The sequence below is a fragment of the Oncorhynchus nerka genome, linkage group LG20 (genome assembly GCF_034236695.1).
Source record: "Oncorhynchus nerka isolate Pitt River linkage group LG20, Oner_Uvic_2.0, whole genome shotgun sequence".
Taxonomy (NCBI): Eukaryota; Metazoa; Chordata; class Actinopteri; order Salmoniformes; family Salmonidae; genus Oncorhynchus; species Oncorhynchus nerka.
In genome coordinates, this window is record NC_088415.1 from 39,221,542 (window position 1) to 39,293,630 (window position 72,089).

General features: G+C 44.6%; 2 protein-coding genes across 3 annotated transcripts; one reads left to right on the plus strand and one right to left on the minus strand.

The window, feature by feature from the left end:
• The first annotated feature begins 4,429 nt into the window (after nucleotides 1-4,429).
• LOC115101685 (iroquois-class homeodomain protein IRX-1-like) lies at nucleotides 4,430-5,833 on the plus strand. The gene is made up of 2 exons (XM_029621151.2): nucleotides 4,430-4,652; nucleotides 4,853-5,833. Exons 1-2 carry the CDS (start codon nucleotides 4,437-4,439, stop codon nucleotides 5,636-5,638), a joined length of 1,002 nt encoding a protein of 333 aa, XP_029477011.1. The 5' UTR covers nucleotides 4,430-4,436; the 3' UTR covers nucleotides 5,639-5,833.
• Nucleotides 5,834-7,761: 1,928 nt separating this feature from the next.
• LOC115102483 (tumor necrosis factor receptor superfamily member 5-like) lies at nucleotides 7,762-31,771 on the minus strand. 2 transcript variants are annotated; one of them, XM_029622486.2, is made up of 9 exons: nucleotides 31,486-31,771; nucleotides 16,687-16,765; nucleotides 16,429-16,554; nucleotides 15,522-15,668; nucleotides 15,235-15,328; nucleotides 15,051-15,109; nucleotides 9,323-9,415; nucleotides 9,206-9,237; nucleotides 7,762-9,104 (listed from the first exon to the last, which is right to left on the minus strand). In XM_029622486.2, the coding sequence occupies exons 1-9, from the start codon at nucleotides 31,564-31,566 to the stop codon at nucleotides 8,820-8,822; spliced, it is 996 nt and encodes a 331-aa protein (XP_029478346.1). In that variant the 5' UTR covers nucleotides 31,567-31,771; the 3' UTR covers nucleotides 7,762-8,819. The 2 variants fall into 2 exon arrangements, with proteins under 2 accessions (XP_029478346.1, XP_029478347.1); XM_029622487.2 differs by lacking the exon at nucleotides 9,323-9,415 and having other exon boundaries at nucleotides 31,486-31,770.
• Between the last annotated feature and the right edge of the window lie 40,318 nt (nucleotides 31,772-72,089).

The window sequence follows — 72,089 nt, forward strand, 5'->3', positions numbered from 1 at the left end:
TGCTCATTTCCATGAGGGCACTGCCTCCCACCAGCGCCTGCTTTCATTGTTATAAGGGTTGAAACACAGAGAACCAGTGCCCCCGGCTTCCTTGTAGCCTTTGTTTTACAAATGGGCAGAAATGTAGATGTCACGTCACAGATGCCCCACAAGCTCATTAGATGCTGGCTGTGAACTTAAGTTTGTTACATTTTAGGAGTTGCTTTCTTCCCTACCTGCATTCATAACTCTTTAACAAAACAAGCATATGTACATGGCACCACGAGTAGCAGTGGAATTATTTGCCACAGTGTGCATTAGCAATACGTTTAATCCCTCTCTTATTGTGGAAGGTTATTTTCCAGTAATAATAATTGGAAACCTTGCAGCATGTTGAAAAAAAGTACTCCCATGTCACGTTCCGCTGTAGCTACTGTAATATAGTAGTAGATACTATATGTCTGTCTGTGGGAGTTCACTTAACCAATTTTTCTATAATATGTCATTCAGTGTCTACAGTGCTATTTCTGACTTCAATTAATGAATTATGTACTCTCCTGGGCAGCAGGGCATGTTGACTTGCAGATGTGTGTTGGGGGCCACCTGGACCAACATACCATGCTGAGTCCCCCTGTCACTGGGGAGGTGAGGCAGGGCGTTGCCAGTTAACAGCTAACGAGCTGCTCTGGCACAGCAAGCCTGCCGGGGAACTACACTTGCTGGGCAGGCTGGGGGTCCTAGGGGCCCAGTGAGGCCCCACAGGGGTGGTGGTGGTGGAGCGGGCCAGTGTCCTCCAACGTCCAACGCAGCAGGTCGCTCTGGATAAGAGCGTCTGCTAAATGACTTAAATGTAAATGTAAATGCAGAGGGCCCAACCAGCTCCACCAGCAGTCATTCAGTCCCCCAGCTGTTGGCCTGTCCGTCACAGCCTAACGAACACGGCCTGTCCCTCACCCAGCAGAGGGCCGTCAATCAGAGCATACCCAGGGGGGAGCAGAGGGGCGGGACACCAGCCTACCGCCGAGACATTAACAAAGACATACTTACATTTGCAAGCGGTTTCAGCGACACTTCTCTATAAAAAGAATGATAGAGTGTAGCTGATAAGAGTAATGACAAAGGACAAAGAGGTAGGAGGGATGAGGGTCTGGAGGGAGGGGAGGGGTTGATAGCTGAGGAGTGGGTGGGAGAGCTTGATAAAATGTACACTTTTCTTACATTTCTCCATTTGGGGTTGTGTCCCTCTAAATCACATGACCTGGGAAGAATGGGATTTGTTATATGAGGATTTTTCCATGTCATGAGTTTACATTCACTTAATTTCCTGGAAATGGAACGGAATGTTAAGGGAATGAGCAGGTTGATACATTGACTTGTTTCACTGAGTCAGATTTAAAGAGGTAGTGTATCTTGCCTCCTATGTTTATGTTACATTAGTAGTGATTAGTTCTGTATTTGGGTCAATTATATTCAAATAAGCATTTTAGAAATGCATTCCATTCCCTCTTTATGCCAAATATCCAGATTTACTCTCTGCTTACCACTTTCCCTCTCTGTTAGGAAAAGTACAGGTATCTGGTTGTGTTTTTTTTTTAACGAACGAGGACTAGGTGTTGAATACTCTGTAGATTCCCTTTAAGCTTTTGTTGTGTTGTTCGCACCTTCTCGTGAGCTATTCTATTGACATGCCTTACTTAGGCCTTTTGTTGTGTCAGCTCAGCGGCAGGTGATGACCAGTAATTGAAGTCACACCTAAGCCCATTGTTGTTAGTAGCTCATTAAGGACTCACGCTGTTGTCATGACCCTGGATCTTCTCATCAATCAGAGGCCCACTGTTAGACTATAGGGGGGGGCACAGATATAGAATACAGTATGAGAATGGGAAATTAAAAGCATAATTGAGAGTTCCACTAGAGAAAGGGGGCTTGAAATGTTGTCCTGCATGGCTCTTCTCCTGGACTTAATCAGAGACCCACGGTTAATTGGCACAGTTATATAGGATACTGTATGTACGAAAGTGGGAAATGAAAGGCATCATTGAGGCTTCCAGTCGATTCCATCTATGATGGACTAAAGTGGGCCTGCTTGTCTTGTCTAAAAGGGAGTTTTCCCGGAGGAAACTTTTCCATTCACCTTAAGACCAGCCAAGTCGTGCATGTGCTGGCCATATAACACTCACAAGACACTATCATTCATTTTATCTTGTATACTGAATCTCACAGGGAACTGAGGACAGTCCTCCTCCATTTGGCCACTCTTCTGGGCAAACGAGGGACATCCTGAGAGCAAACAGTACATATGCAACCTGTCAGAACAAGACCAACACCTGCATTGTCGCCGACATGCGAAAGAGGAAAAGAATTGAAAGGACAGTCTACAAAGTCTACAAGTCAGACAAAAGCAATTGCCCTGAGCTGTTTGTGTTTGAAGACATACTGATGGCATTATTTAAGCCTTTGACTCATTGCTCTCCAGTCAACTCATTGTACCAGTTGAACAAATTTGCTCTAGGCCTGAGGGACCTCGCCCAAATACCCCCTCTCCCCTGTATTTCTTCCCATTGTTTATCCCTTTCCATCTACCTAATGCCACACACACACACACACACACACACACACACACACACACACACACACACACACACACACACACACACACACACACACACACACACACACACACACACACACACACAGACAGACAGACAGAAACAAACCATCTGTGGAATAGGCCTTTTGAATAACCTCAATGTTCAGCATAATGTGAACATTTAAATCAAGATGATTTACTTCATGAATTCTGCTAATAACAGGTGAATAGCAGATGCTAGTCTTCTGTTATAAATGTATCTTACTTCAATAACATTATTTTTTTAAACAAATAGATAATACTATAATAATAAGCTATGCGTTGTTATATGTGTATATATATATATATATGTTTTTTTTTTTACACCTTTATGCAAACATGGCTAAATGTTATTCTCTGACATGTTGATACTTATATTTAACAATTCACCCTTTTAGAAATGAACCAGAAATACCTATAGTGCGCACACATTCTGTAAAAACGTATCCTTTAACTGATGTCCTTTTGGAGAACATGAAAGGACAGAGTGGAATAAGAACCCTTCTTCTTCTCGTATCTTCTCGTATCTTTAACAACCATTCGACCTTCCCACATCACCATTTGTTATCTCATAATTATCATATACATTAGTCAACACCTGTTTCACTTAACCACTTTTAATTAGCCCCGTTGAAACGACATGCTGAAGCCACAACAAAACTCTCCGACATGCAAAGGGAAGTCTGTTATGGTTCAATCACAATAAATTAACAAAAACAGTTCTGAGGCAGGTAAACCCATTGACCAATTGGCACCCAAAGATTAAGCCTACATTTGTTAATTAGGAATAGTAAATCAAGTAAATTGGTATCTAACTAAATATGTGAGATGTTTTCCGATTTTATATTAATTTACTAGTTTAAGATAGACTTGTGGAATATCTGCATTAAAGCCTACATATGTTTCGTTTCAGATGTTGAGGGACATTTAGTATAGGCTACACAAATCCATAGCTTAATTCAAGTTACAAATATTAGATGAAACCTCAGACAAATCCAAATAACAATATATTAAAGGCATTACAGTTTCAGTCAATGGTCATGGAAAGAAACCTGAAAATCTGTTAACATCATTAGACTAATTCAGTTGGCTGGGCAACTAATTAAATTCACAGCTATATGTTCATAAGTCAATTTCCAACAGAGGTCTGATCGTCAGACAAGATAGGCTACAGGTTTGCCAAGATAGGTCTGCCTGGTGTTAATCTTATTCAAGTAATTGTATTTATTTATTTTATTATCAAATTTGATGGGAAACTTGAGTTTGAGTTTAAAAGAGTTTCATTCTTTTTTGGAAAATGTGTTTATTCTTTTCCTGTAAAACACTTAATTTTTTGGGATTTTTTAAAATGTTGGGGTAAGTAAAGGTGAAATGATTACGATTTGTTGGGCGTTAAATAAAAGGTGGAATTTTGGCTAATTTCAGGTGACCCATAAATTAATAGTTTGGAATTGTTCCATTATTAAGGTTCCCGATCATGTTGTGACAAAAAAATAGTAAGTCAATTATTAGAAATAGTTAGCTAGATCTCTATATCCTACGCATCAGAATAAAATTGTGAATTTCAAATTAGGTTTAATTATTCGTCTCTCACCATAGAAATGCTTGGTTCGAGATAAGTATCACGTAGGCTATTTAGCGCCTTTAAGAAACTGTTAAAAGGAACAGCGGAGTTCTCCTTTGATGGGATTTGGTCCGAGTGAAAGCGAGTCTTTTCAACCCGTCAGTCGCCGCGGCTAAGGAACGCCCATGACTGCACAGGGGTATATTAAAAGTTCGCGAGGGTGCACATACTGTCATTCAAAATCTGATAGTCAGGGACGTAAGGATGCCTGCGTCACAAATTGGATTTGGCAACTTCTTCGTTGAAAGAAACATCAACATGCTCCCTGGATATCAGATACCGGGTTTGGGATGTCAACCCAGGGTACGACAGCAACAAGCCCCTCATCTTGCTGCGATGACTGGGGTCCCTTTGACATATTCAGGACTACAGGGATACAACTTTATCCCCTATCCACACTACGGACACATTGCGCACATGGTAAGTTACTTGAGAATAGCCTATGCCTCTAATGGATAATTCATTACATTTTGTAATCTGAATACAACAGATACAACGTATAACTGCTTGATGCTTGCCTTTCTCGCCAATAATATGAAATGCGTAATTACGCACTTGACAAATCAGTGTGGTCGGTTATGCAGAAGTTTAAGCGTTGCAACTCTCCCTTGTGTTTTCAGAACAACTCCTTCGACCTGAAGACTGTCTCTCCGTATTATGAAGCGCTTCTCGTCCGAGGAGGGCCGTTCTACCCGCAATACCGACCAGGCGCAACTGATGACCCAAGCAGAGTCGCCAAGGTGGCTACCCGGGAAAGCACCAGCGCGCTCAAGGCCTGGTTGAACGAGCATCTCAAGAACCCATATCCTACAAAGGGCGAGAAGATCATGCTTGCCATCGTAACCAAGATGAGCCTCACGCAGGTGTCAACTTGGTTTGCCAACGCCAGGCGACGGCTGAAGAAGGAGAATAGGGTGAGCTGGGCGTTCAAGGGGCAATCTGACGAGGATGAGGGCGAAAGCGAAGAGGAGAAGAGTGATGTCACTCTGCAGAAAAGCGCTTTGGTTGATGAAGACGAAATAGATCTTCAAACCGTCGATGACAAGGTGGAGGATATTGGACATAGAGTGGACAACTCAACGCCAGAGTTGGTGGATGCACGCCTGGAGAAACAATCAAGCGATGACCATAGAGACAGCACGCGTGCTCACGGGGAAAATTATGTCGAAAAGAGTTACACCAAACGCACATCATCCCCATCTCGTCTAGGATGTAAGGACAACGCTGAGTGTCAAAAGCCCAAAATATGGTCTTTGGCAGAAACCGCGACCTCGGAAACGGTGAAAAAGCCCCACCAGGACAATGCGTGTCATCCCAGGAGCACTGAAATGGGCCAATTCTGGTCAGAATGGGCATCAAGGAATGGACTGTATATTCCCAGATATACTGCTCACGATATTCTTTAACGAAGCATTTACAGTTTTAAATTACCAAAAAACACATGTTTACATCTTTTGCACTTTAAAATGCCAAACTCCAGAGATTGGAACAGGCTTATTTTTTTTTATGTGGGAGCCTACACGCTTACTATGGAAAATGCTGGGCAGGCCTATATGTTGTTTGGCTTCTTGTAAGACCGAAGACTCTTACAGAGTTATGTTTTGTGTACATACGTGTAGATGTATTTGCATGAATAATCTGTACATTCTAATTTCATTTGTCTTATCATTAACATTTATTTTGGTAAAATAAAATCCCTCAAAATATGAAATGGAATTGTCATGTGTTGATCATTCACCAGTTCTTACTGTTTTTTTGGGGCAAGGTCTGGCAAGGCCACAATCAGATGTTTAATGTTTTATATTTAGCTTTCCAAACTTATTCTGGTAGTTTATTACGATTTTTATCCCAAAATATTGCTTAATACCTGACTGTAAAGATTTAACAGATCTGCTTGATATGCAAATTAAATATTTGTTATCTAAACCTCAATCAATGCAGGATAAATATTGTTGAATAACAACAAGGATGAAAATTAATCATGGCCCATGGTGACTTGTTCACTGACTGACATCATTCTTTAATCAGTTAAAATTATTTCAATTAATTAATAAAGTAATTGGTTATCTCATTGTTGGGCCATGCAGGGTGATAGTCACACTAACAATTTGATGGAACATAGCCCAAACAAGGAAACTGCATGGGGGTCGTTATCCAAATTCAGACAAGAGTTGAATAATACCGTTTCAAACCGGAACACAGTAGAACTGCAGATGAGCAGAAACAGATTGATCCTACAATGCAACTTGAAGAGTCCAAAAGGGGGAGCAGGCCTGCTAACCAAAACCAGTTCAGTTTTCTGCATCTCCAAACCTCCACATGGAGAGAGAGAGATTTTGTGTGTGTGTGTGTGTGTGTGTGTGTGTGTGTGTGTGTGTGTGTGTGTGTGTGTGTGTGTGTGTGTGTGTGTGTGTGTGTGTGTGTGTGTGTGTGTGTGTGTGTGTGTGTGTGTGTGTGTGTGTGTGTGTGTGTGTGTGTGTGTGTGTGTGTGGGAGAGAAATGGACATAATCAGACAACAGGAGATCATACCTACAGGATCTGATGGGTGAGAGTCAGTTAAGAGGGAGATGAGTGGGGGGTGAAAAACTAGAAAAACTTCCTTGCCAATCACCCAGGTTTCCATGCATGTAAACTGCACTTATCCGGGGATAATGAGAAAACACCTAAGAGGAAAGAAGCCTGAAATGCTCCCTGACACCCAGATTTCGAACGCTTAGCAGGACAGGAAAATGGTCCAATTCACGCACTTATCAAGAGAACATTCCTGGTCATCCCTACTGCCTCTGACTCACTAAACACAAATGCTTTGTTTGAAAATGATGTGAGCCCCTGGCTATCCATAAATTTAAAAAACAAGAAAATGGTGCCTTCTGGTTTGCTTAATATACGGAATTTGTAATGATCTATATTTTTACTTATTTTTGTACTTTTTACCCCTTTTTCGTGATATCCAATTGGTAGTTACAGTCTTGTCCCATCGCTGCAACTCCTGTACAGACTCAGGAGAAGCGAAGTTTGAGAGCCATGCGTCCTCCGAAACACGACCCTGCCAAGCTGCACTGAGCGCAACGGGCCAATTGTGTGCTGCCTCATGGGTCACCCGGTCTTAGACTGCTGCACGACTTGGGAGGCTCTATATTTTTGCAATTACATTTACTTTTGTTATTTAAGTATATTTAAAACCCAAACACTTTTAGACTTTTAACTCAAGTAGTATTTTAATTGGTAACCCTCACTTTTACTTGAGTCATATTCTATTACGGTATCTTTACTTTTATTCAAGTATGACAATTGGGTATTTTTTCCACCACTGAGAGCCACCAGAGGGTGAAGTCCACCCCCTGATGCTCTAATCTCACGGTTCTAGTGAAGCACTACCCCCCCCTTGTGGAAAACCTGAGTACCTGCTACTGACCCAAAAATGTAAAAGTACTGTAAAAGAAAAGGCCAGGCACTGTGTGCTCCAACAATATTATAATCTATACTTTATAAATGTAACTAAAATTGAGACACACAAAAAATAGTCTCTTGATTTTAAATTTTTAATAAAAAACAAAACAGACATTTCAAATTTGAATGGGCATTGTACTTATGAACAACTCAGTAGCATTTATTTTTGATAGTTTAATGCAAAGGAGAGTAATTAAAACAGAACGACATAATAAAAAAGCCATTCTCTAGTGTGCTTATGAACATCTTCTATAACAGAATACAGCAACCAATACTTTTTACAACAATTTACAATATACAGAACATTCAACCATATCAATCATTGTTGCCCATGTGAGGAAGTAAGGATAGCAAGCATTTTATCTAGGTAGCCTATGAAAATAAAAAACTAAAAGCATACTATATGACAAAGCCATAGAACGTTTTGCCAACATGAAAGAGAGGAGGATGGCATTGGCGTTTAACTAATCTACAATTAGGGTGAGTGAACTTTCTTTTTTTCCCACTTGCGCACACACACGCACACAGCCAGAATTATATTTAGCAACATTGATTGGACTAAAATATTTTTGGTATTTTTAAGTTTGTTTTCAGTGTATTAAACTAAGCATATATAGCCTTGATTGATGATGTTTTAAATGTTTTAAGTTGAAATGGTGCTGGAATAGCGGGGACAGTGTTCGTGTTGTCTTTGTAGTGACTTGAGGTAATTCTGTGGTTCTAATTCAGTAGCTCATTAGTAACTGTCAAAAACATAAAACTTTATTGACCATGCTCTAGGTAACACAACTGTTTGTTACATACAATATGCTTTGTGGACTTCAACGGGTCAGATGTTGCTCTTCGGTCTTGTGATGAAACAAAAACGTATGTGTCGCGGAATTTATTCCACCACTGTGTGACTGTTGTCTTCTTGTTGTCACTGTCTTATTGTATATCACGGTGGTGTATGAACTAATGGGTATAGAGCAAACAACGCAACTATCACAACATAGGTTGTAGTATGACCTTTTGTCCTGGCTTGGCTTCCCCAGTGATTTTACCCACACACCGCTACTGTATTAATTAATGCACAACCTGGCTGTTGTTTGTCATGTTAAGCAATAGGTGAAGCCAGGTGGTCATGTGATCTATAGCTATTCATAAAATACACTTTGTGTATCAGAAACAGAAACATGGTGAGATTTACCCTCCTCCTGCACCACCAATTGTCCATTTTCAGACATGTCTTTAGCTTCAACCTCCTCTGGTATTTGAGGACCTGGCAATGATGGGTATGGTGTTGATGGTGGCTCTCCCAATTTGATTATAGGTTGAAGTTGTTCCCTCCCCTCTTCAGGTCCTGCGTTTCCCTCTTCTGCTTTTCCGTCTGCTGTAGCCCTCTTAGTTCCCCTCTTAAGATTCAAATCCATACAGGATTCCTACGGTGAATGACACAATGCATCTGTGAGTTAGCATCTAAATATAACAGAATAGCAGCATTACTGTCACGGCTGGTACTAAAGGTATATAGAGAACGTACATTTGCTTTCTTGCAGGCCTCTCCGAGTTGACCTAGAACAAAATAAAAATATGATTACTCAAAGATTCCAACGTAAAGATATCACTCAAATAACATAATACAATTAGTGTTAAATACCTCTAAATTTGCACAGGACAACACCCAAAACCACTGCAGCTACAAAGGCCATTACAATTGTGATTATTGTTCCATAGGAATTGGGTACTGGCACTGTAAAGTAAATCAAAACAACATTACAAACAATTCAACCAACTATTGTTAACCAACCAACCATAGCCTACAGCCTATGTGTCCCTTAGACTAGTGTCGACAGAGGTACTACACAGGCTACTGTTAGCGTCCCTACTACAGGCTACTGTTACTTGCCCTACTACAGGCTACTGTTGGCCACCCTACTACAGGCTACTGTTGGCCACCCTACTACAGGCTACTGTTGGCCGCCCTACTACAGGCTACTGTTACTTGCCCTACTACAGGCTACTGTTACTTGCCCTACTACAGGCTACTGTTACTTGCCCTACTACAGGCTACTGTTACTTGCCCTACTACGGGCTACTGTTTCTTGCCCTACTACAGGCTACTGTTACCTGCCCTACTACAGGCTACTGCTACCTGCCCTACTACAGGCTACTGTTACTTGCCCTACTACAGGCTACTGTTACCTGCCCTACTACAGGCTACTGTTGGCCACCCTACTACAGGCTACTGTTACTTGCCCTACTACAGGCTACTGTTACCTGCCCTACTACAGGCTACTGTTGGCCGCCCTACTACAGGCTACTGTTGGCCGCCCTACTACAGGCTACTGTTGGCCGCCCTACTACAGGCTACTGTTGGCCACCCTACTACAGGCTACTGTTGGCCGCCCTACAGGCTACTGTTGGCCGCCCTACAGGCTACTGTTACTTGCCCTACTACAGGCTACTGTTGGCCGCCCTACTACAGGCTACTGTTGGCCGCCCTACTACAGGCTACTGTTACCTGCCCTACTACAGGCTACTGTTACCTGCCCTACTACAGGCTACTGTTGGCCGCCCTACAGGCTACTGTTACTTGCCCTACTACAGGCTACTGTTACTTGCCCTACTACAGGCTACTGTTACTTGCCCTACTACAGGCTACTGTTACTTGCCCTACTACAGGCTACTGTTGGCCGCCCTACTACAGGCTACTGTTGGCCGCCCTACTACAGGCTACTGTTGGCCACCCTACTACAGGCTACTGTTACTTGCCCTACTACAGGCTACTGTTACTTGCCCTACTACAGGCTACTGTTGGCCACCCTACAGGCTACTGTTACTTGCCCTACTACAGGCTACTGTTGGCCGCCCTACTACAGGCTACTGTTGGCCACCCTACTACAGGCTACTGTTACTTGCCCTACTACAGGCTACTGTTACTTGCCCTACTACAGGCTACTGTTGGCCACCCTACAGGCTACTGTTACTTGCCCTACTACAGGCTACTGTTGGCCGCCCTACTACAGGCTACTGTTGGCCACCCTACTACAGGCTACTGTTGGCCGCCCTACTACAGGCTACTGTTGGCCGCCCTACAGGCTACTGTTACTTGCCCTACTACAGGCTACTGTTACTTGCCCTACTACAGGCTACTGTTACTTGCCCTACTACAGGCTACTGTTACTTGCCCTACTACAGGCTACTGTTGGCCGCCCTACTACAGGCTACTGTTGGCCGCCCTACTACAGGCTACTGTTACTTGCCCTACTACAGGCTACTGTTACCTGCCCTACTACAGGCTACTGTTGGCCACCCTACTACAGGCTACTGTTACTTGCCCTACTACAGGCTACTGTTACCTGCCCTACTACAGGCTACTGTTGGCCGCCCTACTACAGGCTACTGTTGGCCGCCCTACTACAGGCTACTGTTGGCCACCCTACTACAGGCTACTGTTGGCCGCCCTACAGGCTACTGTTGGCCGCCCTACAGGCTACTGTTACTTGCCCTACTACAGGCTACTGTTGGCCGCCCTACTACAGGCTACTGTTGGCCGCCCTACTACAGGCTAGTGTTACCTGCCCTACTACAGGCTACTGTTACCTGCCCTACTACAGGCTACTGTTGGCCGCCCTACAGGCTACTGTTACTTGCCCTACTACAGGCTACTGTTACTTGCCCTACTACAGGCTACTGTTACTTGCCCTACTACAGGCTACTGTTACTTGCCCTACTACAGGCTACTGTTGGCCGCCCTACTACAGGCTACTGTTGGCCGCCCTACTACAGGCTACTGTTGGCCACCCTACTACAGGCTACTGTTACTTGCCCTACTACAGGCTACTGTTACTTGCCCTACTACAGGCTACTGTTGGCCACCCTACAGGCTACTGTTACTTGCCCTACTACAGGCTACTGTTGGCCGCCCTACTACAGGCTACTGTTGGCCGCCCTACTACAGGCTACTGTTGGCCGCCCTACTACAGGCTACTGTTACCTGCCCTACTACAGGCTACTGTTACCTGCCCCACTACAGGCTACTGTTACTTGCCCCACTACAGGCTACTGTTGGCCGCCCTACTACAGGCTACTGTTACTTGCCCTACTACAGGCTACTGTTACTTGCCCTACTACAGGCTACTGTTACTTGCCCTACTACAGGCTACTGTTACTTGCCCTACTACAGGCTACTGTTGGCCGCCCTACTACAGGCTACTGTTGGCCGCCCTACTACAGGCTACTGTTGGCCACCCTACAGGCTACTGTTACTTGCCCTACTACAGGCTACTGTTACTTGCCCTACTACAGGCTACTGTTGGCCGCCCTACTACAGGCTACTGTTACCTGCCCTACTACAGGCTACTGTTGGCCGCCCTACAGGCTACTGTTACTTGCCCTACTACAGGCTACTGTTGGCCGCCCTACTACAGGCTACTGTTGGCCGCCCTACTACAGGCTACTGTTACCTGCCCTACTACAGGCTACTGTTGGCCGCCCTACAGGCTACTGTTACTTGCCCTACTACAGGCTACTGTTACTTGCCCTACTACAGGCTACTGTTACTTGCCCTACTACAGGCTACTGTTGGCCGCCCTACTACAGGCTACTGTTGGCCGCCCCACTACAGGCTACTGTTGGCCACCCTACTACAGGCTACTGATACTTGCCCTACTACAGGCTACTGTTACTTGCCCTACTACAGGCTACTGTTGGCCGCCCTACTACAGGCTACTGTTGGCAGCCCTACTACAGGCTACTGTTACCTGCCCTACTACAGGCTACTGTTGGCCGCCCTACAGGCTACTGTTACTTGCCCTACTACAGGCTACTGTTACTTGCCCTACTACAGGCTACTGTTGGCCGCCCTACTACAGGCTACTGTTGGCCGCCCTACTACAGGCTACTGTTGGCCACCCTACTACAGGCTACTGTTACTTGCCCTACTACAGGCTACTGTTACTTGCCCTACTACAGGCTACTGTTGGCCACCTTACAGGCTACTGTTACTTGCCCTACTACAGGCTACTGTTGGCCGCCCTACTACAGGCTACTGTTGGCCGCCCTACTACAGGCTACTGTTACCTGCCCTACTACAGGCTACTGTTGGCCGCCCTACAGGCTACTGTTACTTGCCCTACTACAGGCTACTGTTACTTGTCCTACTACAGGCTACTGTTACTTGCCCTACTACAGGCTACTGTTGGCCGCCCTACTACAGGCTACTGTTGGCCGCCCTACTACAGGCTACTGTTACTTGCCCTACTACAGGCTACTGTTACTTGCCCTACTACAGGCTACTGTTACTTGCCCTACTACAGGCTACTGTTACTTGCCCTACTACAGGCTACTGTTGGCCGCCCTACTACAGGCTACTGTTGGCCACCCTACTACAGGCTACTGTTACTTGCCCTACTACAGGCTACTGTTACTTGCCCTACTACAGGCTACTGTTGGCCACCCTACAGGCTACTGTTACTTGCCCTACTACAGGCTACTGTTGGCCGCCCTACTACAGGCTACTGTTGGGCTACTGTTACCCCTACTACAGGCTACTGTTAGGCTACTGTTACTTGCCCTACTACAGGCTACTGTTACTTGCCCTACTACAGGCTACTGTTGGCCGCCCTACTACAGGCTACTGTTGGCCGCCCCACTACAGGCTACTGTTGGCCACCCTACTACAGGCTACTGTTACTTGCCCTACTACAGGCTACTGTTACTTGCCCTACTACAGGCTACTGTTGGCCGCCCTACTACAGGCTACTGTTGGCAGCCCTACTACAGGCTACTGTTACCTGCCCTACTACAGGCTACTGTTGGCCGCCCTACAGGCTACTGTTACTTGCCCTACTACAGGCTACTGTTACTTGCCCTACTACAGGCTACTGTTACTTGCCCTACTACAGGCTACTGTTGGCCGCCCTACTACAGGCTACTGTTGGCCGCCCTACTACAGGCTACTGTTGGCTACTGTTACCCTACTACAGGCTACTGTTACTTGCCCTACTACAGGCTACTGTTACTTGCCCTACTACAGGCTACTGTTGGCCACCTTACAGGCTACTGTTACTTGCCCTACTACAGGCTACTGTTGGCCGCCCTACTACAGGCTACTGTTGGCCGCCCTACTACAGGCTACTGTTACCTGCCCTACTACAGGCTACTGTTGGCCGCCCTACAGGCTACTGTTACTTGCCCTACTACAGGCTACTGTTACTTGTCCTACTACAGGCTACTGTTACTTGCCCTACTACAGGCTACTGTTGGCCGCCCTACTACAGGCTACTGTTGGCCGCCCTACTACAGGCTACTGTTACTTGCCCTACTACAGGCTACTGTTACTTGCCCTACTACAGGCTACTGTTACTTGCCCTACTACAGGCTACTGTTACTTGCCCTACTACAGGCTACTGTTGGCCGCCCTACTACAGGCTACTGTTGGCCACCCTACTACAGGCTACTGTTACTTGCCCTACTACAGGCTACTGTTACTTGCCCTACTACAGGCTACTGTTGGCCACCCTACAGGCTACTGTTACTTGCCCTACTACAGGCTACTGTTGGCCGCCCTACTACAGGCTACTGTTGGCCGCCCTACAGGCTACTGTTACTTGCCCTACTACAGGCTACTGTTACTTGTCCTACTACAGGCTACTGTTACTTGCCCTACTACAGGCTACTGTTGGCCGCCCTACTACAGGCTACTGTTGGCCGCCCTACTACAGGCTACTGTTACTTGCCCTACTACAGGCTACTGTTGGCCGCCCTACTACAGGCTACTGTTGGTCGCCCTACTACAGGCTACTGTTACTTGCCCTACTACAGGCTACTGTTACTTGCCCTACTACAGGCTACTGTTGGCCGCCCTACAGGCTACTGTTACTTGCCCTACTACAGGCTACTGTTACTTGCCCTACTACAGGCTACTGTTGGCCGCCCTACTACAGGCTACTGTTACCTGCACTACTACAGGCTACTGTTGGCCGCCCTACTACAGGCTACTGTTACTTGCCCTACTACAGGCTACTGTTACTTGCCCTACTACAGGCTACTGTTGGCCGCCCTACTACAGGCTAGTATTAGACTCCCTACAACAGGCTACTGTTGGCCGCCCTACTACAGGCTACTGTAATACTGAGAAAACACTCCCACACAGCCCCACCACAACTTTCGGTTTAAGCTGTCTGATTTTGAAACCAGGATAAACAGGCCACTCCTACTATGTAGCCCAATTCAAGTGAATGAGTTACTGTGAGAAAGTGATGGTCAACTGACAATAAAGGAATATATTTTATAGTTCCCCAATTCAGTATGGTAGAATGGAAACGTTGTGATATGTGTAAATGTGTGTTGCATTCAATTAGTAGACCCTGTATAGTACTTACCACAGACCGTGTCTGAGGTGGCTGTCCCTTCGGCTTCAGTTTTGAATTCAGACGTACAACTGAAAACATCATTTGGGATCAAACAAACCAACATTATTATGTGTATGATGGCTGCGGTTTCATTTACAGTTCGATAACATACACATCACATTTGTTTTAATAGTACAAGGATCGAACTACTCACACCGTCCACAGCTTGCACTTGCTCTCGGCAGAGCTGTCACTGGAGAACATGTTTAAAGGACAGGCCTTACACACCGTGTCATGTATGGGGTTACCTGAGAAAATATACAGTATACGGTTCGAGTGACCACATTCTCAAAAAGAACAGTTTAGCCTAACTCTTGCAGTTTAATAGAATACAACAGAATAGAAACAGAAACCTAAAAGCCATGTTTGGACACGTAGTAGGGCACACTAGCGTAGAACCCAATCGTTGCTGATAGCATGAGGAAAGTGAGTGTTTTCTACCTTTGGATTTGACCTCTTCTCCAGGTCTGCATTTAGTATGTGGAACACATGTCAGGCACTCTTCACTGGAACAGTGGTATCCAGGCTTACATTTGCATGGGCTGAGGCTTGTCGTGTTCCTATTGGTACTGTGCTCAAAGTTTTTATCTGTGGCAGGAAGGAGATACAAGTGTTGTGTTATTACAAACAGATAAGCCAGATAAACAGTAGGCCCTACGTGAATCTGAAATGGCATGCTATTCCATAGTGCACCATTTTGACCAGGGCCTGCAGTAATGCAATAATAGGGAAAAGGGTGTCATTTCAGACAGGGGTGTCATGCACCCCAATAATCTGCTGGGGCAGAAAGTATGCGAGGATGGCAGGGGGGTGGTCCGGAGGGGGGGGGGGGGGTCAAACACCTGAAACAGCTTTTTCCCTGCAATCTTAGAACCATAATCATTAATTCTATGAAATACATAGGTCTCTTTTTCTGCATATCTAAGCATACCTCTTCAGCTGTCTGTATCTTCCTGACTGGAGGTTCTTTTTAAAATACATTAAATATGCTTCTTTGCAGCTCTGGGTAAAAATATTTAAAGGTCTGAGTCTTATTCAGTACATGCTTGCTTTTCTAAAGTCTACCGACCTTGCCAGCAGGCATGCCAGCTGATAAGCTATTGTAACTTGAATGATAGTCTGAAATGTCTTCTTGGTAGCTAGTTATGAGTTTGCGGGATTGGGAACCTATCTGGGCTAGCTAAAGGCAACTTCATCAAATTGCTAAGTGGATAGTAGCATTACAGAGAAACAAAGTTTTTTTTTTTTACAGTACAAATCTTGCCCCTGTGCCCCCTATGGGCATGACACATCTGATTTCGGACACATACTTTGTCTTCAAACACATAAAGAGCATCAAAAGTCTTACTTGGGTCGCAGTATGGTTGCAGTTTACAGAGGTTCTTGTCTGTGAATGCATGCTGGTATTCACCCTCTTGGCATGGCATACAATGTGGATCTAAACAACCGCTATGGCTGGATAACATCTTGGTGCCTGTTAAGATAATATAGTTTTGCGGATTATGAATATTGAGTGTAGATCCTAACAAGGGTTTATTGACTCAGTTTCACTCAAAAGGCTGACAAGAGTACAGATATGTCAAATAATGAATGTTCTCTTCCTTACCTGGCCCACACATACTGCAACACACCCCATTCTTCGTGTACTGTGTTTCTGGATCACATGAGTAAACCACGGTCAAAACCTGTCAACAAAAAGGTAGAAAAAAAATTGTCCCTACAATGATCTATTCTCTCACCTCAACTGTCACAAGATCAACCACTACAACAGGGGCGGAAAGTACCTAAATTCACGCTCTAGTCTAATAGGCTTGTGGCAAGCCAGATACATTTTTGAGATACTCCTACCAGGGGTAGAACAAAACACAATCATATTTTTCACATCTCTAAATGTCTCCCATTTATGAAATGGACTGGTTGTGAATTTTTTTTTTTACTGCAAAAGTGTTTAAATTGATAGATATTGTGACACACCCTAAAGTCAAAATGTGCAGAATAATGCCTGGCTGGAGGGGGGTGGGGAAGGGGTTACATGTAACCCAATATTGTAAGCTCTGAAATTGCTCAAATGTGGACACACACACACCAGGATCTCTTAATGCATCTTGGAAATATAGACCTGTAAACACAGAGATACAATAGGTGGAAATATCAACAAAAAGCAGCATTCCACAAGAGAGGATGGCTTTCACTTCAGCAGGGATAAATTCATTAGCTTCTTTGTGGAAAAGCTCACGAAAGCAAATTACGTATTCCTCCAAAGCAAAGTTGTTCTGAGGATCAAGGGAGACTCTCAAATAGTTTACTACTAGATCTCTTGACACATTGATGAAAATAATCATGGCCTCAACCTTCAAGCTGCATACGGGACCCTATTCCAACTAAACTACTGAAAGAGCTGCTTCCTGTGCTTGGCCCTCAAATGTTTAACATAATAAACGTCTCGCTATCCACCGGATGTGTACCAAACTCACAAAAAATTGGTATATTTGACCTCCTGGTGATGTCATTTGGAAACATAATGTTAACTTTCACTGCTATGCAGATGACACACAGCTGTACATTTTGATGAAACATGGTGAAGCCCAAAAATTGCCCTCCCTGGAAGCCTGTTTCAGACATAAGGAAGTGGATGGCGGCAAATGTTGTACTTTTAAACTCAGACAAAACAAAGATGCTTGTTCTAGGTCTCAAGAAACAAAAAGATCTTCTGTTGAATCTGAGAATTAATCTTGATGGTTGTACAGTCATCTCAAATAAAACTGTGAAGGTCCTCTGCGTAACTCTGGACCCTGATCGCTCTTTTGACGAACATATCAAGACTGTTTCAAGGACAGCTTTTTTCCATCTTCGTAACATTGCAAAAATCAGAAACTTTGTCCAAAAACTGATGCAAAGAAATTCACCCATGCTTTTTTCCGGCTACCCGGATAAAGCAGTAAATAAACTTCAGTTAGTCAAGATTCTAGCAGCCGTGTTTAGCACTATCATACTATTCCAGTGCTAGCCTCTCTACACTGGCTTCCTGTTAAGGCAAGGGATGATTTCAAGGTTTTACTGCTACCCTTCAAAGCATTACATGGGCTTGCTCCTCCCGATTTTTCCCGATTTGGTCCTGCCATACATACCTATACGTACGCTACGGTCACAAGACGCAGGCCTCCTTACTGTCCCTAGAATGTTTAAGCAAACAGCCAGAGACAGGGCTTTCTCCTATAGAGCTCCATTTTTATGGAATGTCTGCCTATCCATGTGAGAGACGCAGACTCGGTCTCAACCTTTAAGTCTTTATTGAAGACTCATCTCTTCAGTAGGTCCTATGATTGAGTGTAGACTGGCCCAGGAGTGTGAAGGTGAACGGAAAGGCACTGGAGCAACGAACCGCACTTGCTGTCTCTGCCTGGCCGGTTCCCCTCTCTCCACTAGGATTCTCTGCCTCTAACCCTATTACAGGAGCTGAGTCAATGGCTTACTGGTGCTCTTCCATGCTGTCCCTTGGAGGGGTGCGTCACTTGAGTGGGTTGAGTCACTGACATGATCCTCCTGTCGGGGTTGGCGCCCCAACTTGGGTTGTGCAGTGGGGGAGATCTTTGTGGGCTATACTTGTCTCAGGATGGTAAGTTGGTGGTTGAAAAATATCCCTCTAGTGGTGTGGGGGCTGTGCTTTGGCAAAGTGGGTGGGGTTATATCCTGCCTGTTTGGACCTGTCCAGGGGTATCGTCAGACGGGGCCACAGAGTCTCCCGACCCTTCCGGTCTCAGCCTCCAGTATTTAAGCTGCAGTAGTTTATGTCTCGGGGGCTAGGGTCAGTCTGTTACATCTGGAGTATTTCTCCTGTCATATCCGGTGTCCTGTGTGAATTTAAGTACGCTCTCTCTAATTCTCTCTCTCTCTGAGGACCTGAGCCCTTGGACCATGCCTCAGGACTACCTGGCCAGATGACTCCTTGCTGTCCCCAGTCCACCTGGTCATGCTGCTGCTCCAGTTTCAACTGTTCTGCCTACGGCTATGGAACCCTGACTTGTTCACCAGACGTGCTACCTGTCCCAGACCTGCTGTTTTCAACTCTCTATAGTCAGCAGGTGTGGTAGAGATACTCTGAATGATTGGCTATGAAAAGCCAAATGACATTTACTCCTGAGGTGCTGACCTGTTGCACCCTCTACAACCACTGTGATTATTATTATTATTTGACCCTGCTGGTCATCTATGAACATGGCCATGTTCTGTTATATTCTCCACCCGGCACAGCCAGAAAAAGACTGGCCACCCCTCATAGCCTGGTTCCTCTCTAGGTTTCTACCTAGGTTCTGGCCTTTCTAGGGAGTTTTTCCTAGCCACTGTGCTTCTACACCTGCATTGCTTGCTGTTTGGGGTTTTAGGCTGGGTTTCTGTACAGCACTTTGTGACATCAGCTGATGTAAGAAGGGCTTTATAAATACATTTGATTGATTGATTGACCTATGAATATAACATAAATATTATGACGAATGGCATTTTTGGGAACTGATTAATAGACAACTTTCCGAGTAAAATTTGCTCTCATTCAGTGCTGTATGGTCCTGCCTGACAAAAACACATATAGTTACTCTTGCAATAGTCAGGGGGCCACCACAGATTATCTTCGGGGCCATCCTTGATTTTGCCGCAAATTCAATATGGCGTCTAAAATCAAATATGACTGCCATTAGATGGAGCTCAAATCCCCTGTAAATTAGAGAACAATCGAACAGGATTTTTTAGGGAGGCCAATGGACAATATTTTAGGCCGATGTTCAATATCATTAAATCCTTTTTATGAAAAAATATCCCAGGGACAGCCGGGTATGCATTAATGCATACTTTTGTTTAAATCAAACAATACATTTGACTTTGTTTTTAACCAATCTCACTCATAACAACATCATAATGGTAATACTTTCATTTGAATGGTAAATCTTTTTAAAAACTGGGTAGATTAAGGTGGCATAGGCCTGCTCACAATACACGTTCATGCATATTCAATAGGAGTGTGTGTGCATGCATTCAGTTATTGAGCTTGTTTTGGCTGATCAGTGGAGTCTGTGGTGCTAGACTTCAGACAGATGTCGCTCTCCGGTTTTATGATGAAACAAAGGTACAGTTAAATTTATTCTGCCACTGTGTATTCTTTGTCTCGGCCGTAGGCCTATACATTGCATTCGGAAAGTATTCAGACCCCTTGACTTTTTCCACATTTTGTTACATTACAGTCTTATTCTTTATGTTAGTGGCCAGACGGAAGCCACTCCTCAGTAAAAAGGCACACGGCAGCCCGCTTGGAGTTTGTCAAAAGGCATCTAAAGGACCCATGAGAAACAAGATGCTCTGCTCTGATGAAACCAAGATTGAACTTAGCCTGAATGCCAAGCGTCACATCTGGAGGAAATCTGGCATCATCCCTACAGTGAAGCATGGTGGTGGCAACAACATGCTGTGGGGATGTTTTTCAGTGGTAGAGACTGGGAGACTAGTCAGGATCGAGGGAAAGATGAACGGAGCGAAGTACAGAGAGATCCTTGATGAAAACCTGCTCCAGAGTGCTAAGGACCTCAGACTGGGGCAAAGATTCACCTTCCAACAGGACATTGACCCTAAGAACACAGCCAAGGCAATGCAGGAGTGGGTTCAGGACAAGTCTCTGAATGTCCTGGAGTGGCCTAGCCAAAGCAGCGATGCTTCCCATCCAACCGGACAGAATCTGCAGAGAGGAATGAGAGAAACTCCCCAAATACTGGTGTGCCAAGCTTGTAGCGTCATACCAAAGAAGACTTGAGGCTGTAATCGCTGCCAAAGGTGCTTCAACAAAGTACTGAGTAAAGGGTCTGAATATTATGACCATGTAATATTTCAGTTTAATTGAAAAAAAAATAGATTTACAAAAATGTCTCATCTAATTTAAAATAAGGCTGTAAATGTAGCAAAATGTGGAAAAAGTCAAGGGGTCTGAATACTTTCCGAAAGCACTGTCTATCACATTGTGAAGTCATATGAACTAACAGGTTATAGAGCAAACAATGCAATTATCACAACACATAGGTTGTAATAAATTGCATTTTTTCCCCCTGACTTGGCTTCCCCTGTGATTTTATCCTCCCACAGCTACTGCTTTTGATATAACTCAAACTATGAGTGGCACTGCCCCGCCTCTGTTGTGTTTGAATAGCTGAATACAACTAGTTCTTCAATCTGTGTTCATGTTTTTCACAACACAAGCACATAGTAGCATAACCAAGTTACAGGAAAGCAACCTGTAGTACAGCAGCTTCCATTTCTACGACAGTTGGGTGCAGGCACTCAGCAGATGCAGCTTGCATGCCAACGAGACCCATTGACTATAGTTATCTCAGTCTGATTGATGCTGAGGATACTGCTGTAGTGTAATGGTTGGTTGTCTGGTTGTGAAGGAGAGTCTATGAAAGGGCTGTGTCTGTTTATTATTTATTTAACCGCTCTCTTGAGGTCATTCCACAGCATCTCAATCGGTTGAGGAAGTCCTGACCTCAACCCGATTGAGATGCTGTGGCATGACCTCAAGAGAGAGTTCACACCAGACACCCCAAAAATATTGCTGAACCGAAACAGTTTCGGAAAGAGGAATAGGCCACTCCAGAAGGTGTTTTTTCTTATTTTGAAGCCATTCTGTTGTTGATTTAATTCTGTGTTTTGGGACGTTGTCCTGTTGCATCAAACTTCTGTTGAGCTTCAATTGGCAGACATATAGCCTTACATTTTCCTGCAGAATGTCTTTATAAACTTGGGGATTCCTTTTTCCGTTGATGATAGCAAGCTGTCCAGGCCCTGAGGCAGCAAAGAAGCCACAAACCATGATGTTCCCTTCACCATACTTTACAGTTGGGATGAGGTTATGTTGGTGTGCTGTGCCTTTTTTTCTCCACATATAGTGTTGTGTTCTTTCCAAACAACTCAACTTTAGTTTAATCTGCCCACAGAGTATTTTGCCAGTAGCGCTGTGGAACATCCAGGTGCTCTTTTGCGAACTTCAGACGTGCAACAATGGTTTTTTTGGACAGTAGTGGCTTCTTCCGTGGTGTCCTCCCATGAACACAATTCTTTGTTTAGTGTTTTGCGTATCGTAGACTCGTCAACAGAGATGTTAGCATGTTCCAGAGATTTCTGTAAGTCTTTAGCTGACATTGTAGGATTCTTCATTACCTCATTGAGCATTCTGCGCTGTGCTCTTGCAGTCATCTTTGCAAGACGACCACTCCTAGGCAGAGTAGCAACAGTGCTGAACTTTCTCCATTTATAGAAAATGTTTTTTACCGTGGTCTGGTAAACGTCATGTCTTTCAGAGATACTTTTGTAACCCTTTCCAGCTTCATGCATGTCAACAATTCGTAATCTTAAGTCTTCTGAGATCGCTTTTTCGAGGTATGTTTCACATCAGGCAATGCTTCTTGAGAAAAGCAAACACAAATTTTGTGAGTGTTTTTTATAGGGCAGTGCAGCTCTAACCAACTCCAAACTAATCTCATTGATTGGACTCCAGGTTAGCTGACTCCTGTCTCCAATTAGCTTTTGGAGAAGTCATGGGTTCACATACTTTTTCCAACCAACACTGTGAATGTTTAAATTATGTTTTAAACATAGACGAGAAAAATACAATGATTTGTGTGTAATTAGTTTAAGCACACTGTGTTTGTCAGATCAAATGTTATGACCAATGTATGCAGAAATCCAGGTAATTCCAAAGGGTTCACATTTTTCTTGCCACTGTATAAGGCAACTCCAGGGCAGACAGCCAGGATGGTGGACATGATTTTTTGTTTTAGATAAATGTGCCAGCTCAACCCAAATATCATAAGAGTGCACCGGAACATCCCAATGGGCATCACAAATGCAGTGAGCCAGCGGAAGGTCATGTTGGATTCAGGCAACAGTATTGGACTAGCAATTATTCAAGCTTACTTCCAAATAATAAGGAGGTGACTTAAGAGCCCAATCCTGGAGCCACAAGTTATACCACTGTTGGTATACCGCAAAAGGTTTCGTTGGAGCCTCTGAGTTGCCTCATTGATCCTCAGAGGCGTTTGTGACTTGGAATGGTTGGTGTTGTCATGTCAAGCAGTCTGCTGCCTTCTCTATATTCAATTGACATTAGACCGGTGGAAATCTGTCTTTTGGCCTGATGAGTCCAAATTTGACATTTTTGGTTCCAACCGCCGTGTCTTTGTGAGACACATAGCAGGTGAACGGATAATCTCCGCATGTGTGGTTCCCACCGTGAAGCATGGATGAGGAGGTGTGATGGTGGTTTGCTGGTGACACTGTCAGTGATTTATGTAGAATTCAAGACACACTTAAGCAGCATGGCTACCACAGCATTCTGCAGCAATACGCAATCCCATCTGGTTTGCGCTTAGTGGGACTATCATTTGGACCTCTACAAATCAGCCGGGCTAGACAATCTGGACCCTCTCTTTCTAAAATGATCTGCCGATATTGTTGCAACCCCTATTACTAGCCTGTTCAACCTCTCTTTCGTATCATCCCCAAAGTTTGGAAAACTGCCGTGGTCATCCCGCTCTTCAAAGGGGGAGACACTCTAGACCCAGACTGCTTACAGACCTATATCTATCCTACCTGGCCTTTCTAAGGACTTCAAAAGCCAATTAACAAACAGATCACCGACCATTTCGAATCCCACCGTACCTTCTCCGCTATGCAATCTGGTTTCCGAGCTGGTCATGGGTGCACCTCAGCCATGCTCAAGGTCCTAAACGATATAATAACCACCATCGATAAGAGACAATACTGTGCAGCTGTATTCATCGACCTGGCCAAGGCTTTTGACTATGTCAATCACCACATTCTTATCAGCAGACTCAACAGCCTTTGTTTCTCAAATGACTGCCTCGTCTGGTTCACCAACTACTTCTCAGACAGAGTTCAGTGTGACAAATCGGAGGACCCGTTATCCGGACCTCTGGCAGTCTATGGGGGTGCCACAGGGTTCAATTCTCGGGCCGACTCTCTTCTCTGTATACATCAATGGTGTCGCTCTTGCTGCAGGTGATTCTCTGATCCACCTCTACGCAGACGACACCATTCTGTATACATCTGGTCCTTCTTTGGACACGGTGTTAACTAACCTCCAGACGAGCTACAATGCCAATGTAAATGCAAGTAAAAGTAAATGCATGCTCTTCAACCAATCACTGCCAACACCTGCCCGCCCATCCAGCATCACTACTCTGGACGGTTCTGACTTAGAATATGTGGACAACTACCTAGGTGTCTGGTTAGACAGTAAACTCTCCTTCCAGACTCATATTAAGCATCTCCAATCCAAAATTTACTCTAGAATCGGCTTCCCATTTCGCAAACAAAGCAGCCTTCACTCATGCTGCCAAACAAGCCCTCGTAAAACTGACTATCCTACAGATCCTTGACTTGGGCGATGTCATTTACAAAATAGCCTCCATCACTCTACTCAGCAAATTGGATGCAGTCTATCACAGTGCCATTAACTTTGTCACCAAAGCCCCATATACTACCCATCACTGCGACCTGTATGATCTCGTTGGCTGGCCCTCGCTTCATATTCGTCGCCAAACCCACTGGCTCCAGGTCATTTATAAGTCTTTGCTTGGTAAAGCCCCGCCTTATCTCAGCTCACTGTTCACTATAGCAGCACCTACCCGAAGCACCCATTTGTATTTATTGCCTTACCTCCCTTATTCTACCTAATTTGCACACACTGTATATAGACTTTTTCTATTCTATTATTGACTGTTTGTTTATTCCATGTGTAACTCTGTGTTGTTGTTGTTTGTGTCGCACTGCTTTGCTTTATCTTGGCTAGGTCGCAGTTGTGAACAAACCAAAAAGACAGGCTTTTGAAGAAGTAACTATTTTTCATAAAATTGTACAGTTATCTTAGCTAGCTGAATTGCTAGCTGAATTGTTTACTTGTTGCTAAGCAGTTGCTAAGCAGTTGCTAGGGACTCTCCTGGAAGAAGCTAGCTAGCTTACAAATAATAACAACAAAAAATATCTAGTTAACAGAAGAAAGGAAGACAAAATAAGGACAGAAGAAAAAGGAAAAGAAAAAGGACAACAAAGTGAAACCTCTAAAGAAACAAGAGACCATAATACAAGAAACAGCACTATAGAGAGATAGAACAACAACAACGCAGCCACTGCCAGCTAGCCTACTTCAGCAGTACTGTATCATTTGAATTATTTTAGTCAATAAGATTCCTGCTACGTAAGCTTAACTTTCTGAACATTCGAGACGTGTAGTCCACTTGTCATTCCAATCTCCTTTGCATTAGCGTAGCCTCTTCTGTAGCCTGTCAACTATGTGTCTGTCTATCCCTGTTCTCTCCTCTCTGCACAGACCATACAAACGCTCCACACCGCGTGGCCGCGGCCACTCTAATCTGGTGGTCCCAGCGCGCACGACCCACGTGGAGTTCCAGGTCTCCGGTAGCCTCTGGAACTGCCGATCTGCGGCCAACAAGGCAGAGTTCATCTCAGCCTATGCCTCCCTCCAGTCCCTCGACTTCTTGGCTCTGACGGAAACATGGATCACCACAGATAACACTGCTACTCCTACTGCTCTCTCTTCGTCCGCCCACGTGTTCTCGCACACCCCGAGAGCTTCTGGTCAGCGGGGTGGTGGCACCGGGATCCTCATCTCTCCCAAGTGGTCATTCTCTCTTTCTCCCCTTACCCATCTGTCTATCGCCTCCTTTGAATTCCATGCTGTCACAGTTACCAGCCCTTTCAAGCTTAACATCCTTATCATTTATCGCCCTCCAGGTTCCCTCGGAGAGTTCATCAATGAGCTTGATGCCTTGATAAGCTCCTTTCCTGAGGACGGCTCACCTCTCACAGTTCTGGGCGACTTTAACCTCCCCACGTCTACCTTTGACTCATTCCTCTCTGCCTCCTTCTTTCCACTCCTCTCCTCTTTTGACCTCACCCTCTCACCTTCCCCCTCTACTCACAAGGCAGGCAATACGCTCGACCTCATCTTTACTAGATGCTGTTCTTCCACTAACCTCACTGCAACTCCCCTCCAAGTCTCCGACCACTACCTTGTATCCTTTTCCCTCTTGCTCTCATCCAACACTTCCCACACTGCCCCTCGGATGGTATCGCGCCGTCCCAATCTTCGCTCTCTCTCCCCCGCTACTCTCTCCTCTTCCATCCTATCATCTCTTCCCTCTGCTCAAACCTTCTCCAACCTATCTCCTGATTCTGCCTCCTCAACCCTCCTCTCCTTCCTTTCTGCATCCCTTGATTCTCTATGTCCCCTATCCTCCAGGCCGGCTCGGTCCTCCCCTCCTGCTCCGTGGCTCGACGACTCATTGCGAGCTCACAGAACAGGGCTCCGGGCAGCCGAGCGGAAATGGAGGAAAACTCGCCTCCCTGCGGACATGGCATCCTTTCACTCCCTCCTCTCTACATTTTCCTCTTCTGTCTCTGCTGCTAAAGCCACTTTCTACCACTCTAAATTCCAAGCATCTGCCTCTAACCCTAGGAAGCTCTTTGCCACCTTCTCCTCCCTCCTGAATCCTCCTCCCCCCTCCTCCCTCTCTGCAGATGACTTCGTCAACCATTTTGAAAAGAAGGTCGACGACATCCGATCCTCGTTTGCTAAGTCAAACGACACCGCTGGTTCTGCTCACACTGCCCTACCCTGTGCTCTGACCTCTTTCTCCCTCCCTCTCTCTCCAGATGAAATCTCGCGTCTTGTGACGGCCGGCCGCCCAACAACCTGCCCGCTTGACCCTATCCCCTCCTCTCTTCTCCAGACCATCTCCGGTGACCTTCTCCCTTACCTCACCTCGCTCATCAACTCATCCCTGACCGCTGGCTACGTCCCTCCTGTCTTCAAGAGAGCGAGAGTTGCACCCCTTCTGAAAAAACCTACACTCGATCCCTCCGATGTCAACAACTACAGACCAGTATCCCTTCTTTCTTTTCTCTCCAAAACTCTTGAACGTGCCGTCCTTGGCCAGCTCTCCCGCTATCTCTCTCAGAATGACCTTCTTGATCCAAATCAGTCAGGTTTCAAGACTAGTCATTCAACTGAGACTGCTCTTCTCTGTATCACGGAGGCGCCCCGCACTGCTAAAGCTAACTCTCTCTCCTCTGCTCTCATCCTTCTAGACCTATCGGCTGCCTTCGATACTGTGAACCATCAGATCCTCCTCTCCACCCTCTCCGAGTTGGGCATCTCCGGCGCGGCCCACGCTTGGATTGCGTCCTACCTGACAGGTCGCTCCTACCAGGTGGCGTGGCGAGAATCTGTCTCCTCACCAAGCGCTCTCACCACTGGCGTCCCCAGGGCTCTGTTCTAGGCCCTCTCCTATTCTCGCTATACACCAAGTCACTTGGCTCTGTCATAACCTCACATGGTCTCTCCTATCATTGCTATGCAGACGACACACAATTAATCTTCTCCTTTCCCCCTTCTGATGACCAGGTGGCGAATCGCATCTCTGCATGTCTGGCAGACATATCAGTGTGGATGACGGATCACCACCTCAAGCTGAACCTCGGCAAGACGGAGCTGCTCTTCCTCCCGGGGAAGGACTGCCCATTCCATGATCTCGCCATCACGGTTGACAACTCCATTGTGTCCTCCTCCCAGAGCGCTAAGAACCTTGGCGTGATCCTGGACAACACCCTGTCGTTCTCAACTAACATCAAGGCGGTGGCCCGTTCTTGTAGGTTCATGCTCTACAACATCCGCAGAGTACGACCCTGCCTCACACAGGAAGCAGCGCAGGTCCTAATCCAGGCACTTGTCATCTCCCGTCTGGATTACTGCAACTCGCTGTTGGCTGGGCTCCCTGCCTGTGCCATTAAACCCCTACAACTCATCCAGAACGCCGCAGCCCGTCTGGTGTTCAACCTTCCCAAGTTCTCTCACGTCACCCCGCTCCTCCGCTCTCTCCACTGGCTTCCAGTTGAAGCTCGCATCCGCTACAAGACCATGGTGCTTGCCTACGGAGCTGTGAGGGGAACGGCACCTCAGTACCTCCAGGCTCTGATCAGGCCCTACACCCAAACAAGGGCACTGCGTTCATCCACCTCTGGCCTGCTCGCCTCCCTACCACTGAGGAAGTACAGTTCCTGCGCAGCCCAGTCAAAACTGTTCGCTGCTCTGGCCCCCCAATGGTGGAACAAACTCCCTCACGACGCCAGGGCAGCGGAGTCAATCACCACCTTCCGGAGACACCTGAAACCCCACCTCTTTCATGAATACCTAGGATAGGATAAAGTAATCCTTCTCACCCCCTCCCCCTTAAAAGATTTAGATGCACTATTGTAAAGTGGCTGTTCCACTGGATGTCTTAAGGTGAACGCACCAATTTGTAAGTCGCTCTGGATAAGAGCGTCTGCTAAATGACTTAAATGTAATGTAAATGTAAATGTAAATGAGAACTTGTTCTCAACTAGCCTACCTGGTTAAATAAAGGTGAAATAAAACATAAAAAAGTGTTTTTCAACAGGACAATGACCCAACACACCTGCAGGCTGTGTAAGGGCTATTTGACCAAGAAGGAGAGTGATGGAGTGCTGCATCAGATGACCTGGCCTCCAAAATCACCCGACCTCAACCAAATTGAGATGGTTTGGGATGAGTTGGACCGCAGAGTGAAGGTAAAGCAGCCAATAAGTGATCAGCGTATGTGGGAACTCCTTCAAGACTGTTGGAAAAGCATTCCAGGTGAAGCTGGTTGAGAGAATTCCAAGAATGTGCAAAGCTGTCATCAAGGCAAAGGGTGACTACTTTGAAGAATCTCACAAATAAAAAAATCTATTTGGATTTGTTTAACCTTGAAGCTAGGCGCAGGCGAAAGCCTGAGAAAAATCCAATCAGGAAGTGACTCTTATTTTGAAACCCATGTCTTTCTATGCATCCCTATTGCCCATTGAAAGGGATATCAACCAGATTCCTTTTTCTGTGGCTTCCCTAAGGTGTCTACAGCCTTTAGACGTAGTTTCAGGCCTTTATTTTGAAGAATGAGCGTAAACGTCCACATTGCGTAAGTGGTCAGTTGGCGGCTCCCAGTGTGATTTTTGCGCAAAAAAGAGAGGTAGCCATTTTTCCTCCCGGTACTAGTGAAAAGCCAACTGTCCGGGTTAATATATTATCGAATAGATATTTGAAAAACACCTCGAGGCTTGATTATAAAAACGTTTGCCATGTTTCTGTTGATATTATGGATATAATTTGGAATTTGTCTGCGTTGTCGTGACTGCTATTTCCGGTGGATTCCTGGGCATAACGCAGCAAACTAACGGAGGTATTTGGATATAAAAATATCTTTATGGAACAAAAGGAACATTTGCTGTCTAACTGGGAGTCTCGTGAGTGAAAACATCCGAAGATCAAAGGTAAATGATTATGTACACCTGCCGCTAGGTGTACACTGCTTGCACTTGCTAGCTAACGTTAATTTGTCCTATTTAGCTAGCTTGCTGTTGCTAACTAATTTGTCCTGGGATATGAACATTGAGTTGTTATTTTACCTGAAATGCAAATGCACAAGGACCTCTACTCCGGCAATTAATCCACACATAAAACAGCCAACCCGAATCGTTTCTAGTCATCTCTCCTCCTTCCAGGCTTTTTCATCTTTGAACTTATATGGCGATCACATCTAAACTTTCATTGTATTACCACGACAACCGGCAACATAGTTCGTCTTTCAATAAAAATTGTAAAATTGACCATCCTACCAATCCTCGACTTTGGCGATGTCATTTACAAAATAGCCTCCAATACCCTACTCAACAAATTGGATGCAGTCTATCACAGTGCAATCCGTTTTGTCACCAAAGCCCCATATACTACCCACCATTGCGACCTGTACGCTCTCGTTGGCTGGCCCTCGCTTCATACTCGTCGCCAAACCCACTGGCTCCATGTCATCTACAAGACCCTGCTAGGTAAAGTCCCCCCTTATCTCAGCTCGCTGGTCACCATAGCATCTCCCACCTGTAGCACACGCTCCAGCAGGTATATCTCTCTAGTCACCCCCAAAACCAATTCTTTCTTTGGCCGCCTCTCCTTCCAGTTCTCTGCTGCCAATGACTGGAACGAACTACAAAAAATCTCTTAAATTGGAAACACTTATCTCCCTCACTAGCTTTAAGCACCAACTGTCAGAGCATCTTACAGATTACTGCACCTGTACATAGCCCACCTATAATTTAGCCCAAACAACTACCTCTTTCCCAACTGTATTTAATTAATTTATTTATTTTGCTCCTTTGCACCCCATTATTTTTATTTCTACTTTGCACGTTCTTCCATTGCAAAACTACCATTCCAGTGTTTTACTTGCTATATTGTATTTACTATGCCACCATGGCCTTTTTTGCCTTTACCTCCCTTCTCACCTAATTTGCTCACATTGTATATAGACTTGTTTTTTTTACTGTATTATTGACTGTATGTTTGTTTTACTCCATGTGTAACTCTGTGTCGTTGTATGTGTCGAACTGCTTTGCTTTATCTTGGCCAGGTCGCAATTGTAAATGAGAACTTGTTCTCAACTTGCTTACCTGGTTAAATAAAGGTGAAATAAAATTTTAAAAAAATAAATAACCCACGTGGGTATAACCAATGGGGTGGGTACCTACTTCTATAAACCAATGAAGAGATGGGAGAGGCAGGACTTTCAGCTCGATCTGCGTCAGAAATAGGAATGACTTCTATTTTAGCCCTTGGCGTCGGCAAGCGCAAGCAGTGTGGGTGCAATAATTGAATAACATGGATTTCTAAATTTATTTTGCGACGCTCGCGCACGCGACTTGTCCGGTCTGGTCAGCATGTCAGCACCCATACTTTGCGCAGCTATGGTTACATTAACCTATGTGGCCCAAACCCCTTCAGCCAGGCATTATTCTGCACGTTTTGAGTTTAGGGGTTTGTCATAATATCTATCAATTTAAGCACTTTTGCTGTCAAATCCATTTCACAAATGGGAGGCATTAGAGACGTGAAAACCTCAGGTTGTGGTATCTCAAAAACCTAAGCCCTTTTGAGGATTGGCCACTATTGCCTATAAAACCACATGTCATAAGTCAGTTGCGTTAATACTTCACATTAGAGATAGTAAAATAACAAAATATTGCAACATTGTAGATTGAACTGACATTTTTTTGTAGAGGCAGTTGCTTCAAAACGAAATCGAAAGTGAAAGTGTTGAATGAGCTTTGACGCATTTGGCAAACTTGTTTAAAATCGCTTCAATTGTAAAATTAATTCAAAAGAAACCCAACATCAATATAGGCTATTTGTAGCATAGTATGTATTGTATATGGTTCCCTGAATGCAAAAGACGTATGCCAATGTAACACACAATAATAAAAAGTAACCTAAGCTACTCACCGACAGAATACATAAAAGCAGAACGATCATTTCGATCCTTGTCGTAATAAAACAACCAAGTATTTTTGCAACTCCTCTCATCCGCTTCTATGCAATCCCACTCCGCAAATAGGCTACTGTACAAGCCTTCACGCTAAATTCTTCTGCTGCTCAATCTTTCGCTACATAAACGTGGGTAAGGCGTAGTGTTTGTCCAGAGCAACGAGTCTGGGTAGTCAAGCAACGGTACTGTAGACCTACCGGCAGTCTCTTGACAACGAGCTGAGCGGTGGGCTGGACTCGGAGAATATATAAGTGACTTGAAACATGGGGGATTCCTTAAAAGACAAACACACGTGACCGTTTCCTGTAAAATGCCCGAGGTTTAACGTACTCAAGATGTGGAATGCACGAACAAACATTCACGAGTCATGTAAATGTTAGGCCTACCAATATTTTTGTGAAAAATGTGATCTTTGATTAGGCTATTTAATCATAGCTGTACATCAAGTTTAGGTTGAAGAGGGCAGGCTCGATGGAAATAACGTAAGCCTATTTGGGAGTGTGGTTTGTGCTTGCCATGAGACCAATAGTTTGGGAGTGTCATTTCCCACTTTATTTGCCTCCCACATTTTCTACACTGGTGTCAACAGCGGGGATGCGGGCACCCGTGAGCCCCCCCCAGCTAGCTATTTTAAGATGAAAGCACTGACTGTAAGTAGCTCTAAATAAGAACATCTGCTCAATGACTCAAATATAATTGTAAATCTTGGTACATTCTGATATACACTTTTTAAATATACACTTTCAATAATACCCACTGGAGAGAAACTGGTTAAATAAACATGGTTTCAGCATAATGTGCAAGGTATTGTGACGTGGAATCTACAGTATGTGGAAAAAACATGGGATCTTATTAAAAAAGTAATCAACTGTTGTTTTGAGGGTGACATTTCAACCACAGGATTATGCCATCATGGTAATCAATTTAACATAATCAAACCTTGTATAAAATATGTTGCATTTGTACCTTTGAAACAACGTCACATCTTCAATGTTTTATCCACTATCAGGAAGAAAAAAACTATAGGCTGGGCAGCACCTCCTACTGGAGAGTTGATTTATCTATAGGCATTCATTTGTTCTCCCATCCCAAAAATGTTCCCATGCCCAGCGCTAATTAGCTTAGATATTTGTCAGTGACTGCTACCAATGTGCTATCCCGAGAAAGATTATTGAGAGATCTCTTAATAACTAGATAGATTCATTGATGGTCGCAAAGTCTGTCAAAAGGGCAGATATAAAAGAGCTAATTAAATGTAAACATGGTTTCAAAGTCATATATCATCTATGATACTGTTTAGGCCTATATAGTATTTGCAAAGTCATCAACAGCTGCTGGGTTTCAATTCAACCCACAGTTCAACTAAAAACAGACAATACATAGAGGCCTAGGGTTTCAAGCCTTGGTTGATTTCAAAATGTAATCGTCAAGTTATTAATTCATATGTTTGATTCACGTCTCCATCTCAACCAAAAATAGTTCAAGAATAGGACTAAATCAAATCAAACTTTATTGAAAGTACATTTAAAGTTTGATTAGATTAGATTTAGTCCTATTCTTCAACTTTGATTTTTGGTTGTGATGGGGACATGAATCCAACATATCAATTATTAATTTGTAGACAAACGGGAATTAAAGCCAGAAGTTAGTAGCACAAAATATACATCTCCTTCAAATATTTGTTAACGTTGACAACCAAACACAATTCAAAATCGCTTTTTAATACAGTAAATAGCCTATTAAAATGTGTTATTTTATTGACAACCTATTCAACCTTTTGAGTAAAATATCCAATGTCACATTTTGAGGTTACTGTATCTATAAATGTCTACTTATGCAACCATAGAAAGTGTGCATGTTCAAGTTGGCATGCAAAGTTTGCAGGTCTGCGGTTATGGAAACTCATATCACAATTCCTATGATCTGCATAGAATCTCGAACATAATTGTTCACTTGCACTATGTGCTTTTAATGTAATCTCGAATGCAATCCACATAATTTTGTTACGCTAGATAAAGCACAGTGATAACACATTCAATTGTTGTATAAATACAAAATATCTGACATTGTATTCACATTTTAACTTTGTTTTGCTTTTAAGTGGTTGAAAGCGCAGTGATAACATTTAAATGACAACTAAACCAAACTTCTGACATATTTCCATTGATATTTGGTTGTGCTAGATGGTTGAAAGCATAGTGAAAACACATTGGGAATTCAACAAACTTTTGGCTGTCTTGTTGAGTGGGTGAATAAAGGTTGAAATCTCATTGATCAACGTCAACCAAATAATACATAAATGTCCACGTTGAAATGTCGTGGAGTTTTTTGTTGTCGTGAAATGTCGTGGAGTTTTTTGTTGTCGTTTACATTTCAGTCTGATATGAGTTTCCATAACCACACATCACTTGCGCTATACATTATTTATATTCATATTCAATCAATCCCTATCCCAGTCTGTTGTTCCCACATGCTTCAAGAGGGCCACCATTGTTCCTGTTCCCAAGAAAGCTAAGGTAACTGAGCTAAACGACTACCGCCCCGTAGCACTCACTTCCGTCATCATGAAGTGCTTTGAGAGACTAGTCAAGGACCATATCACCTCCACCCTACCTGACACCCTAGGCCCACTCCAATTTGCTTACCGCCCAAATAGGTCCACAGACGATGCAATCTCAACCACACTGCACACTGCCCTAACCCATCTGGACAAGAGGAATACCTATGTGAGAATGCTGTTCATCAACTACAGCTCGGCATTTAACACCATAGTGCCCTCCAAGCTCGTCATCAAGCTCGAGACCCTGGGTCTTGACCCCGCCCTGTGCAACTGGGTACTGGACTTCCTGACGGGCCGCCCCCAGGTGGTGAGGGTAGGCAACAACATTTCCACCCCGCTGATCCTCAACACTGGGGCCCCACAAGGGTGCGTTCTGAGCCCTCTCCTGTACTCCCTGTTCACCCACTACTGCCTCAGCCTCCTGAGGTTGAAGAGGCGCTGCTGCGTGGGTGGACCAATTCATTTTGTCTGTGATGTCTACACCGAGGAACTTAAAACTTTCCACCTTCTCCACTACTGTCACATCCAATGTGCATAGGGGGGTGCTCCCTCTGCTGTTTCCTGAAGTCCACGATCATCTCCTTTGTTTTGTTGACGTTGAGTGTGAGGTTATTTTCCTGACACCACACTCCGAGGGCCCTCACTTCCTCCCTGTAGGCCATCTTGTCGTTGTTAGTCATCAAGCCTATCACTGTAGTGTCTTGCAAACTTGATGATTGAGTTGGAGGAGTGCATGGCCACGCAGTCATAGGTGAACCGGAAGTAGAGGACAGGGCTCAGAATGCACCCTTGTGGCGCCCCAGTGTTGAAAATCAGCGGGGTGGAGATGTTGTTTCCTACCCTCACCACCCGGGGGTGGCCCGTCAAAAAGTCCAGGACCCAGTTGCACAGGGCGGGTGTTGATCCAGGGTCTCAAACTTAATGACAAGTTTGGAGGGTACTATGGTGTTAAATGCTGAGCTGTAGTCGATGAACAGTATTCTTACATAGGTATTCCTCTTGACCAGATGGGTTTAACGCAGTGTGCAGTGTGATTGTGATTGCGTCGTCTGTGGACCTGTTGGGGCAGTAAGCAAGTTGGAGTGGGTTTAGGGTGTCAGGTAGGGTGGAGGTGATATGATCCTTGACTAGTCTCTCAAAGCACTACATGATGACGGAAGTGAGTGCTACGGGGCGATAGTCGTTTAGCTCAGTTACCTTAGCTTTCTTGGGAACAGGAGCAATGGTGGCCCTCTTGAAGCATGTGGGAACAGCAGACTGGGATAGGGATTGATTGAATATGTCCGTAAACACACCAGCCAGCTGGTCTGAGCATGCTCTGAGGACGCGGCTAGGGATGCCATCTGGGCTGGCAGCCTTGTGAGGGTTAACACGTTTAAATGTTTTACTCACATTGGCTGCGGTGAAGGAGTGCCTGCAGGTTTTGGTAGCGGGCCGTGTCAGGGGCATTGTATTGTCCTCAAAGCGAGCAAAGATTTTTTTTAGTTTGTCTGGGAGCAAGACATTGGTGTCCGCGACTGGGCTGGTATTCTTTTTGTAATCCGTGATTGACTATAGACCCTGCCACATACGCCTCGTGTCTGAGCCGTTGAATGGCAACTCTACTTTGTCTCTATACTGACTCTGAGCTTGTTTGATTGCCTGTCGGAGGGAATAGCTACACTGTTTGTATTCGGTCATGTTTCCGGTCGCCTTGCCATGATTAAAAGCAGTGGTTCACACGGTTTCTGGTTGGGGAAGGTTTTAATACTCACCGTGGGTACAACATCACCGATTCACCGATCCTGCGTGAGTCATGTTTCCGTGAAACAGAGAATGTTACAATCTCTGATGTCTCTCTGGAAGGCAACCCTTGCTCCAATTTCATCTACCATGTTTTCAAGAGACTCGACATTGGCGAGTAGTATACTCGGGAGTGGTGAGCGATGTGCTCATCTACGGAGTCTGACCAGAAGACCACTCCGTCTGCCCCTTCTGCGGCGCCGTTGTTTTGGTTCGCCTACTAGGATCCGATCCATTGTCCCGGGTGGTGGTCCAAACAGAGGATCCGCTTTGGGAAAGTCGTATTCCTGGTCGTAATGTTGGTAAGTTGACGTTGCTCTTATATCCAATAGTTCTTCCCGGCTGTATATAATAAGACTTCAGATTTCCTGGGGTAACCTCCCTCATGTGGTACCCTTCCTACAGGCTCATCCTGACATGACCCTCCAGCATGTCAATGCCACCAGCCATACTGCTCGTTCTGTGCGTGATTTCCTGCAAGACAGGAATGTCAGTGTTCTGCTATGGCCAGCGAAGAGCCCGGATCTCAATCCCATTGAGCACGTCTGGGACCTGTTGCATCGAAGGGTGAGGGCTAGGGCTATTCCCCCCAGAAATGTACGGGAACTTGCAGGTGCCTTGGTGGAAGAGTGGGGTAACATCTCACAGCAAGAACTAGCAAATCTGGTGCAGTCCATGAGGAGGAGATGCACTGCAGTACTTAATGCAGCTGGTGGCCACACCAGATACTGACTGTTACTTTTGATTTTGACCCCCCCCTTGTTCAGGGAACATTATTCAATTTCCGTTAGTCATATGTCTGTAGAACTTGTTCAGTTTATATCTCAGTTGTTGAATCTTGTTATGTTCATACAAATATTTACACATTCCAGCCAGTGTCTATTCCACAAGTCACCACCGGCTAAATATATGACGTTGAAATGCCTATTTACTATGTTCCGTCTCACTGAGCAATCCACTGTCTCCTCAACCCTGCCAGGAAATGTATAAACTGGGTCCAGTGGACCCAAACACCACATATGTAATTTAAATGTGTTGGGGGGTGCACAGTGTGCACTCAATAAAAAGTATTATTTTACATGATCTTCACAGAAAATGAGAGAAGGCCAATGAGTCTCAGGTTGAAAAAATGACATGATTTTTATTTTAGTAATCATCGAAAATGTGTCCCACAGACCCGAACCCCGCTCAAGGGTTAAAGAAAGAATCCACCCAAAACCACACATTCCTTTAACTTACAGTGTTAAATAACACTCATATGTGAGAACAATCTATATATTTTTTTTACAAATGTTTAATTTTGGCGTTATAATTAGGTTGGTAGCAACATGGAAAATTGTTACAGTTCAAGTCGACTACAAAATCCTCAATGCAATCCTCTCTATGGGCTGTCTGGCAAGCTAGTTAACAGACAGTTAAACACAATAATACCAAAACAATATCAGCATGTAACGTAGCTAGTTAGCTGTAACATCGCCTAAACAAACTGCACATTCAATTTAGGAGTCTACAATCTCAGTGTTAAACCTGCAGATTGATTGATGTGCCTCACAGAGGCACAACGGTAGATATATATTTGAGGAGATGGGAAACTGTGTCTATGCTATGTCAATGGGCCGCACGGTCCATTCTGCGCGATTCTGTAACAAGGAACTCTCTCCTTCAATGAGTGAATTGGCATCTATTGGGTGCTAGCTCAAAAACACAACATTAGCACGAATTTCGTACAACATTACAAATATTTTCCGAGATGTGAGATAATTAACTTGCTATCTGCAGTATCGTATAGCTTTGGAATCGTGACATTGCGTACTTTGCGGAAAATAGTCACGTTCCTCAACATGTACACTGACTTTGAAAGGGGATTGCGTGACGATTTGCTTAGGAACCAAGTGACGTAGCATGCCAACTTGAACGTGATTGGTCGACGGCCTGCTGGGTGGGGCGTTATACATTCCTTCTTTCATAGCTATCTCCATTCTATAATATCTCTGGCAACTGCAGCATGCAATGCACCCTGGATAAGTTGTAGACCACACTATCTACCTAGAGAGTTTTCATCTGTATTTTTCATAGCTGTCTACATACAACCACAGACCAATGCTGGCACTAAGACCGCAATCAATGAGCTGTATTCCGCCATACGCAAACAGGAAAACACTCATCCAGAGGCAGCCTCCTAGTGGTCAAGGAACTTTACCAAATTTCTACCAGCATGTTAAATGTACAACCAGAGGGAAACAAACTCTAGACCACCTTTACTCCACACACAGAGACGTGTACAAAGCTCTCCCTCGCCCTCCATTTGGCAAATATGACCATAATTCTATCCTCCTGATTCCTGCTTACAAGCAAAAATTAAAGCAGGAAGCACCAGTGACTCGGTCTATAAAAACGTGGTCAGATGATGCAGATGCTAAGCTACAGGACTGTTTTTATAGCACAGACTGGAATATGTTCCGGGATCCTTCCGATGGCATTGAGTAGACCACATCAGTCATTGGCTTCATCAATAAGTGCATCGAGGACGTCGTCTCCACAGTGACCGTACGTACATACCCCAACCAGAAGCCATGGATTACAAGCAACACCCTCACTGAGCTAAAGGCTAGAGCTGCCGCTTTCAAGGAGCAGGAGTCTAACCCGGAAGCTTAGAAGAAATCCCTCTATGCCCTCCGACGAACCATCAAGCAGGCAAAGCGTCAATACAGAACTAACATTGAATCGTACTACACCGGCTCCAATGCTCGTCGGATGTGGCAGGGCTTGCAAACCATTACAGACTACAAAGGGAAGCACAGCCAAGAGCTGCCCAGTGACACGATCCTACCAGACGAGCTAAACTACTGCTATGCTTGCTTGGCAAGTAACACTGAAACATGCATTAGAGCACCAGCTGTTCCGGATGACTGTGTGATCACGCTCTCAGCAGCCGATGTGAGTAAGACCTTTAAACAGGTCAAAATTCACAAGGCCGTAAGGTTAGATGGATTACCAAGATGTGTACTGCGAGCATGCGATGACCAACTGGCAAGTGTCTTCACTGACATTTTCAAACTCTCCATGTCTGAGTCAGTAATAACAACATGTTTCAAGCAGACCACTATAGTCCCTGTGCCCACAAACACTAAGGTAACCTGCCTAAATGATTCCCAACATCTGTAGCCATGAAGTGCTTTGAAAGGCTGGTCATGGCTCACGTCAAAGCCATTATCCCAGAAACCCTAGACCCACTCCAATTTGCATACCGACCTAACAGATCCACAGATGATGCAATCTCTATTGCACTCTACACTTCCCTTTCCCACCTGGACTTGAAGTCGGAAGTTTACATACACCTCAGCAGAATACCTTTAAACTCCGTTTTTCACAATTCCTGACATTTAATCCTAGTAAAAATTCCCTGTCTTTGGTCAGTTAAGATCACCACTTTTATTTTAAGAATGTGAAATGTCAGAATAGTAGTAGAGAGAATAATTTATTTCAGCTTTTATTTCTTTCATCACATTCCCAGTGGGTAAGAAGTTTACGTACATTCAATTAGTATTTGGTAGCATTGCCCTTAAATAGTTTAACTTGGGTCAAACGTTTCGGGTAGCCTTCCACAAGCTTCCCACAATAAGTTGGGTGAATTTTGGCCCATTCCTCCTGACAGAGCTGGTGTAACTGAGTCAGGTTTTGTAGGCCTCCTTGCTCACACACGCTTTTTCAGTTCTGTCCACACATTTTCTATAGGATTGAGGTCAGGGCTTTGTGATGGCCACTCCAATACCTTGACTTTGTTGTCCTTAAGCCATTTTGCCACAACTTTGGAAGTATGCTTGGTGTCATTGTCCATTTGGAGGTGGAAAGGTGGCATCCTATGACAGAGCCACGTAGAAAGTCACTGAGGTCTTCAGTTAGGCCATTCTACTACAAATGTTTGTCTTTGTCGATTGCATAGCTATGTGCTCGATTTTATACACCTGTCAGCAATAGGTGTGTCTGAAATAGCCAAATCCACTAATTTGAAGGGGTGTCCACATATTTTTGTATATAGGATGTCACTGAAAAGATTTGACATGGGTCCTCAGATCCTCAAAAGGTTCTACAACTGCACCATCGAGAGCACTGGTTGCATCACTGCCTGGTATGGCACTGCTCGGCCTCCGACCGCAAGGCACTACAGAGTGTAGTGCATACGTCCCAGTACATCACTGGGGCCAAGCTTCCTGCCATCCAGGACCTCTATACCAGGCGGTGTCAGAGGATGGCCCTAAAAGTTGTCAAAGACTCCAGTCACCCCAGTCATAGACTATTCTCTTTGCTACCACATGGCACGCGTTACTGGAGCGCCAAGTCTAGGTCCAAGAGGCTTCTAAACAGCTTCTACCCCAAGCCATAAGACTCCTGAAAATCGAATAAAATGGCTAGCCAAACTATTTAAAAAAATGTTGGGCTCATGTCTCTTTATTTTCATATAGCCTAGGACAGGGGTACTCAACTCTTACAATAAGATGTTTGGAGCCTGCTGGTTTTCTCTTCTATCTGATGATTAATTGCACCCACCTGGTGTCCCAGGACTAAATCAGTCCCTGATTAGAGGGGAACAATGAAAAAAAGTAGTGGAACTGGCTTCAAGGTCAAGAGTTGAGTTTGTGGGGCCTTGGGGCTATGTTCAGAATACCACGTGTTTGCAAAGCTGTCATCAAGGCAAAGGGTGGCTATTTGAAGAATCTCAAATACAAAATATATTTTTATTTGTTAAACACTTTTTTTGGCTACTACATGTTTCCATATGTGTTATTTCCTAGTTTTGATGTCTTCCCTTTTATTCTACAATGTAGAAAATAGTAAAAAATAAAGAAACTCTTGAATGAGTAGATGTTCTAACATTTTTGACTGGTAGTGTATGTAAATAAGGTATTTCAGTTTTTGTTTTTATACATTTGCAAAACTCTTTACCATTATGGGGTAAATTCCTGCTGAGGATTTTTTATTTAACCAGTTTTAGAATAAAGCTGTAACGTAACAAAATGTGGAAAAAGTCAAGGGGTCTGAATACTTTCCGAAGGCACTGTGCTTTCTTTGGATGATCTTAAACTGCAGTAATTTATGTCTGCGATTATATGAACATGATAAACGTAACCATTCATCATCATCAATAGTCTCCCAGGTCTTTCTCACATTTTTGTTTTACACTTTTGGTGTGAGAAGCCCCTGTCAAACATTGATACGGTTTGAAAATAAACTAGGGTTTGTTAGCCTGCCTTAAAATAGTTTCAATCTTTGAAACTTCTGGCTTGTCCAATGTTTGCTGCACAGAGAGAATAAAGTGTTGTATCTGCAAAGTTCACTTTAGCGCCATCACATTGGTCTTCCCTGGTTGAGACCCCTGTCACCATCTGATCCTGCTCAGATGAGGCATGATAAATAATTAGGTTGGGTTTGTTTCAATCCTGTCCACATGCCCACAGCTGGCAGCACACAGTTAATAATCAATTCGGAGTGCAGCTTCACAAGACCAGATCGTACCTGTGGTAAATTTGGGTTGACATTGGATTTCCCTATGAGTCTAGTTAGGGACCATTGGCAAATGTATATTGGCAAATGTACATCGGAAAATATGTAAAAATTCCAATAGTTCTACATTTCTATGACTTACAAACCCCAAACTAACTATAAATTGTAGAAATTCATATACAAGAATGTAAAGCATTTGATGAGAAAGCTGAAAGGTGTGCAACATAAATATTGTCTCATTTATTCCTGAACATGCGTCCTGTCATGACTTCCGCTGAAGTTGGTCCTTCTCCTTGTCCGGCGGCGTTCGGCAGTCGAAGTCACCGACCTTCGAGCCATCGCTGATCCACTTTTCATTTTCCATTGGTTTTGTCTCGTCTTCCATCACACCTGGTTCCAATTCCATCAATTACATGTTGTGTATTTAACCCTCTATTCTCCCCCATGTCCTTGTCTGTAATTGTTTCTTGTAGTGCTTGTGCATGGTATGACCGGGTTTTGCTTGACCCATTTATTGTATTGTTCTGTTAAAGGTGGTTTTATGTTGATTAAACGACACCGTTGTTAGTCAGTTCTCGCTCTCCTGCACCGGACTTCGTTTCTACTTTTACAGGTAGGCTGATCAATGGTATCAGAGGACATCCATGCAAACACATAAATGCATTTTTTTTAAATGTGCTTTCTCATAAACTATACCATTTCCAATGTCTGGTCATTTAAGGCAAGTTAGAATATAATACGTCTGGGTATGGACTGACTCTAGGACTTTGATCCCATGAAGGTTTTTATATTTAGTTATATAAAATAAATGATATAATTTTTTTAAATCACAAGATGTTATGGTTTTATATTTATCTCTTTCATAAGCCTATTCTTTTGAACAAAACCACAAAATTAAAGAATGACTACCGGGCAAAAACTAGTTGCAAAAGCGCGGGTCACAACATGAACCGACGCAAGATCTGACATGCAATGTTTGTTGAGCGTTGTAGACAATAGACCACAGAGAGAAGTGAAATCTGACAAGTGGGCGGTGCATAGAGCCAGGTAAATTATTTTTCTTCCCCTTACCTCTTAGATGGCTTTTAAAGGAAGTGTTACTGTACATGACAAAAAAAACACATGCATTCTAGACTGAATTTTAGCTGAGATTTAGTTTTATAACTCCATAGATTGTTGCCATAACGAAAAATCCAATAAAATAGACAAAGGTTCAATGAACGTGCCACAGGTAAGATTCCATCATTTCAGCATGTGTACCAATCAAACTCATCCTCATTCCAAGCAATTACATTATGATGAATGTTATTTCAATGAAAAGGCAAATTCTCTGGTTTATTCTATGTTCTTTCTTGAACTCTTGATGGCATGTTGACTGTAGTGTTGCTGTCATGTTTTGTAGAAATAGGAATCTGTATGACTGTAATAGCACTTCCGGGTTGGAGCGAGCGGTCGCATCCGCACTCGGTCCGCAGGTAGTATTACATTTCATTACATTTCATTATAGTACAACGGTTTGATTTGTCTAATCTTAGCAATTTCTTCTTAGCTAGCTACATAGCCGTCTTTGTATCATAGATAATTGTGTAATTATCGTATTTCGTCGTCCTAACGCAGTCTACACTGCTATCTGCCCTGCAGCTAGCCAGCTAGTTAACGTCCACCGTCTACCGATTAGCAGCACAACTATTACACTCAACTGAACGACTTGATTAGTGTAGTGTTAGCTAGCTACATAGTTGTCTTTGCTGTCTTCGTATCCAAGATAATTGTGTAGTTTAGAGTGTGTAGTTTTAGAGTGATTATCTTAATTTACCGAGGTTAGCTAGCCAGCTATTTGTCGTCCTTAACGTAGGAGACACTGCTAGCTAGCCAACAGCTAGCCAACGTCTACCGAACAGAACTTCCTCACTCAACAACCCGGTCGCATTTCGCTTCGCTCCACAGGTAGTATCACATTTTCATTTCATTTCATTACAGTACAACGGCTTGATTTGTTTGATCGTAGCTAGCTACATAGCTAGCTACATAGCCGTCTTTGTATCAAAGATAATTGTGTAGTCTAGAGCGATTTCCTAGGTTAGCTAGCCAGCTATTGTCATTCTTTTAACGCAACGTAACGTAATCAACACTGCTAGCTAGCCAGCTAGCCCCGAATAGCAGCACAGTAGAAACTATTACACTCAACGGAACGACTTGATTAGTGTAGTGTCAACAACGCAGCCACTGCCAGCTAGCCTACATAGTCAACAACGCAGCCTCTGCCAGCTAGCCTACTTCAGCAGTACTGTATCATTTTAATCATTTTAGTCAATAAGATTCTTGCTACGTAAGCTTAACTTTCTGAACACTCGAGACGTGTAGTCCACTTGTCATTCCAATCTCCTTTGCATTAGCGTAGCCTCTTGTGTAGCCTGTCAACTATGTGTCTGTCTATCCCTGTTCTCTCCTCTCTGCACAGACCATACAAACGCTCCACATCGCGTGGCCGCGGCCACCCTAATCTGGTGGTCCCAGCGCGCACGACCCACGTGGAGTTCCAGGTCTCCGGTAGCCTCTGGAACTGCCGATCTGCGGCCAACAAGGCAGAGTTCATCTCAGCCTATGCCTCTCTCCAGTCCCTCGACTTCTTGGCACTGACGGAAACATGGATCAACACAGACAACACTGCTACTCCTACTGCTCTCTCTTCGTCCGCCCACGTGTTCTCGCACACCCCGAGAGCTTCTGGTCAGCGGGGTGGTGGCACCGGGATCCTCATCTCTCCCAAGTGGTCATTCTCTCTTTCTCCCCTTACCCATCTGTCTATCGCCTCCTTTGAATTCCATGCTGTCACAGTTACCAGCCCTTTCAAGCTTAACATCCTTATCATTTATCGCCCTCCAGGTTCCCTCGGAGAGTTCATCAATGAGCTTGATGCCTTGATAAGCTCCTTTCCTGAGGACGGCTCACCTCTCACAGTTCTGGGCGACTTTAACCTCCCCACGTCTACCTTTGACTCATTCCTCTCTGCCTCCTTCTTTCCACTCCTCTCCTCTTTTGACCTCACCCTCTCACCTTCCCCTCCCCTACTCACAAGGCAGGAAATACGCTCGACCTCATCTTTACTAGATGCTGTTCTTCCACTAACCTCATTGCAACTCCCCTCCAAGTCTCCGACCACTACCTTGTATCCTTTTCCCTCTCGCTCTCATCCAACACTTCCCACACTGCCCCTACTCGGATGGTATCGCGCCGTCCCAACCTTGGCTCTCTCCCCCGCTACTCTTTCCTCTTCCATCCTATCATCTCTTCCCTCTGCTCAAACCTTCTCCAATCTATCTCCTGATTCTGCCTCCTCAACCCTCCTCTCCTCCCTTTCTGCATCCTTTGACTCTCTATGTCCCCTATCCTCCAGGCCGGCTCGGTCCTCCCCTCCCGCTCCGTGGCTCGACGACTCATTGCGAGCTCACAGAACAGGGCTCCGGGCAGCCGAGCGGAAATGGAGGAAAACTCGCCTCCCTGCGGACCTGGCATCCTTTCACTCCCTCCTCTCTACATTTTCCTCTTCTCTCTCTGCTGCTAAAGCCACTTTCTACCACTCTAAATTCCAAGCATCTGCCTCTAACCCTAGGAAGCTCTTTGCCACCTTCTCCTCCCTCCTGAATCCTCCTCCTCCTCCCTCTCTGCAGATGACTTCGTCAACCATTTTGAAAAGAAGGTCGACGACATCCGATCCTCGTTTGCTAAGTCAAACGACACCGCTGGTTCTGCTCACACTGCCCTACCCTGTGCTCTGACCTCTTTCTCCCCTCTCTCTCCAGATGAAATCTCGCGTCTTGTGACGGCCGGCCGCCCAACAACCTGCCCGCTTGACCCTATCCCCTCTTCTCCAGACCATTTCCGGAGACCTTCTCCCTTACCTCACCTCGCTCATCAACTCATCCCTGACCGCTGGCTACGTCCCTTCCGTCTTCAAGAGAGCGAGAGTTGCACCCCTTCTGAAAAAACCTACACTCGATCCCTCCGATGTCAACAACTACAGACCAGTATCCCTTTCTTTTCTCTCCAAAACTCTTGAACGTGCCGTCCTTGGCCAGCTCTCCCGCTATCTCTCTCAGAATGACCTTCTTGATCCAAATCAGTCAGGTTTCAAGACTAGTCATTCAACTGAGACTGCTCTTCTCTGTATCACGGAGGCGCTCCGCACTGCTAAAGCTAACTCTCTCTCCTCTGCTCTCATCCTTCTAGACCTATCGGCTGCCTTCGATACTGTGAACCATCAGATCCTCCTCTCCACCCTCTCCGAGTTGGGCATCTCCGGCGCGGCCCACGCTTGGATTGCGTCCTACCTGACAGGTCGCTCCTACCAGGTGGCGTGGCGAGAATCCGTCTCCACACCACGTGCTCTCACCACTGGTGTCCCCCAGGGCTCTGTTCTAGGCCCTCTCCTATTCTCGCTATACACCAAGTCACTTGGCTCTGTCATAACCTCACATGGTCTCTCCTATCATTGCTATGCAGACGACACACAATTAATCTTCTCCTTTCCCCCTTCTGATGACCAGGTGGCGAATCGCATCTCTGCATGTCTGGCAGACATATCAGTGTGGATGACGGATCACCACCTCAAGCTGAACCTCGGCAAGACGGAGCTGCTCTTCCTCCCGGGGAAGGACTGCCCGTTCCATGATCTCGCCATCACGGTTGACAACTCCATTGTGTCCTCCTCCCAGAGCGCTAAGAACCTTGGCGTGATCCTGGACAACACCCTGTCATTCTCAACTAACATCAAGGCGGTGGCCCGTTCCTGTAGGTTCATGCTCTACAACATCCGCAGAGTACGACCCTGCCTCACACAGGAAGCGGCGCAGGTCCTAATCCAGGCACTCGTCATCTCCCGTCTGGATTACTGCAACTCGCTGTTGGCTGGGCTCCCTGCCTGTGCCATTAAACCCTACAACTCATCCAGAACGCCGCAGCCCGTCTGGTGTTCAACCTTCCCAAGTTCTCTCACGTCACCCCGCTCCTCCGCTCTCTCCACTGGCTTCCAGTTGAAGCTAGCATCCGCTACAAGACCATGGTGCTTGCCTATGGAGCTGTGAGGGGAACGGCACCTCAGTACCTCCAGGCTCTGATCAGGCCCTACACCCAAACAAGGGCACTGCGTTCATCCACCTCTGGCCTGCTCGCCTCCCTACCACTGAGGAAGTACAGTTCCCGCTCAGCCCAGTCAAAACTGTTCGCTGCTCTGGCCCCCCAATGGTGGAACAAACTCCCTCACGACGCCAGGACAGCGGAGTCAGTCACCACCTTCCGGAGACACCTGAAACCCCACCTCTTTAAGGAATACCTAGGATAGGATAAAGTAATCCCTCTCACACCCCCCTTAAAAGATTTAGATGCACTACTGTTCCACTGGATGTCATAAGGTGAATGCACCAATTTGTAAGTCGCTCTGGATAAGAGCGTCTGCTAAATGACTTAAATGTAAATGTAATAGCATAGTCCTACAGTACTATACTAATACTGAAACAAGCTGTGATTAACTTGTGTGGGTGTTGTCGTCTGGGGAGTCTACTTCCTCAATTCCAGAAATGCAGCCCTGCTATTCTCTCACTAAACAGGAACTAAGATCATCTACATATATCAAGGGCTCGATTCAATCAGATCCGCTTCAGCCAACATCCGCATAGCAGTTTGGCTGTGTCTGAGAACTGTGTTAGAGCTGTCAAATCCACCAAGTGGCTCCCGGCTTTAAGATAAATCCCATGCAGCCTTGTTTACAGTGGCATCATTGGGCCTGGGTTTCTGGGGTCTAATACTAACCTTGAATTAAGACCAAAAATATATTTTATTTGGCCAATTTTGACTTTGTGGCTGTGTTACCTAGTACAAACCCAGTAGTAGGCACTGCAAGAAGCTCCAGGAGTGATGCGGTAATTTCTGTGATTAGTCTGGATTTCACAATGCAGTGGACCACTCACGTCCCTTGACCCCCACCCCTACCCCCAGCACCGGTTAGATGTCAATGTCATCATTCAGCAACACACCTGTCACTCATTTAGAGTCTGCACAGAGCAAATATGGATATTCTGAAATTCTTCCGTTAGAGGTAAAAAAAAGTGAGCAAGTGAGCAGGTTGAGCATGAGCACACAGCAGTGAATGAGATGGAGAGGGCGGAACAGCCAGAAAGTTAGCCACAAGTTTGTGCAGGGTTGATGGTAGCTAACTAGCGTGTCTCCCTCAGCATAACGGTTGGCTAATGCTAATAAATTAGCGTCAGCACTCAGCACCCTTAAGCTATTGGGTGTCAGTAAGAGTTATTTAACAGTATATTTAAGGCTGTTGATAAAGGTCATTACATTAGTTAGTGTTTTTCTAGCGAGTGTATTTAATATGTTTCGTTTCTGTAGCTAGCTTGGCTGGCTAGCCACTTAGGTAGGTACTGGCTGACTAGCTAGCTGAGACCGACGAGATTAGAAATGTTTTTATGACTGAAGCACATATCTTCTGACAGTGACAGTGCCCCACTGTAGTCTGAAGCTGAACTTTACTACAACTTGATATGAACCAATATGTGCAGTGCATTTGGAAAGTATTCAGACCCCTTCCACTTTTCCACATTTTATTACGTTACAGCCTTATTCTAAAATGGATTAAATAAATAAATGCTCATCAATCAGGCCTTCGCAGCGGTCTAAGGCACTGCATCTCAGTGCTTGAGGTGTCACTACAGACACCCTTGTTCGACTCCAGGCTGTATCACAACCCGGCAGTGATTGGGAGTCCCATAGGGCGGTGCACAATTGGTCCAGTGTCGTCCGGGTTTGGCCGGTGTAGGCTCTCGTTGTAAATAATAATTTGTTCTTTCCTAGTGACTTTGTATCTACAGACAATACGCCATAATCACAAAGCAGAAACAGTTGTTTGGAAATGTTTGAAAACGTATTAAAATAAACAGAAATAACTTATTTACATAAGTATTTAGATTCTTTGCTAAGAGTCTCTAAATTGAGCTCAGGTGTATCCTGTTTCCATTGATCATCCTTGAGTTGTTTCTACAACTTGATTGGAGTCCACCTGTGGTAAATTCAATTGATTGGACTCAGACTGATTAAATTCAATGATTTGGAAAGGCACACAACTGTCTATATAAGGTCCCACAGTTGACAGTGCATGCAAGAGCAAAAACCAAGCCATGAGGTCGAAGGAATTGTCTGTAGAGATCTGAGATAGGATTTGTGTCGAGGCACAGATCTGGGGAAGGGTACCAAAAAATGTATTCAGCATTGAAGGTCCCCAAGAACACTGGCCTCCATCATTCTTAAACAGAAGAAGTTTGAAACCAACTCTTGCTAGAGCTGGCCACCCGGCCAAACTGAGCAATCGGGGGAGAACGGCCTTGGTCAGGGAGGCGATGGTCACTCTGACAGAGCTCCAGAGAACCTGCCAGAAGGATAACCATCTCTGCAGCACTCCACCAATCAGGCCTTTATGGTAGAGTGGCCAGATGGAAGCCACCCCTTAGTAAAAGGCACATGACAGTCCCCTTGGAGTTTGCCAAAAGGCACCTAAAGAACTCTCAGACCATGAGAAACAAGATTGAACCCTTTGGCCTGAATGCCAAGCATCATGTCTGGAGGAAACCTGAGACCATCCCTACGGTGAAGCATGGTGGTGGCAGCATCATGCTGTGAGGATGTTTTTCAGCGGCAGGGACTGGGAGACTAGTCATGATCGAGGGAAAGTTTAACGGGACAAAGCACAAGACAACGTAGGAGTGGCTTAGGAACAAGTCTCTGAATGTCCTTGACTGGCCCAGCCAGAGCCCGGACTTGAACCCAATCTAACATCTCTGGAGAGACTTGAAAATAACTGTGCAGTGACACCATCCAACCTGATAGAGCTTGATAGGATCTATATATATATATTAGCCCAGTTTAAAATGGGCAATGTTGAGGTGGTAGATCTCGATGATTCATTTCATTTTGTCAGGTCTCATAACCTATTCCATTCTACAGGTAAACATGCTTGACTCATGTCTGCTATTTCCATATAGGCTATGTAACTATTTGTAAAAAATGGCCCATTATTAAATTGGTGCAATTATTTCATTTGTATTACTCTTTTTATTCACGAAGCTACTTACTTTTTCTATTGTTATGTTGTCGAGAGGTTAACCTGTAAGTAAGTGGACTCCATGTCTATCATGTGCATATGACAAGTAAACAAACTTGAACATGAATTTAGGGTGAGGGCAGACAGAAAGATTAGAGAAAAGATTTCCAGCTTTGTTATGTAATCTAATAATCTCACATTAGCTGGTAGAACTGATGAAAGGAAATGAATCACAGAAGTATTATCATTTTTCCATTATGTATTTTTGGGGGGGCTCATGTCTCTTTATATTCTTATAGCCTAGGGGCTATGTACCTTCTTGTTTGGAGTTGTTGTGATGTTCTGTTATGTGTACGCATCGATATGAGTCAGAAATATGTATTCTTCTGTCAAAATTGACTACAAAGTTTAAATAGGATAATTTTGGTCATAAAGTCAGTCTCGTCCAAAACTGAGTTTTGTTGAGACTTGTGGTTGTGACTGCATCACAACCTAAATGAAGGTTTCAATCATTCCCACAGCTGGCAGCACACAAGTAATCATCAATTCGGAGTGAAGCTGCACGATTGTAATGTCTGTGGTAAATTTGGGTTGAAGTATATCCTTATGGGGTTAGTTAGGGACCATCGGTAAATGTATTATTTATTGACGGTCCCTAACTAGCCCCAGCGATAGGCTATTTCCCCCCCCCCCTTCCTCTATCTCTCCCTGTATCTTCTGCTTCCTCCTGCATGCATTGCAGCCAGCCTCACCGCTGAGGGCCACATCACTGTCTGTCTCAGTAGCCTTCTTTCTGTAAAGCAAAGTTATTATGAGAACTTAGTAGCCTTTTTTAGCTCCTGCTGAGTTAGGTTCCGTTAAATGTTAGCTTCTTACTTCATCCTTCTAGCTGGCTAAGTAATACTAGCCAGAGCCTTTCAACATTACTGCAATAGAAGTCTGACTGACTGACATATCTATAAGCGACTACCAGTTGTGCACTGATTCTCAGTCGTTTTTTGTTTGTTTGGGGGATGTCTGTAGACACGGCAGGAGTGGGGGGTGGTTTTAAAATGGCATTTTGTCTGGCATCTTGCAAACACACCATCAGCAGCGTCTCTAGTTTTGCCTATTTCTCTAGTGAGCTGACTCCGAGCTGGGATATGTGAAAGTAAGTAAAAAACGGACCCAGAACTGTTAATCGGTTGTAGAGTTTTTTTTTTGTTATGGTTGTCATTTTCTTAACCCATCTAGTGACTAAATGACAGCATAGGTTTCAAGTATCATGCTAGCTAGTCTTGTGTGTAAGCCTGGGAGAAATCACAGGAGAGACGGGTGGGACGAAAGTAACACAATGTAAACAAATGACCTGGAATAAAATACAAAACAAAATGTTTAAGCACAGGCCAGTGTCTTCTGTAGTTCACATACAGTGCATTCGGAAGGTATTCAGACCCCTTCACTTTTTCCACATTTGTTACATTACAGCCTTATTCTAAAATGGATTCAATTGTTTATTGCCCCCACACAATACACCATAACAACAAAGCAAAAACAGGATTTTAGAAATTTAGTTGAGGTAATATGTACATGTATCTAGAGTTATTAAAGTGACTATGCATAGATAATAACAGAGTAGCAGTAGTGTAAAAGAGGGGAGGGGGGCATTTTATTAGCAGTTCAGGAGTCTTATGGCTTTGGGGTAGAAGCTGTTAAGAAGCGCTTGCCGTGCGGTAGCAGAGAGAACAGTGTATGACTAGGATTGCTGGAGTCTTTGAAAATGTTTAGGGCCTTCCTCTGACACCGCCTGGTATAGAGGTCCAGGATGGCAGGAAGCTTGGCCCCAGTGATGTACGGGTCGTACGCACTACCATGTGTAGTGCCTTGCAGTTGTAGAACTTTTCATGCTTCACCATAGGGATGGTATTGGTGATGAGCAGGGCCCGGTTTCCTCCAGAAGAGTTTAATCTTGGTTTCATCAGACCAGAGAATCTTGTTTCTCATGGTCTGAAAGTCCTTTAGGTGCCTTTTGGCAAACTCCAAGCGGGCTGCCATGTGCCTTTTACTGAGGAGTGGCTTCCATCTGGCCACTACCATAAAGGCCTGATTGGTGGAGTGCTGCAGAGATGGTTGTCCTTCTGGCAGGTTCTCCCATCTCCACAGAGGAACTCTGCTATGTCAGTGTAAACATTGGGTTCTTGGTCACCTCCCTGACCAAGGCCCTTCTCCCCTGATTGCTCAGTTTGGCCGGGCAGCCAGCTCTAGGAAGAGTCCTCCTGATTCCAAACCTCTTCCATTTAAGATTGATGGAGGCCACAGTGTTCTTGGGGACCTTCAATGCTGAATACATTTTTTTGGTACCCTTCCCCAGATCTGTGCCTTGACACAATCCTGTCTCAGAGCTCTACGGACAATTCCTTCGACCTCATGGCTTGGTTTTTGGTTCTGACATGCACTGTCAACTGTGGGACCTTATGTTTGCCTTTCCAAATCATGTCCAATCAATTGAATTTACCACAGGTGGACTCCAATCAAGTTGTAGAAGCATCTCAAGGACGATCAATGGAAACAGGATGCACCTGAGCTCAATTACGAGTGTCATAGCAAAGGGTCAGAATAGTATTTGTTTTTTATACATTTGCAAAAAATTCTAAACTGTTTTGCTTTGTCATTATTGGGTATTGTGTGTAGATTGAGGAAATGTGTTAATTTAATCAGTTTTAGAATAAGGCTGTAACATGACAATGAGGAAAAAGGGAAGGGGTCCAGATACTTTCCGAATCCACTGTAGGCCCCAGTGTATATTATATACTACATATATGTTATATATACGGTAAATATTTCCTTCATTCTTTTTGCCCTGCTGGCACCTACTACCATATCAGTTTCAAAGGCACTTAAATCTTTTGTCTTGCCCATTCAACCTCTGAATGGCACACATACACAATCCATGTCTCAAGGCTTAAAAATCCTTCTTTATCCTGACTCCTCCCCTTCATCTACACACTGTCAATGTTTTGTATACTCAGAGTATATGACATTAGAATTATGCCTTAATCAATTGACTTGACGGATCAGCTTCTCTCATGAGCTTTTATCGACAGGTTAGTGGTTATAAATACATGATATTTTTATGATTCTGGGGTTTAATTAGCTCATGTCAACCCATGGAAATGTGACAAGCATAATGAGTTTTGCCGTTTGTGAAGAGAATAAAGACGTTTACTCTAAGACACAAGGAGCGGGCATGATTGGTAGGGCTAAGTATTAATAGTAATTACAAATGGTGAAAAACATCTACTACATTCCAATTAAAGTGAGATGAGAAAATGATGGTTAATATAGCTATGTGATCCATTTTAGTCCGATTAATATTGTAAGGCAAAATATTGTGCTTGCGCAACATTAAGATGTTGACACATGGTTCATTTTCAAAAATGCTTTCCCTATAGCATTAATTATTCAAATTGACACACACATGGCTGATAGTACATTTGTTGAAAGTAACCAGCATTATAAACCAGAAACATGGAGATAAAACAGATATTGTGCACTTCTTGCCAGCTGTTACTTTCATCCCAAGGCTGTGTTACTCCTGCCCTGCTGCAGGTACAGAAGTAACATTAAGGTCATTCTGTTCTCATCTATTTAATTTAAATGAATTTACGCTAGAAATAAAATTACAGTTGCTAATGGTAGATGACATATATACGTTGTTTGTCATAAAATATGGTGTCTCTAGCTCTATCGATCTCTGAGTAATTAGGAAAAAAACAAACTGTTACTTTTGTCCATGTCCCTCTTGTTCGTTTCATGTCTTAGGCCCTTCGCCTGTGCAGCGAGTGGGCGGAGTTACCTGTTTAAGAGATGGGTGAATGTGCTGCTAAAAAGGCAAACCTGGGAGGCAAATCGGTGGGATGCAGGCGAACATATCAAACAAAGCCCTGTTGATGATTCCACTCGTTCGCAAAGAGGCATGCGCCATTAAAACTCAGTCAGATCAAGAGCTCCGCTCTACAGCGCGATTGAAATTTAAGGCAATGATCCCTCTTTAGCGGAGGCTGCATTCACGGTTATATTGTGAAATCTCTTAACGCTTCAGCTTTACAGATTGAATAGAACCCTAATAATATAAGTGTTCTGAGCTTTGATAAACGCTGGTAGCAATATCTGGATGTTGACCCATATTTTATTGAATTTATTGTGTAAAAAAAAATCAAATTAGAGAAAATTACGGAGGTCCGGACCTTGGTGTCCTCATAAGTAGTTATATCCATCCAACGGAAGAGTAGGATATGATGGAGAGAGACACATCAGACAAGACAGAGACGGCAACATAATAATTGGATACGATGACGAGAGACGCCAGAAGAACAGAACAGGCCATAACAGAAGAGGGTAGACAAAGGAGAGGAGCTACCAATAACCTAAGAGTAAAAGACAAGACACAGAGAAAGTGACAGAAGAGATGGAGAGAGATCCGAGGTGGATATCACTTCAAGCTGCTCTATAGATTATATTTAGGTTTATTTAATTGCACAAAGTATAACAGTTGAAATAGAGACAGTGAAAGAAACTGGGTTAATAAAGAATTAACATGTGAGGTGAAAAACGTCATTGGTCTCCGTAGTGGCACCGTGGTCTACGGCACTGCATCTTAGTGCTAGAGGCGTCACTACAGACCTTGGCTCGATTCCAGGTTGTAAGCACATTTTTACCACAAAGGCACCTTTATAATAAAGCATTCCATGCATTTTCGCATTTGTAGACTTGTGTAAAATAGCCTACTATTCGCCATGTGACGAGTAGATTGGATAGTCCGAATTTAGTATAATAATATAACTCAATCACTGTTTACAAAAAAATACAGTTCAATGCATAGCTGAGCGCGCAATGAGTTCTTCAGATACGTTTCTTCTTTGCACAGCAAAATGTGGCTTTTTATAATACCCTACATTTCATGCACTTCTACTACACTTGACTGGCAACATTAGCAGCATCTGTTTTAATATGATAGGCCTATGAGGAGGGGAGACACAAACAGTGACTCCATCAAAAAAGGAGGAAATTATTGTTTAAAACCAGACTTAAGTGACACCGACCCAACAATGATCAAGAGTAACTATGCACAGTGCGCACTCACCGGGGATATTGCCGATGTGCTGGTGCCAATAAGATAGGCCAAAAGGCCTGCTGTTGTTAACTCAATTAAGTTGAGAATTTTGATAACAGGTCAGTATTTTCATTGTCTTCTCTTTACAGCAATAACCATTTGCATTCTAACTATGTTTCCCCCACGATTTGTATTTTGAAATATTGCAATATGCCAGGCTGCGCCTCTACTTTTCATTGACAGTTTTAACTCAACAACCACGTATTCGGCATTTGCCACGGGGACTTCCCAAATTGCGCTGGCTGCCTGTCCTTCCTACTGTTAGCAATGCGATTAAAAAAAATTAAAAAATGAATGATGCTCTGTGGCCAAATCATGCTTTAGTAGCTATTTTGAATGATTGTATTTATTTCCGTATAGACAGGATTAGTATAATTCGGCTATATAATTTCCCTAGCCTTACTGACGGACAACTACGAGACCACAACATAGAAGACTAAGAGACTGCAACAGAAGGGTGAGCACACAGGAGACTGTATCACTTAAAACTGCTCTATGGATTCGAACTACTGCACTGTGTAGTGCGTGTGAGAGGGGGTGTTTGGATACTGTGGGATACTTTAATCAGTTTCAGGTCAGAGTCTGTTTGAAGTTGTTGAGTGGTTTTTGGCAATACACTGTGTTCACAGTAGCGACTGTAATTGAGTACTGGCAGTGTCTGCTGTGGCAGGTGGGAAATTACACGTTTCCTGAAAAAGTATCTAATCTCTCAATGTTCTAATCTCTCAATGTTCATCTCAAAGTGCACCAAATCCATGAATTTAGCTGTTGAAAGGATGCCCCTCTGGACCCCCATCTGGTTTTGGACTAAGCCCCCAATCTTTCCAAATCCTAGAAACCGCCCTGATTGTTTACAAGTTGGAACGATGGAATGTGCGACGTAAAACTACACCTTCATTAGGAAGATAGAAATCCTAATGAATGATTTTTCTATTTGACTGTCATTTATTTTTATATTGCGTACACTTTATTGTTCGGAACTTCTAACCCGATTGGGGGCGGTTGTGGCTTCGTGACCGTGATCACAAGAGCAGCTGCTCACCAAGTTGACGGCTCCAACACAGTTCTTTCTACCTTCGACACCGCCAAAACATTCTCTATGTGGGTGTCTGCTGTCGCTGCTTAATGATTGATCTGATTGGATCTCGGCCCAAATGTTTGATACTAAGCCAAATCAGGATGTTTTTTTTCTGTTGTGACATATTCGTTTTAAAGGTGCATGTGTAGGTTGCTCTATGAAAAGTGAAGCTTTCCGTTAAAGATTCTCAACGGGAATTTCGGAAACACACCAGCGATGATTTCTCTGCATTCGGGAACACATGCTATCATCTCCGTACATTTAGAACACTTAGCTTGTATGCTGAGGGCCAGATATTATACTATAATGTCTTGGCATTGCTCATCTGTGATCTTTGTCCTCCTTGTCCAGCTGAACAATGAAATTTACATTACATTACATTTAAGTCATTTAGCAGACGCTCTTATCCAGAGCGACTTACAAATTGGTGCTTTCACCTTATGACATCCAGTGGAACAGCCACTTTACAATAGTGCATCTAGGTCTTTTAAGGGGGGGGTGAGAAGGATTACTTTATCCTATCCTAGGTATTCCTTAAAGAGGTGGGGTTTCAGGTGTCTCCGGAAGGTGGTGATTGACTCCGCTGTCCTGGCGTCGTGAGGGAGTTTGTTCCACCATTGGGGGGCCAGAGCAGCGAACAGTTTTGACTGGGCTGAGCGGGAACTGTACTTCCTCAGTGGTAGGGAGGCGAGCAGGCCAGAGGTGGATGAACGCAGTGCCCTTGTTTGGGTGTAGGGCCTGATCAGAGCCTGGAGGTACTGAGGTGCCGTTCCCCTCACAGCTCCGTAGGCAAGCACCATGGTCTTGTAGCGGATGCGAGCTTCAACTGGAAGCCAGTGGAGAGAGCGGAGGAGCGGGGTGACGTGAGAGAACTTGGGAAGGTTGAACACCAGACGGGCTGCGGCGTTCTGGATGAGTTGTAGGGGTTTAATGGCACAGGCAGGGAGCCCAGCCAACAGCGAGTTGCAGTAATCCAGACGGGAGATGACAAGTGCCTGGATTAGGACCTGCGCCGCTTCATGTGTGAGGCAGGGTCGTACTCTGCGGATGTTGTAGAGCATGAACCTACAGGAACGGGCCACCGCCTTGATGTTATTTGAGAACGACAGGGTGTTGTCCAGGATCACGCCAAGGTTCTTAGCGCTCTGGGACGAGGACACAATGGAGTTGTCAACCGTGATGGCGAGATCATGGAACGGGCAGTCCTTCCCCGGGAGGAAGAGCAGCTCCGTCTTGCCGAGGTTCAGCTTGAGGTGATGATCCGTCATCCACACTGATATGTGGACAGTGTGGACACTGATATGTCTGCCAGACATGCAGAGATGCGATTCGCCACCTGGTTGTCAGAAGGGGGAAAGGAGAAGATTAATTGTGTGTCGTCTGCATAGCAATGATAGGAGAGACCATGTGAGGTTATGACAGAGCCAAGTGACTTGGTGTATAGCGAGAATAGGAGAGGGCCTAGAACAGAGCCCTGGGGGACACCAGTGGTGAGAGCACGTGGTGAGGAGACGGATTCTCGCCACGCCACCTGGTAGGAGCGACCTGTCAGGTAGGACGCAATCCAAGCGTGGGCCGCGCCGGAGATGCCCAACTCGGAGAGGGTGGAGAGGAGGATCTGATGGTTCACAGTATCGAAGGCAGCCGATAGGTCTAGAAGGATGAGAGCAGAGGAGAGAGAGTTAGCTTTAGCAGTGCGGAGCGCCTCCGTGATACAGAGAAGAGCAGTCTCAGTTGAATGACTAGTCTTGAAACCTGACTGATTTGGATCAAGAAGGTCATTCTGAGAGAGATAGCGGGAGAGCTGGCCAAGGACGGCACGTTCAAGAGTTTTGGAGAGAAAAGAAAGAAGGGATACTGGTCTGTAGTTGTTGACATCGGAGGGATCGAGTGTAGGTTTTTTCAGAAGGGGTGCAACTCTCGCTCTCTTGAAGACGGGAGGGACGTAGCCAGCGGTCAGGGATGAGTTGATGAGCGAGGTGAGGTAAGGGAGAAGGTCACCGGAGATGGTCTGGAGAAGAGAGGAGGGGATAGGGTCAAGCGGGCAGGTTGTTGGGCGGCCGGCCGTCACAAGACGCGAGATGTCATCTGGAGAGAGAGGGGAGAAAGAGGTCAGAGCACAGGGTAGGGTAGTGTGAGCAGAACCAGCGGTGTCGTTTGACTTAGCAAACGAGGATCGGATGTCGTCGACCTTCTTTTCAAAATGGTTGACGAAGTCATCTGCAGAGAGGGAGGAGGGGGAGGGGGAGGAGGATTCAAGAGGGAGGAGAAGGTGGCAAAGAGCTTCCTAGGGTTAGAGGCAGATGCTTGGAATTTAGAGTGGTAGAAAGTGGCTTTAGCAGCAGAGACAGAGGAGGAAAATGTAGAGAGGAGGGAGTGAAAGGATGCCAGGTCCGCAGGGAGGCGAGTTTTCCTCCATTTCCGCTCGGCTGCCCGAGCCCTGTTCTGTGAGCTCGCAATGAGTCGTCGAGCCACGGAGCGGGAGGCGAGGACCGAGCCGGCCTGGAGGATAGGGGACATAGAGAGTCAAAGGATGCAGAAAGGGAGGAGAGGAGGGTTGAGGAGGCAGAATCAGGAGATAGGTTGGAGAAGGTTTGAGCAGAGGGAAGAGATGATAGGATGGAAGAGGAGAGAGTAGCGGGGGAGAGAGAGCGAAGGTTGGGACGGCGCGATACCATCCGAGTAGGGGCAGTGTGGGAAGTGTTGGATGAGAGCGAGAGGGAAAAGGATACAAGGTAGTGGTCGGAGACTTGGAGGAGTTGCAATGAGGTTAGTGGAGGAACAGCATCTAGTAAAGATGAGGTCGAGCGTATTTCCTGCCTTGTGAGTAGGGGGAAGGTGAGAGGGTGAGGTCAAAGAGGAGAGGAGTGGAAAGAAGGAGGCAGAGAGGAATGAGTCAAAGGTAGACGTGGGGAGGTTAAAGTCGCCCAGAACTGTGAGAGGTGAGCCGTCCTCAGGAAAGGAGCTTATCAAGGCATCAAGCTCATTGATGAACTCTCCGAGGAACCTGGAGGGCGATAAATGATAAGGATGTTAAGCTTGAAAGGGCTGGTAACTGTGACAGCATGGAATTCAAAGGAGGCGATAGACAGATGGGTAAGGGGAGAAGAGAGAATGACCACTTGGGAGAGATGAGGATCCCGGTGCCACCACCCCGCTGACCAGAAGCTCTCGGGGTGTGCGAGAGCACGTGGGCGGACGAAGAGAGCAGTAGGAGTAGCGGTGTTGTCTGTGGTGATCCATGTTTCCGTCAGAGCCAAGAAGTCGAGGGACTGGAGGGAGGCATAGGCTGAGATGAACTCTGCCTTGTTGGCCGCAGATCGGCAGTTCCAGAGGCTACCGGAGACCTGGAACTCCACGTGGGTCGTGCGCGCTGGGACCACCCGATTAGGGTGGCCGCGGCCATGCGGTGTGGAGCGTTTGTATGGTCTGTGCAGAGAGGAGAGAACAGGGATAGACAGACACATAGTTGACAGGCTAGAGAAGAGGCTACGCTAATGCAGAGGAGATTGGAATGACAAGTGGACTACACGTCTCGAATGTTCAGAAAGTTAAGCTTACGTAGCAAGAATCTAATTGACTAAAATGATTAAAATGATACAGTACTGCTGAGGTAGGCTAGCTGCGTTGTTGACACTACCCTAATCAAGTCGTTCCGTTGAGTGTGAAGTTTCTACAATGCTGCTTTTCGGGGCTCGCTGGCTAGCTAGCAGTGTTGGTTACGTTACGTTGCGTTAGGAGAACGACAATGGCTGGCTAGCTAACCTAGAAAATCGCTCTAGACTACACAATTATCTTTGAAACAAAGACGGCTATGTAGCTAGCTATGTAGCTAGCTACGATCAAACAAATCACACCGTTGGGACTGTAATGAAATGAAATGAAAATATGATACTACCTGTGGAGCGAAGCGGAATCGACCGGAATGCGAAAGTTCTATTCAGTAGACGTTGGCTGGCTATTGGCTAGCTAGGAGTGTCTCCTACGTTAAGGACGACAAAATAGCTGGCTAGCTAACCTCGGTAAATTAAGATAATCACTCTAAGACTACACACTCTAACTACACAATTATCTTGGATACGAAGACAGCAAAGACAACTATGTAGCTAGCTAACACTACACTAATCAAGTCGTTCAGTTGAGTGTGATAGTTACTACAGTGCTACGGTAGATGGTGAACGTGTTGGGCAGATAGGAGACGACGAAATACGATAATTACGCAATTATCTTTGATACAACGACGACTATGTAGCTAGCTAAGAAGAAATTGCTAAGATTAGACAAATCAGACCGTTGTACTATAATGAAATGTAATGAAAAAGTTATACAACCTGCAGACCGAAGCGCGGATGCGACCGGCTCGCTCCAACCCGGAAGTAACTCAGAAATGCAGCTGAGCATTATGATGAAGGTGAAGAGTGGGGAGTTGACCATCGAGGATGGCCTGAACCAGGCCAGGAGAGACAAGCCAAGAGCAGCTAAAGCAAAACCTGGCCACGGAGATATTGTAGGCTGGTCCCAGATCTGTTTGTGCTATCTTGCCCAAGGACCTGTAGTATAATACCTCCACAACCTGGTCCCAGATCTGTTTGTGCTATCTTGCCCAAGGACCTGTAGTTTAATACCTCCACAACCTGGTTCCAGATGTGTTTGTGTCGTCTTGCCAACTCGTATGGTCATGTTAGTCATTGGCCTTTAAGTGAGCTTTCACCAACAATGAATTCAGCGGTAGAAATTCTGCCCCCATTCATTTTCAATGAGGGCACGCAGAGAAATGTGCAGGGGAAATCGGGAAGGCTTGCGGCGAGAATCCTGCTAGCGGAGCGGGAGAAAAAGTTGAGCTCTGCTCTATGCAAATTTAAAGCGAAGGAAAGCATTGGAGCGAAGCGCCGCCTCTGGTCAAAACCCTACGCTAGGAGTTGGCATGACAGCACAAAGAGATCTGGGACCAGGTTAGAGGTAAAAGTATTACACTACCGGGCCTCGAAATCAGCACAGGAAATCATGGCAACAACAACGCCTGGGTTTACCCTTGGACGGTCTTTGCACATACATAATGAACTTCATCGACACACGACACGGTACATGTCGCCCATGTTATTCTGTCATTCACTAATCAACTTCGAGGGTACGCTGCTCTTCTGATCTGTTCCTGCATCATTGCCATTGGTTTATTGGTCTCCATTGCAGGAACAGATAGCTTCCCAGTACAACTTCAGTGTTTACAAGCACAACCGCTACAGATGGCAGAAGCGCATTCTTCAGGTGAGTCAGATATAGGGCATCTTGTGACATTGAGTTGAGTGTTATAATAACTGGTGTTACAACGTCTAGAAACAGTCAATCTTGAGTTGTGATAACAGCTCCCACACGATGAAAGCCTGTAGTGTGCTGGTAAAGATACCCTGTCATGCATCTGAGTAAAAGCTGTGATGTGATGTGAATCTCTATACTGTATGTTTAGATTGACTTCAACACCAAAATGGTGTGCAGCATAGAGAAAGGCACCGTAAAGCGGCAGCTGCCCTTCAATGTGTTAAGAGCTGCGATGACAGAGTTGGGGCCAAGCTCCGTCTCTTTCAGAGGAAGACATGACTATGAGCTGGAGGCCACGTCACTGGAGGACAAACACAAGGTGAGAGAGTCGTCCCTGCCCCTAAACTCTAACCTGTTATGGAGGTGGACAGCAGCTTGGTTTGTGTAGAGCCATAGCAGATGTGAAAGAGTTCAATCGCTGTCTCTGGTGCTACTTCCCTCGATCAGTTATTAATAGGGTGCCACTCAGCTTCTTGACATAAAGACTGAAGACGTTTGAAGGAATTGTTATTTTCAATTAAGAAGATTTTTGATTGACACATGTTGTGTAGATGATGCAGCTTGTAAACAAGATTGTCTATAGAAACGTCTACATCCATCCAGTAGAGGGCAGTGAAGAGAAGTGTGAATGGCCTCCAGCATAAATGACCCTCACTGAGGGCCTGTTCCTGCAAAGAGGAGGCTTGGCATCGTTTAAATGGGTGAAGTATGTGTGTGATCTGTACTACTCTATTACTAGTACCGCTACTACACCACTGCTGCTACTGCTACTACTAGTACTGTACTATGACTACTGCACAATGCTTTTACAAAGTTTGGAAGAGTCCTACATTGACTATGAATAATTTACTATCTACATCATGATGTTATTTACATTTGTGTTCTTAGGTACGAGGCTCGCCTTCACCCTGGCCAGCTGAACCTGCTCCCTATCAGCCGACGGGCGGTAGATGGGGAGCAGTCCTTGCCATTTGTCATTCATTTCTCAGACGGGGACAACAGCTTAAAAAGCTTGGCCCCAACTCTGTCATCGCAGCTCTTAACACATTGAAGGGCAGCTTCCGCTTACGGTGCCTTTCTCTTAGAGAAGCAGCACAGGTGTGACACCTTCACTCTGCTGACACACAAGAATGAGTACCAGTGAGTGACCATGAAAAACCCATTCAGAGGCAGGGGTTTGGGACAGTTTTTTTTTTTTTTTTTAGGAAAAGACAGTTTCTCAGGAAATCGTTTCTATTTTTGCAGTCGTTTTGTAAATGAGGCCTTTCCCAATGTCAGTCCATCTAAATATTTAAATGAAATTCAGCAGTGATGTAACTTTGTAACAAACTCTATTCTGACAAAGGATTCTCTCTGAAGAGTTGACCATTGCTGCTGCTGTCTGACTTTTCTTATGACTGCATGCCTTGTATACCCTCTGGAAAACACTCCTATTTGACAACATACAATGTCATACATCTACATGGGAAATGTTTGCTCAGTGATAGTCATTGTTTGCTCACACAGCCAAAAGAGGATGTTAAGACAAGTCATACTGATGTATTGCAGGTTTCCGGGTACCTGTGAGAGACCATTCTAAGAGCACAGAAGCCATCCAGAGAGAGAGGGATGCCTGGGTCCAGGCCATAGATAAGCTCTGCCTGGACTGGAAACGAAAGTCTCAGTCTGAGCACATCTATGAGGATCCTAGGGTTATAGATCTAAGAATCTATGATATCAAATACATTATAGAGGAGAGCAAATCCACAGGCAGAGAAGGCTTCAGCGTATCAGATCCGGTGTTGGGTGCAGCATATCAGCTATCAGGGGGAGGGAAAGTGCCAAGAATTCATATGACCTCTCCAGCAAAACCTGTCCCGAAATCTCGCAGCCCTGTAAAAGTCATCTGTGAATGTCCCTGGTTTTGTAGTTGTCCCTGGTCATGTGCCTGTCCCTGGTCCTGTCGCTGTTCCCACCACCCTTGTGATCCCAGCACCCTCCTCCATCCCTATGCCTCCTCCATTGACCTTAAATGAACCCAGTACAAAACCCTTAACAGAGCGATCCAGGTCTTTTCATTGGGAGGAAGTTGGTTCAGATAAGGTACTACTACGGATGTGTTTTTTTTATCCCTATTTATTACACTACATTTGTAAGCATGTAATATAGTCTTGCAAATTGACAATGTTATATGATATTGCATTATGTTATATTTAAGAAATAATGCACGAGTGGTGTGGTATATGGTCAATATACTACGGCTAAGGGCTGTTCTTAGGCAGGACGCACCCCTTAGCCGTGGTATATTGGCCATATACCACAAACCCCCAAGGTGCCTTAATGCTATTATAAACTGGTTATCAATGTAATTAGAGCAGTAAAAATACATGTTTTGTCATACCAGTGGTATACGGTCTGATATACCACCGCTGTCAGCCAATCAGCATTCAGGGCTCCAACCACCCAGTTTATAATATGGTGTATTACCTCATATTACACTACACTAGAGTCTGATTCGTTAGAAGTTTTTGTCATGCTCATCAGATAGTTTGCAATGATAAATAAGGAAGTACCTATTTTCCACGTCCTAATTTCCTTAAACACTATAGGAAATTATTCGCTGCAGTGTCTTGTGCTTTCCCAGAGCATTGCATTTCATAGAGAATACAGCTTGTCTCCGTGCCGATTATGATTGGTCTCTCTCAGCAGATGGAGAAATCATTCTGGACACGGGGAAATGCTGGGAAGATTGAAATGGACACGTCACGCTTGTACGAGCAATTTGCAGTTCAAGATTTGGGAACATTCGGTGGGATCACCGAGCACAGCAATAACTTCCACATCAAGCTCAACACGAAGGTGGCACAACTTTAGTAAGTAGCTCCTCAATTACTTGAGGTGAGGCGATGGACCAACGATATGCTCTTCATTTGAAATTATTCTGGGGTTGCACACAAGTTATATATCAGACCCATCAACAGATTTCTTTGAAACTGCTTTGAGTTTTAGTAGAAGTAACACCTTTTGAAACCACCAGATGGTAGTACTTAACAGGAAAGTCAATGAGCTTTACATTGGCTGTAATGACTCACTCCATCTGATCTCTTTATCACATGTATTTACTTGTGAAAAGCTGCTAAACATTTCGTACAGTAGCTACATAACAAGACGCAAGATATAAACAACAGCAAAGCCTTATTAGGTAAGTATCGGAATAGAAATAGGCTTCGACCCAGACGCGCAATATGCATAATGACAGTCATTTATTTAATCTTTCAGCTTTCTCTAAAATATTCATTTATTCTGGGGGAATACCTGAATGGGTTAATGCCATGTGCCCTTCATCACTATTAACCCTCCTTATAGGTTAATGTTGCTAGCTACAGTGTAGATACAAAGATGGGTTTTCCTTCAGTGTGTGTCTACAGGGGGCAGTCTCAGTCTATCAGAGCTTCGGTAAAGCTACAATCTTTTTTTCTTCTTAATTTAATGCCTTTGACTGTTCAGCGGGGCATCTATGACTTGGCGACCTGAGACCAATGGAGAAAGTGTGTGTGTGTGTGTGTGAGATCGAGGTAGAAAGATTTCAGAGTTCTCTTCTCGCAGGGCTTCAAAGTGACACAGAAAGGGTGACGTGATCCACAAGTGGTGCAGCATAAAGGTTTTTTTTAAAACTACATCACTACAAGTGTGCAGTCTGGCAACACAATTAGAGTACGCATGGCCATGAAATATGGAGCCCCCGTGCGACAGTCGCTAAGAGTGTCTGTCATAGGAATAGACAGGATAGGATAAACTCCAAGTGTGCGTCTCTCCTCTGTGCCCTAGAAAGTTGTGCTCTGACAGGGCCCTGTGCTTGGTAACTATAACGCCTGCGGGCAACTCCAGGCGATGCGGTTCTCTGCGCTCATGAGGAATAAGGGGGTTGAGGAACACACACACACACACACATACAGATTATGATGGTTTTAGATGAGCTCTGCATGTTTATCAGTAGGATCTTTGCTGACTAGCTGTTGTCTATTATTTTCTTGTTGCATAGGGACAGTATGCATGACAGGATTTGCTCTGTTTATCCAAGGAGCTGTAGCTAATACTGTCTCTGGATACATTCAGTACATCTTCTATTAGTGCCTTGTAAGTTACAATCAATAATTTAAAACAAAAATTCATGGTTCTTACGGTAAAACAGTTATGTACTGAATTTGCAATCATAACACTTCTCCATAATGACAAAGCACTATGCATATCAAATAGAATTGTATTAGTCACATGTGCTAAATACAACAGGTGTAGACCTCACAGTGAAATTCTTACTTACGAGCCCCTAACCAACAATGCAGTTTGAAAAAAATATGGATAAAAGTAACAAGTAATTAAAGAGCAGCAGTAAAATAACAATAGCTAGACTATATACAGGGGCGTACCAATATAGAGTCAATTAGTTGAGGTAGTATGTACATGTAGGTAGACTTATTAAAGTGAGGGGGTCAATGCAAATAGTCTGGGTAGCCATTTGGTTAGCTGTTCAGGAGTCTAATGGCTTGGGGTAGAAGCTCTTATAAAGACATTTGGACCCGGTACCGCTTGCCGTGCGATAGCAGAGAGAACAGTCTATGACTAGGGTGGCTGGAGTCCTTGACAATTTTTAGGGCCTTCCTCTGTCATCGCCTGGTATAGAGGTCCTGGATGGCAGGTAGCTTGGCCCCAGTGATGTACTGGGCCGTTCGCACTACCCTCTGTAGTGCCTTGTGGTAGGAGGCCGAGCAGTTACCATACCAGGCAGTGATGCAACCAGTCAGGATGCTCTCGATGGTGCAGCTGTAGAATGTTTTGAGGATCTGAGGACCCATGCCAAATATTTTCAGTGGCATCCTATATACAAAAGTGTGGACACCCGTTCAAAATAGCGGATTCTGCTTTTTCAGACACACCTATTGCTGACAGGTGTATAAAATCAAGCACATAACTTGAATGGCCTTACTGAAGAGCTCGTTGACTTTTGATGTGGCTCTGTCATAGGATGCCACCTCTCCAACAAGTCAGTTCGGGAAATTTCTGCCCTGCTATTTGCCATATCTTTCAAACTGTGCTCTTTCAAAAAAAATCTACACCTACATACGTTTTACCATCACAGTATGTTTTACATGAGTTATCTTGTTATCTTGCTCCCTTCAACCCCTCCCCTCTATCTCTTAACACCATCCGTATTGGATTTCAATTTGCCATATTTTTCAACAGTGCTGGGATATTTCACAAAGGTTCTGAACCCTTCTATTCCCGTTGTTTCTACAGATTGTAAATTGAAAATACATTTTGTTTGCTAAAAGTATTATGTTACTGATCGATTGACTATAACTTTTCAGATCCCCCAGTAGTGCTATCTGCAGCGTTAGCGCCAGGTAAATATCGCAAATACTGCTGATTTACAGTTACGTCAAACAGTGAAGCCAGAATAACAGCAAAGTAACCATTTGTTTAAGCTGTTTTCTAGTGGCATTTATTTGGTTACATTCGTAAGAATGAGCTAATGATGCACAATTTCACCTGGAATATAAAATATGAGCTCTTGTCAAGACACTGTTGTTCAGAGTAGCTAGCCAACAACACAGCTAACACAATCACTTCAAATTGAAGCTGGAAATTCTGCAAACTAGCTGCATTTCATTTCGTTTTACCTGTTTTCTATTGACATTTCTTTGTATACAGTGGGGAGAACAAGTATTTGATACACTGCCGATTTTGCAGGTTTTCCTACTTACAAAGCATGTAGAGGTCTGTGATTTGTATCATAGATACACTACTTAAAAATCACATTGTATGATTTTTAAGTAATTAATTTGCATTTTATTGCATGACATAAGTATTTGATACATCAGAAAAGCAGAACTTAATATTTGGTACAGAAACCTTTGTTTGCAATTACAGAGATCATACGTTTCCTGTAGTTCTTGACCAGGTTTGCACACACTACAGCAGGGATTTTGGCCCACTCCTCCATAGAGACCTTCGCTGGGCAATATGGACTTTCAGCTCCCTCCAAAGATTATCTATTGGGTTCAGGTCTGGAGACTGGCTAGGCCACTCCAGGACCTTGAGATGCTTCTTACGGAGCCACTCCTTAGTTGCCCTGGCTGTGTGTTTCGAGCCGTTGTCATGCTGGTAGACCCAGCCATGACCCATCTTCAATGCTCTTACTGAGGGAAGGAGGTTGTTGGCCAAGATCTCGCGATACATGGCCCCATCCATCCTCCCCTCAATACGGTGCAGTCGTCCTGTCCCCTTTGCAGAAAAGCATCCCCAAAGAATTATGTTTCCACCTCCATGCTTCACGGGTGGGATGGTGTTCTTGGCGTTGTACTCCTCCTTCTTCCTCCAAACACAGAGAGTGGAGTTTAGACCAAAAAGCTCTATTTCTGTCTCATCAGACCACATGACCTTCTCCCATTCCTCCTCTGGATCATCCAGATTGTCATTGGCAAACTTCAGACGGGCCTGGACATGCGCTGGCTTGAGCAGGGGGACCTTGCGTGCGCTGCAGGATTTTAATCCATGACGGCGTAGTACTAATGGTTTTCTTTGAGGCTGTGGTCCCAGCTCTCTTCAGGTCATTGACCAGGACCTGCCGTGTAGTTCTGGGCTGATCCCTCACCTTCCTCATGATCATTGATGCCCCACGAGGTGAGATCTTGCATGGAGCCCCAGACCGAGGGTGATTGACCGTCATCTTGAACTTCTTCCATTTTCTAATAATTGGGCCAACAGTTGTTGCCTTCTCACCAAGCTGCTTGCCTATTGTTCTGTAGCCCATCCCAGCCTTGTGCCGGTCTACAATTTGACCCTGATGACCTTACACAGCTCTCTGGTCTTGGCCATTGTGGAGAGGTTGGAGTCTGTTTGATTGAGTGTGTGGACAGGTGTCTTTTATACAGGTAACGAGTTCAAACAGGTGCAGTTAATACAGGTAATGAGTGGAGAACAGGAGGGCTTCTTAAAGAAAAACTAACAGGTCTGTGAGAGCTGGAATTCTTACTGGTTGGTAGGTCATCAAATACTTATGTCATGCAATAAAATGCAAATTAATTACTTAAATCATACAATGTGATTTTCTGGATTTTAGTTTTAGATTCCGTCTCTCACAGTTGAAGTGTACCTATGATAAAAATGACAGACCTCTACATGCTTTGTAAGTAGGAAAACCTGCAAAATCGGCAGTGTAACAAATACTTGTTCTCCCCACTGTATGTCCATAAAAATTATGCTGATTCATGATTTCGACTGGCTGAGAATAGCCGACTACATGTCTGTCTCGTTCCGACTCCAGACCACTACACGTTAATTACTATGGGACAGCTGGAGAATATAAATATTGAAACAATGTTGCAAATGTCAGAGAGACTGACCGCAAGTTTTATACAAGTCTCTGCTATTGAAAACCAATTTCTAGTCTAAAAGAAATGTCTAGATGCTTTTTACAGTGGAGATCAAGGTTATAAATTGTCTGGCTGGGCTGACGAGACAGTGGATTGCGCAGTGAGATGGAACAGAGTAAATAGGCATTTCAACATCATAGCTTTAGCCAGTGTTAACTTGTGGAATAGACACTGGCTGGAATGCGATTTTAACCAATCAGCATCCAGGATTAGACTCACCCGTTGTGTAAATAGCCAATAACCACTGCTCAGGGCATGACCCGCTCTGTTTCCAGCTATTACAGATGAAACACACTGTGTTGGACTAAATTTATTAGAAAAATATGTCCCTATCAAAGCAACTTTGAGTGAAGCACATTTTATACAGCTAGTTAGCTTCCTTAAGTAGCAAGCAGATGATGTTTTTGGATTTAGCTTTAGCCAGTTGGGTATGCTAGATCCTTTTATCTGTTTTATAGTCTATAAGGCTGCGAAGATCAGTTCTCGAAAACAAGCAAAAGAGACTAGCTATCCTCATAGGATTATTCCATTAGATGTTTTACACAGAGAGCAACATCACCAAAGTCTCATATTCAAACACATCTCTCAGTTTTAAGAAGAAAAATGAGATTGTGCACTCTGTAGTGCCATCCCAGAGCTTGGCCTTCTTGTACTTTAAAATATGTGCTTAATTAATACGGTGATTGATTCGACACGAGAGCTCCCTAGTATACTCTTATGTAAGTGCGTCTAATCAAGGTTGTGTTGAGAGCATTAATCTAGTTTGTCTAATTGATGACTGAGGATGTGTCCCAAATGGTACCCTGTTCCCTACAGCCCTATGGGCCCTGGCTAAAAGTAGTGCACTATGAAATGATTAGGATGCCATTTGGGACGCACCCTGGATTTGTAATTCACAAAACACCTGTGGCTCACGTCGCCCCCAGTGGGACGCACTTTACATTTCCATATCCTAATTTGTCAGGATTAAAAAACCCTGTTTGGCGAAGAGCCAATAAACAAGCTAAATTCTGTTACTAAAACTTTCTGCTAAGGCTAAAGCCTCAATCACACCTACATCCTCATTGCGCATAATGGTACTCAGCATCACTTGGATATGTACGCTACCATTTCTGTCAAGCCGTCTACACATACAATTTGATGCATACGTTCGATAAATCCAACGTATACACCACACAGAAAGCACTGCACCTGCCTCTGCAATGCAGTGCTGGGAGGCAAATGCAGCGTTCCAATGGAAATGAATGTACGTCTGGTGTACCAAAACACAATGACGCTGTAGGTGTGATCGAGGCATAAGGCTAGGCAGGAACATAAACTCAGCAAAAAAAGAAACGTCCCCTTTTCAGGACCCTGTCTTTCAAAGATAATTTGTAAAAATCCAAATAACTTCACAGATCTTCATTGTAAAGGGTTTAAACACTGTTTCCCATGCTTGTTCAATGAACCATAAACAATTAATGAACATGCACCTGTGGAACGGTCGTTAAGACACTAACAGCATACAGACAGTAGGCAATTAAGGTCACAGTTATGAAAACTTAGGACACAAAAGAGGCCGTTTGACTCTGAAAAACACTAAAAGAAAGATGCCCAGGGTCCCTGCTCATCTGCATGAACGTGCCTTAGGCATGCTGCAAGGAAGCATGAGGACTGAAGGTTGTGGCCAGGGCAATAAATTGCAATGTCCGTACTGTTAGACACTTAAGACAGCGCTACAGGGAGACAGGACGGACAGCTGATTATCCTCGTAGTGGCAGACCACGTGTAACAACACCTGCACAGGATCGGTATATCCAAACATCACACCTGTGGGACAGGTACAGGATGGCAACAACAACTGACCGAGTTACACCAGGAACGCACAATCTCTCCATCAGTGCTCAGACTGTCCGCAGTAGGTTGAGAGAGGCTGGACTGAGGTCTTGTAGGCCTGTTGTAAGGCAGGTGCTCACCAGACATCACCGGCAACAACATCTCCTATGGGCACAAACCCATAGGGGGGGTCGGGGGCGGTGTCTCACAGCATCATCGGACTGAGCTTGTTGTCATTGCAGGAAATCTCAACGCTGTGCGTTACAGGGACGACATCCTCCTCCCTCATGTGGTACCCTTCCTGCCGGCTCATCCTGACATGACCCTCCAGCATGACAATGCCACAAGCCAAACTGCTCGTTCTGTGTGTGATTTCCTTCAAGACAGGAATGTCAGTGTTCTGCCATGGCCAGCGAAGAGCCCGGATCTCAATCCCATTGAGTACATCTGGGACCTGTTGGATCGGAGGGTGAGGGCTAGGGCCACCCCCCCCCCCCCAGAAATGTCTGGGAACTTGCAGGTGCCTTGGTGGACGAGTGGAGTAACCTCTCACAGCAAGAACTGGAAAATCTGGTGCAGTCCATGAGGAGGAGATGCACTGCAGTACTTAATGCAGCTGGTGGCCACACCAGATAGTGACTGTTACTTTTGATTTTGACCTCCCCCTTTGTTCAGGGACACATTATTCCATTTCTGTAAGCCACATGTCTGTGGAACTTGTTCAGTTTGTCTGAATCTTATGTTCATACAACTATTTACACATGTTGAGTTTGCTGAAAATAAACGCAGTTGACAGTGAGAGGACCTTTCTTTTTTTGCTTAGTTTAGCAACATCAGGTCATGACTTTAAAGCGTAATCTTTTATAGAACATCACCACTTAAACACAATGCTGTAAGTGTAGTAATCATAAAATACAGTTGAATGCTCTATTCATATAATTCAAATGTCTTTATTTGTTTGGCATGCTCAATGGAATAACGATTTTAAAACTCTTGACGCGTTTTGGATGCGTGGCCTTCGTCAAGGCCGAAACGCGCCAGAGAATCTTTCTTCCATTGAACATACCAAACAAATAAAGACATTTTAATTCATTATATGAAGAGTGCCTTGGTCCTCCTTGTATTTATTTTTTTATGACAAATTTACCCCTTTTACCAAAGAGCACCTTCTGTCTACAAAGACCTACTATTGTGTACCTTAGCAGGGCTTCCCTCCCATCTTTCTCTTCAACGCTGTATTTTGTCGTTTCAAATGTGATGTAAAAGCCTAGACCCAAAACCCTCCGGGGAGGAATCATGTGTTATTTTGTGAAGGATTCATAAGTCCATGAGCTGTAAGTGCTGTACCATTTAAAAAATTTATTTTTTATTTTTTATGTAACAGTCGATTATCCTTTGTCATTACTGGATTTGACACATTTTTGTCATGTTTAATTGTGACACTGACGTTTGAATGGAAAATAACTTCAGTCTTGATGTTACAAGACTTGACATGTCAGTCCTGTCACATTTACAGCCAAAGCAAATCGGTACATCAAGGGTCGTGACTGACTAACCACCATACTTGTACTTTTTACTCAACATTTACTCAACATGTTCCATTTTCGTATTCAACGTTTCATCCAAAGGTGACATATTTAGGTGGGAAGAAAGGAAGGTAATGGAATATGTTTGTTGCGTGTTATTTAGAACAGCCTTGTGATGTACAGTATGAAATACATATTATTTATCCTTCCAGTTGAGACCTCTTGCTTTGGAGCAGAATTATCCTCTCGTAAAGAAGCGGAGTGCCGTGAGGACACCCCCCACACAACCCTGTCAGATTGGTGCTTTTTAATTCCTC

Excerpts from the sequence above, each read along its gene's own strand:
- LOC115101685 (XM_029621151.2), top strand. The coding sequence starts at position 4,437 with ATGCCTGCGTCACAAATTGGATTTGGCAACTTCTTCGTTGAAAGAAAC. Across the intron at positions 4,653-4,852 it reads ACGGACACATTGCGCACATG|AACAACTCCTTCGACCTGAA; the intron begins GTAAGTTACTTG and ends TTGTGTTTTCAG.
- LOC115102483 (XM_029622486.2), bottom strand. The coding sequence starts at position 31,566 with ATGAGAGGAGTTGCAAAAATACTTGGTTGTTTTATTACGACAAGGATC. Across the intron at positions 15,669-16,428 it reads GCAACCATACTGCGACCCAA|ATAAAAACTTTGAGCACAGT; the intron begins GTAAGACTTTTG and ends TTCCTGCCACAG. Across the intron at positions 15,329-15,521 it reads AGAAGAGGTCAAATCCAAAG|GTAACCCCATACATGACACG; the intron begins GTAGAAAACACT and ends ATATTTTCTCAG.